The 72,089-nt window shown below is 38.2% G+C and overlaps 2 protein-coding genes across 4 annotated transcripts; one reads left to right on the top strand and one right to left on the bottom strand.

Annotated features, from left to right (window-relative positions):
* The first annotated feature begins 48,803 nt into the window (after positions 1 to 48,803).
* LOC104103548 (L-galactose dehydrogenase) lies at positions 48,804 to 52,035 on the top strand. Its single transcript, XM_009611465.4, has 5 exons — positions 48,804 to 49,137; positions 49,599 to 49,827; positions 50,359 to 50,658; positions 51,115 to 51,243; positions 51,723 to 52,035. The coding sequence occupies exons 1-5, from the start codon at positions 48,962 to 48,964 to the stop codon at positions 51,852 to 51,854; spliced, it is 966 nt and encodes a 321-aa protein (XP_009609760.1). The 5' UTR covers positions 48,804 to 48,961; the 3' UTR covers positions 51,855 to 52,035.
* A 712-nt stretch (positions 52,036 to 52,747) lies between these two features.
* Positions 52,748 to 64,239, bottom strand: LOC104103549 (probable protein S-acyltransferase 23). Of its 3 annotated transcripts, none has more exons than XM_018773251.3 (13): positions 63,811 to 64,230; positions 63,575 to 63,715; positions 62,660 to 62,772; positions 60,442 to 60,521; positions 58,557 to 58,724; positions 56,108 to 56,329; positions 55,913 to 56,012; positions 55,301 to 55,352; positions 55,141 to 55,218; positions 54,936 to 55,034; positions 54,284 to 54,362; positions 54,029 to 54,177; positions 52,748 to 53,272 (listed from the first exon to the last, which is right to left on the bottom strand). In XM_018773251.3, exons 1-13 carry the CDS (start codon positions 64,054 to 64,056, stop codon positions 53,084 to 53,086), a joined length of 1,716 nt encoding a protein of 571 aa, XP_018628767.1. In that variant the 5' UTR covers positions 64,057 to 64,230; the 3' UTR covers positions 52,748 to 53,083. The 3 variants fall into 3 exon arrangements, with proteins under 3 accessions (XP_018628767.1, XP_009609761.1, XP_070040122.1); XM_009611466.4 differs by having other exon boundaries at positions 56,108 to 56,246; positions 58,561 to 58,724; positions 63,811 to 64,227; XM_070184021.1 differs by lacking the exons at positions 52,748 to 53,272; positions 54,029 to 54,177 and having other exon boundaries at positions 54,340 to 54,472; positions 63,811 to 64,239.
* Between the last annotated feature and the right edge of the window lie 7,850 nt (positions 64,240 to 72,089).

The raw sequence follows: 72,089 nt of genomic DNA, 5'->3' as shown, positions 1-72,089 counted from the left end.
TCTGCGGAACATTATGCGATCGCAGAACAGGTTTGCGGGCCGCATAGTGACCGCAGACCCAGTCAGTTTCTTTCCAGTATTAGCACCCAATTTGTGCGGCCGATATGCGGACCGCATATCCATTCTACGGTCGCATATGCGACCGCAGATCCTATCTCGGGGCTTCATTTTCGGGTTTTTAAACCCGAACCTTCTTCGTTAAAACATATACCATAGCCCATTTTGAGCACATTTCTGATATTTTTAGAGTGAGAGAGAGTTCTTAGAGTGGGGGAGTAACCTTTAACCTATTATCCATCAATCCTTGCTCAATCATTGAGGATTAACAAAGTAAATCTTCATCCTAAAGGTAAGAATCTATGTCCCAGCTCTCAATTTCGAAAATTTACAAAATGGGATAATTAGAGAGATAATTATTGGGTGTGGGAGTTGTTGTCTTGCATGCATGTATTCCTGAAGTATATGGGAAGGTTGTTAGCTAAAAGTGGTAGACAATGGGTTGGGGAATGATGGAATCTTCCACAAAAGGGCCTTAAAACATTGATGCACACCTAGTGTTTGATAATATGCTCAAATGAGTTAGAATCATGACCATCTTCCTAATTTTGGTCCAACATGTTATATTTCTAAAATAGATCGAACTGCTAAGAATTCCGGAACGTTTTAGAGTTTAAAGGAAACTCAATTGAGGTATGTTGGCTAAACCCCCTTCTTCTTAGAATCGAATCCCATGGTGTTCATGTATTTGGTGTAAGTCCTTGACCATTATTGAATTGGCTATTCCTAATGTGTTTGTGTTGAAGGATGTATGTTCAATATTTATTCTAAATGCTTCATCATGTCATCTTTCCATTTGAGGATGTGTTCAAAAATGTGGAATATGTGTTAGGAATGTTAAGACTTCAAGTCAAGATCGAAATAAAGGTTGTTATGCCAAATTGTATGAAAATCCCCTATGTGCCTAAGATTCCCAAATTGCTCTTATGTGAATTTATTGTTGTTGATAATGATAATGATGTTTGAATATGAAAAATGGAACTAGAATTATGAAACACGGCCAAGTGCCAAGAATGACTTTATAATGGTGGCCATTGGTGCCAATGAATCGAAAGGATATGAAAGAAGTATGATGCGAGATGATTGACTGAAAAAGGTAATGTCTTGGGTGAGACGGCCTAGCCGATCGGGCCATGATCGAAAACCATGCCGCACATATGGTGGTGAATGTGCTAAAAATGATATTTGAAATTGTGGCTATGGTTGATGTCTCAAATGAGACGACCTAGCCGATCGAACTCCGCGTAAGAATACGGTGGTATTGTGAATTATGGTATATCGGCACTAAAGATCACCCAACCTAATAACATGGAAATTGGGTTGAAAACTTATGCGATCCTTAACTTGATGTTTTAGTATTATTTGAATCTATTATTGAATTCTTGATTGTTTCCCCTTGTATTATTATTCATTCTATTGAGATGGTGTTTAGTTTTACATACTAGTACTATTTGACAGTACTAACGTCCCTTTTGCCGGGGGCGCTGCATCTTTAAAGGGATGCAGGTGGTTCCATAGCAGGCAGTGTTAATCAGCGATAGCAGTACACCTTCCTCCTAGAAGACTTGGTGAGCCCCACCTCATTCTGGGGTCATGTATCTTTTGTACATTTTGTTATCACGTTTTGAGGTATAGCTGGGGCCTTGTTGCTGGCACTATCAATGTACTCCTTTGTATCTTTTGGAGGCTCCGTAGACACTATGTGGGTTGTGCATGGGTGCTAGAGAAGTCAAACAGATTATGTTGTGTTTTGGTCTCTTGTTCCACTAGAATCATAAGAATGTGTGAATCTTGAAACTTAAAAATGATGTAACCAATGAGACGATTTAGTATTGTATATATGATCTTCGTACTGTCTAATTAATGAAATCATGTCTAATCTTGATCATGGATGATTTGGGTAGAAAATATCTAATAGGCTTGCTCGACCGGGTTCACTCGGTTGAGCACTGGTCGCGCTTCCCGAGGTTAGGGTGTGACAAAAATAGCTCCAAGTGTTGTATCACTAGCATCACACATGACCTCAAAAGAATGATTCCAGTCTAGGGACATAACTACAAGGGCGGTTGATAACTTTTCCTTAAGGGTCTCAAATGTTTTCAAATAATCACCTGAAAAATCAAACTTAATATCTTTCATCTTTGAAAAGTCTTTTATGAACCGTCTGTAAAAACTTGCATAACCTAGAAAGCTTCTAATGTCTTTAACAGTTCTGGGAGGGGGTAATCCTACTATAAGATCAATTTTAACCTTATCAACTTCTATCCCTTTAGCAGTGATTTTATGTCCTAAAACAATTCCCTCAGTAACCATAAAATAATATTTTTCCCAATTAAGAATCAAGTTTGTCTCTTCACATATCTTAAGAACTAAGGTCAGATGATGAAGACAATCTTCAAATGTTTTGCCAAAAAGTGTAAAATCATCCATAAAAATTTTGAGAAACTTTTCAATCATGTCAAAAATAATTGCTGACATGCGACGCTGAAATGTAGCAGGGGCGTTGCACAGACCAAATAGCATTCTCCTATAGGCATATGTTCCATGAGGACATGTGAAAGTTGTATTATCTTGATCTTCTGGTGCAATTGGTATCTGGTTATACCCTGAATAACCATCAAGAAGAGAGTAAAAACCATATCCTGCAATTCTTTCTAACATTTAATCAATAAATGGTAAAGGAAAATGATCTTTTCTAGTATCATCATTGAGTCATCTGTAATCAATACAGACTCTCCATCATGTGATGGTCCTGGTAGGTATGAGTTCATTACTTTCATTTTTAATAACAGTCATACCTCCTTTCTTTGGTAATACCTGAACAGGGCTTACCCAAGGGCTATCTGAAATTGGGTAAATGATATGTGCTGCTAAAAGCTTTACAATCTCTTTTTTCACTACTTCCTGCATTACTGGATTCAATCTCCTTTGGGGCTAGAATATTGGCTTGTACATATCCTCCATGAGGATTCTCTACGTCCAAACAGTTGGATTAATGCCTTTGATATCTTCTACAGTCCACCCCAAGGCTCCTTTGTGTGCTTTCAATACTTCAATCAGTTTTTCTTCTTGTCTTGTAGTAAGAGAAGATGAAATAATTGCTTAAAATAATTCTTCCTCAAGATAAATATATTTTAAGCGAGATGGGAGAATTTTGAGTTCAATTTTTGGTTGAACTTGTTCTGGTTGCATCTCCTTATCTTTAGAATCTTTTTCTAATATTTCAGCTTCTCTTCTGATGATTGGATCATCATCCTGTGTGGTGCCATAGTTGGCCTGTAATGACCCGACTTGTCATTTCGAGAATTTACATTTTTTTCAATGACTTAAGGTTCCGAGAAATTTCATAATATATATTATGACCCGCATGTGGGGTCGAGTTTGGTTTTCGAAAGATTCAAAATTTAATTGAAAGAACAATTCTCATTTTTGAAGCTTAAATGAAAACAGTTGACGGAGCTTAACTTTTAAGCAAACAACTCCGGAATAGAGTTTTGATGATGTCAATATCTTCGTATGATGATTTTAGACTTAGGCGTATGTCCGGATTTGGATTTGGAAGTCCATAGGATAATTCGGCACATTTCGGCGAAAAGTTAGAAAATGAAGTTCTTGAAATATTCATAAATTCGACCGTAAGTCGATTGGCTGATAACGAGGGTGGATTTTGATTCCGAAAATTGGAACATATCCATTACTTTATTTATGACTTGTGTGCAAAATTTGAAATCATTACGGATCGATTTGATACGTTTCGGCACAAAATATAGAAGTTGGAAGATTTGGAAACTCATAATTCGATTCGATGCGCGATTTGCAATTTCGGCATTGTTTGATGTGGTTTGAAGCCTCGACTAAGTTTGTATTGTATTTTGGGATGTGTTGGCATAATTGGTTAAGGTCCCGAGGGCCTCGGGTGGATTTCGGAAAGCTAATGGATTGGATTTTTGGACATTTGGAACTGCTGGATTTGCTGGTGTTCTCGCTTCTGCGGAAGCTTCATCGCAGAAGCGAGATTGAGCTCACAGAAGCGACGTTGGGAAGACTGGGCAGGGGACGTAGTTGCAAAGCAATTCCCGCACCTGCATGATCACAGAAGCGAGCAGAGAAGGCGCAAAAGCGGAATGCATCGCAGATGCGCATTTGGCATCACAGAAGCGATTTTGTAGAAGCGAAAATGCCTCCGTAGATGTGAGGCTTCAGGTGGCCAGTGGACTTCGCAGAAGTGTATTTTCGCTCACAGAAGCAAGCCGTAGATACGACAATTTCTTCCGCAGAAGCGGAACTAGGAAGAATCATAAGGACCAAAATGGTCATTTCTTCATTTTCGATTGGGATTTTTGGAGCTCGGTTCTTGGGTGATTTTGAGGATTTCTTCATGACTTCGACTGGGGTAAGTGTTCTACATCCGAAAGTTATTATATTTCATAAATCCATGGTTATATTCATCGTTTAATTCGAGTTTTAATGGAGGAAATTGAAATTTTTGTAAAACTTTTAAAAAATGGAAATTCAGGATTTGAAAGATGATTTGTTATTGGAATTCTATAAAATTGGTATGGTTGAACTCGTATCGGAATGGTTGTTCGGATTTCGTGAAATTTCCATCGGGTTCCGAGAGGCAAGCCCCGCGTTGACATTTGGTTGACTTTTTAATGCAAAATTCTAAGTTGACGTTTTATTATCCGGAATTATTTTCGATAAATTTTAATGAAGTTATACAATTAATTTGGATAGATTTGAGATGTCAGGAGGTTAATTCAAGCAAGAAGGTTATTTTGGAATATCGGCATAATTTCAAAAAAGGTAAGTATCTTGCCTAACCTTGAGTGGGGGAATTACCCCGTAGGCATTGAGTATTATGTGCTAATTGTGTAATGTGAAAGCCATGTACGCGAGGCGACGAGTACGTACTCAGGCTTATATGTGCAAATCGTATTGCTTTAAAGTCTTAAGCATTTTTATGTATTACATTGGAAATTGTTGACACTTATTAATCCCTATTTGTCATGCCTCATTCTTTGGTTGTTGAATTTATTTTATATGATAATTTGGTGTGATTGCTACTTTGATTTTTATGTGAATTCCTTGTGCTTGTTGAGTTGACATTTCCTGGAAATAATTACATTATGGATTTTTCATCTGTAAATAATTAATTAAATAAGTTTTAAAAGAGGCATTAATATATTTATCAGAAATTTAGATTTAAGAAGAGGTTGTTCTTGCTGAGTTATTCTTTCGTCTTTTTTGTTTGCATATTTACTTTAGGACTACGAGGCGTTACCTCGGGAGATCCCCCTGTCTTGCATATTAACTTTTGAGACTACGAGGCGTTACCTCGGGAGATCCCCCTTGTCTTGCATATTTACTTTTGGGACTACGAGGCGTTACCTCGGAAGATCCCCCTGTCTTGCATATTTACTTTTGAGACTACGAGACGGTTCCTCGGGAGATCCCCCTGTTGGCATATTTACTTTTGGGACTACGATGTGGTTCCTCGGGAGATCCCCCTGTTGGCATATTTACTTTTGGGACTACGAGGCGGTACCTCGGGAGCGCCCATGTTGTTTACCTCTATTTGATGTGTTCTTGTCTTTCCGTAAATTCTCATTTGTTTACTTATCAGTCATTTCATTATAATATTTTGTCTTCTGCCTTGTGAATTGTCCTTGCGGTTGCGATAGAGGTATGGGCACGGGGTGCCGTGGAAATATGAAAGTGGGATGAGACCCGTAATTTTTATGATTATGAAATGAGGTGTCACGTGGTGACTTTTACTTGAAAAGAATTTTATTTGAAAGTAATTCATTTGAAAGAATTATATTCGAAAGATTTTATTTGTAGAATTATACTCGGAGATATTTATTTGGAAGAATTATATTTGAAAGATTTTATTTGAAGAATTATATTCGGAGATATTTATTTGAAAGAATTATATTCGAAATATTTTGTTTGAAGAATTATATTCGGAGATATTTATTTGAAAGAATTACGTTCGAAAGATTTTATTTGAAGAACTATATTCAGGGATATTTATTTTGAACGAATTATATTCGAAAGGTTTTATTGAGGGAATTATATTCGAAAGACTTATAGATAAAAGATGTATATTTTGAAAAGACTTGATTAATTGGTTGTGCTGTGTTCATTATTCGTTTGGGCAATTTTTATGGTGTTCTTGTTGCCTTGCTGTTTATATCACTAGTTGATTATTGTTGCTATCATTGCTAGTTGTTTTCCAGTACTATTGTATACTGCTATATTGCACAGGTTATTTGACATGAGAGTGTCTCGACTGTACTTCGTCACTACTCCACCGAAGTTAGTCTTGATATTTACTGAGTACCGACTGTAGTGTACTCATACTACACTTTTAAACATTTTTGTGCAGAGCCAGGTGTTGGAGATATCGGATTCGGACAGAGATTGGAGTGTGATCGCAAGGATTCAAGGTAGATGTAATGACCCGACTTGTCGTTTTGAACATTTACGTTGCTTTCAACTATTTGAAGTCTTAAATAGCTTCATATGATGTATTATGACGTGCGTGAATCGTCGGTTTTGATTTTTAGGTGTTTCGGGATTAGTTTGGATGAATGAAATTCATGTTGGAAGCTTAAATGAAAAGGGTTAATCGGAGTTTGACTTTTTGTACAAACGACTCCGAAATTGTGTTTTGATGATTCCAATAGCTCCGTATGGAAATTTTGGACTTAAGGGTGTGTCCGGAAAATTATTTGGAACTCCATAGTTAAATCAGGCTTAAAATGGCGAAAATAGGAAACTGAAAGTTTGGAAATTTTATCGGGAGTTGACTTTTTGATATCGGGGTCGGAATCCGATTTTGAAAAATGAAATAGGTCCGTTATGTCATTTATGACTTGTGTGCAATATGTGAGGTCAATCGGACTTGATATGATAGGTTTCGGCATCGAATGTAGAAGTTGCAATTTCTTAGTTTCATTAAGCTTGAATTGGGGTATGATTCATGATTTTAGTGTTTTTGATTTAATTTGAATCATTGACTAAGTTCGTATGATATTTTAGGACTTGTTGGTATATTTGGTTGAGGTCCCGAGGGCCTCGGGTGGATTTCGGATGGTTAATGGAATTTAATTTGGACATTTCTAGAATGTTTTGATGTCGATGCTTCAAGAATACGTGGTATTACATTAACAAAATGAGCTCCAAATTCAGTTTTGATTGAGTCATTAGATCTGTATTGAAATTTTGGAGCCATAATAAAAAGAATCATCGAATTCGGACATCGTATGAGAGAGTTATGCCAATTTTCGTGTCGGGAAAAACAAAATCCCATCACCAGCGCCCAGGGTAGCGTGGGGCGCTAGCCCTAGCGCTGGGATGTTTAGAGGTTCTGGAAACAGCGCCACAGGCAGCGCCCCACGGCACATGTGGCGCTCGAGCATTAAAAATCCCTATAAACGGGAGGTTTTTCCATTTTTGACAAAAACAAAATTGTGGAGCTCGGTTTAGGCGATTTTCAGAGGCAATTTTCACCACACAACTTGGGGTAAGTATTCTTGACTCCCTTGTGATTATATTCCATGAATTAATCATCATTTTCGGCATTAGATTTTTGATTTTTCAAGAGAAATCGGAGGAATGTTCTACAATTCCATAAAATAATTTTTTGAGATTTGAACATCGATTCGAAGTTGGATTTGAGTAAAATTAGTATGGTTGGACTCGTAATTGAATGGGTTGTCGGAGTTTGTGAGTTTCGTCAGATTCTGAGATGCGGGCCCCACTGTCGACTTTTCGAGCGGAGTTGGAAATTTTTGTAAATTGTTAAATTGTAAGTATTAGAGTAAATTGTGATTAATTTGCACGTTGTTTGAATAGATACGAATTGTTTGGCTTGAATTGAGGAGATAGGAAGGCGTATGGAGGTTGATACACGTGGAATGAAATTTTCGGAGTATTGTTTATCTTGCTCGGCATTGGATTTGGCTTGATCGAGGTAAGTAACACTTCTAAACTTGGTGCTGAGGGTATGAACCCTGAATATACGTGTTATGTGTTTGGTGTTTAGGTGACGCACATGCTAAGTGACGGGCGTGTGGGCGTGCACCGTGTGAATTGTAACTCTGTTACTTCTGTGGTACTGTGTAATTACCTGATCTTATCTGTAACCATGAAATCTCTACGTACTAGAGCTATTGAGCTGCGATCCATGTTTGAAACCATGTCTAGGCTACATGCTTATTCTGTTGAGACCCACTGAGGTCATTTCTGTTGTTGAGTTATCTTCTTACATTGCATTTACATACTCAGTCATACGCATTCATATGCATATCATATCTGAGTCTCTGTTACCATTTATTGATACATCACATCATTATTTTTGGGCTGATTCTTTTCATGACACTGAGAGCCCAAGAAACTAGAGAGATTGATAACTGAGTGAGGCCGAGGGCCTGATGGTGAGGATGTTTATGGGATCGGGCTGCACACCGCAGTAGTCCATATTGGATTTAGATATATATTGATTTACGATGGAATCGGGTTGCACGTCGCAACATATTTTATTGATTTATGCCATGATTGGCTTGATACAGCGCTTGGGCTGAAGGAGCCCCTCCGGAGTCTGTACACACCTCTAGTGAGCGCAGGTACCTACTAAGTGCGAGTACCGAGTGCGAGTGCCGAGCGATTGGAGGGATTGAGTGACTGTGAGGACTGAGTGACTGGGAGGACTAAGTGAAATTATACTCTAAGAGTATGCACATAGTTTTATCACTGAGTTGCATCGCATTGACATGCACACTTGACATACATGCATAGAGATGCATTTTTCCTCATGCCATTTTAAAATGAAACATTTACCTGTTGAAATTCTTTTTGGGAAAAATCATAATTTTCAAACTTACTCATAAATTGGTGATTTCTGTAAAGAATTTGGGTTTTCACTAATATATTTGTAAAGCAGGACTATTTTTCTGGAACTGTGAACGAGCTGAGCATTTTATCTCTGAGCTACTTCTTTTATTACTTCCATTGTTGTTATGAACTGTTGTTGGCTATTGATGTTGGACCCCGACCTGTGTTCCAGCTCATCACTACTTTCAACCTAAGGTTAGGTTTGTTACTTATTGAGAACATGGGGTCGGTTGCACTCATACTACACTTCTGCACCTTGCGTGCAGATATTGGATGCTGATGTTGTTGTGATCGATGGGAGCTAAATTTGGAGACGTACCTGCGTTCTGGTCGTAGCTGCCTCTTGTTCATGGTAGCCTTAAATTTATAAAGAAAATCTGTTTATGTACATTTAGAACATATGATGTATTTATTTCATACCAGCTTTGTAAATTCTAATCTTAGAAGCTCGTGATTTGTACTACCAGTCCTTGGGAAATTTTTGTATAAAATCGGTGTATTATCATTTCTTATCTTAATAAATCTCATTAAACTGGATAGTTGTTAATTGGCTTACCTGACGGGTTGGGTTAGGTGCCATCACGACTAGGCGGATTTTGGTTCGTGACAAGTTGGTATCAGAGCTCTAAGCTCATTGGTTCTACAAGTCATGAGCAAGTGTCTAGTAGAGTCTTGCAAATCGGTATGATGACGTCCATACTTATCTTCGAGAGGCTACAGGGCATTTAGGATAATTTCCATCTTTCTTTCTTTATCGTGTGAAATTGATTCAGCTTGAAACATAACTCTTTGAATTCCTTCCACACATTCATGTGCGCATGTGAGCGCTCGGTATCAGATGTGCATCGCTGGCTTGTGATTCCATGAACGAGGTTCGAGATGTGTATTTTGTGCTTTGGTGATGGGCCAGTTTTGAAGACTTGAGGCCAGGTTTAGACTGCAGCTTAGGCTCTGTATCTTCAGTTGTGTGAACTTATACATTTTGACTCGTATGTCCGGTAGTGTCCCTATGAGTAGAATTTGTGGCTCGATGAGCGGTTGAATAGCTATATGATGAGCATGATGTGACTACGGAATGTGTTCAGATGGTTTGATGGTAACGAGAATAGTTTACTTGAGATGTAAAAAGGACTATTGGGTGCTAGATTACTGTCTTGATATGATGTATAGTCTCGAGTTATGAGTGTGTTGAAAGATTTTTCATGCTAATTAATTGTGGAGTGAAGTAGATTTTCATGTCTCATTATGAGTTCAGACTTAGGAAGATTAAGTGATGGCGTAGTAATCATCGTTGCAAAAGGGTATAGCAAGATGCCAATTTGAGGCTAAGCAGGTGGGTTATCTCCTGCGGAGTAATCTATGTAGGTGTGTCCCTTATAATGTTGAACAGAGAGTTTCTTTTCTACCAGTGGGGTGTATGTGCTGAGATCTGAATTTGAATATGGTTGAGAAAGTTGACTTGACTGTCAAGAGAATAAATGCGAGCTTAGCGGCTGAGTGAGGTATTTTATGGTTGGTGTTGCATGAGCTTGAGAAGAATTTTCGTTGAACTGGCAGTGGTATTATGGCAGTAATAGAGTATGGAAATTGTGAGTTATGCAATGTTTTGTTCTATGGCTTTGAGCCAAGTGAGGGAGTCTTCTATCACCAATTTGATTGTACGGTTATGTGTTGTATTGGTTTTGGTCTGAGGCATACTTGTGGATTAGTTATGACTTGTAGAGGTTGAGATAGAGGATGAGTCGAGTAAGGAAATTCCAGGATATAGGTTATATTGTACTTTATGAGTATATGAAAATCACGGAATAAGTTGAGTTGTTATTTGTGACGGATGTAGTGTGCACGGTGTATGAATTTGCTTGGTTGTGTTAAGTTACTTCTTTGGGGTGTTGTTGTGATAATTGAGCATAGGCAGTTCGGCCCATTTGGGTGGTGCAATTGAGATTTGAGCAGAGTGGATGACTCTCGAGAAAGTTCTAATGGATTCAATATTAATATGTAGCAACTGAGAATTTTTGGAGGATTTGTATATGGCTAGAATTTGAGATTTAAGTTGGATGGTGTCGAGACTTGTGGCATTTTTTTATCATTATGGATTTTATATTTTGGTATCAGGAAGGTGAAGGAAACGACTTTAGACTTAAATAAGGTATTTTCAGAGTGGGTGTTTCGGTTGTGGTATTTATGGGGGGTAATTATGATGTGGTGAGACTTTACAAAAGTTTTGGTGGCAATATTCTTGGGTTTAGTGACATGCGTGGCTTGGTAGAGATAGGGAGATTCAGCTCTAATAGCTTGGTTATGTGCAAATGGATTTCAAAGTGTTCTTGATGATTTCTACCATAGTTATAACTGGATATTTTCTACCGGTGTGGAGAACGTGTTGTGTATTGTGATTTCCTCCTGGAAGGAATCAAGAGAAAGGTTTCTAACTAACCGGGTATGTAATTTGCTGGTGACTCAGAGTTCATAATGAGATTCTTGTGCTTATCACATGATGGCATGATAGATGTGGTGTGTTGTGTGGGATTAAGATTTACATGTACAAGGTGGCAGTTCAGTCTTGAAGGGAAGGTCACGAATTTGGACAGAATGGTCAGTTTTAGATAGTTAGAGGAATGTTATAACTGCTCAGTAATCCCTGAGAAGGGTGCGCATTTCAGAAGGCACATAGTATTTTGACTTACGGAAATTCATCGGCATTGCGGTACTCACCTGGTTGATATTCTAATTATTGCTATGTGGCAAGGAAAAGTTTTGGATGAATTCCTCGTGGGATGATTGTGCATGAAAGATGTGTTAGTCATTCGAGTGCTGGAGTTGGGACCAGTTACGGTGATTCATGTGTTCTATGAATTTGGAGATTGGGAGTTCTCAGAAGCATATTGTTTCAGGGTTGCAGCCTGTTTAAGGTGAGTATTTTATTTAAACTCAGTGGAGGCATTAGTTGCGTTAATGTCACTACCCAAAATCGAACTAGCCGTGATGGCACCTAACCCAACCCGTTAGGTAAGCCAATTTACAAATATCTGATTCAAATAATATTTAACTGACTCTATTAAACTCCCCAAGGACTTGTAGTACAAATCATGAGCTTCTAAGATTAGAATTTACAAAACTGGTATGAAATAAATATATCATCTATTCGAAATGTACATAAACAGATTCTTATAACTCTAAGGCTACCATGAACAAGAGGCAGCTACGACCGAAACACAGGTACATCTTCAAATCCAGCTCTCGTCGATCACAGCAACATCAACATCCAATATCTGCACGCAAGGTGCAGAAGTGTAGTATGAGTACAACCGATCACATGTACTCAATAAGTAACAAACCTAACCTTAGGGTGAAAGTAGTGACGAGCTGGAACACAAGTCGGGGTCCAACACCAATAGCCAACAACATTTCATAACAATATAATTTAAAGCAGTACAAGTAATAATTCAACAATAACATGCTCAACTTAATCATGATTTCTGAAAATAGCTTTGCCTTTCAAGTGTATCAGTGAAAACTCAAGTCTTTTACTAAAGTTGCCAAAAATATGAGTAAGTTTGAAAACAGTAATTTTTCCAAAATTACTTTCAACAATAAATAAGATGTTTCATTTTCTTTCCACATAGCTAGTGGAAAATGCATCAATATGCCCATATGCCAATATGTGTGAGAAGTCATGAATGATGTGATACCGTACAGCATGAGGAAAATGCATCTTTATGCCTGTATGTCAAGTGTGCATGTCAATGCGATGCAACTCAGTGATAAAACCATATGCATACTCTCAGGGTATCATTTCACTCAGTCCTCCCAGTCACTCAGTCCTTACAGCCACTCAGTCCTCACAGCCACTCAGTCCTCACAGTCACTCGATCATCCCAATTGCTCGGCACTAGCACTCAATAGGTACCTGTGCTCACTAGGGGTATGTTCAGACTCCGGAGGAGCTCCTTCCGCCCAAGCGCTATAAATCGCATGGACAACTTATGTGCTATAGTATAAATATCTGGATCCGCACGGACAACTCACGTGCTATAGTATCAATATATGGAGCCGCACGGATAACTCACGTGTTGCACGGACAACTCACGTGAAATAGTATCAATATCTAGATCCGCACGGATAACTCACGTGCTATAATAAGCCAATCTGGCCTGCTGCGGCATGCAGCCCGATCTCATAATTATCCTCACAATCAGGCCCTCAGCCTCACTCAGTAATCAATCTCTCCAGTCTCTCGGGCTCACAATATCATGAAAATCAGCCCAAAAAAATGATATGATGAATCAATAAATAGCAATAGACACTGAGAGATGGTATGAAATGAATGAACATGACTGAGTTTTAAAATTTCAATTTAAACAAATTCAATAACAATATGACCTCTATGGGTCTCAATAATACTGGCATATAGCCTCAACATGATTTTAACATGATTCTACAGCTGTAGTATGTAGAGATTTCCATGATTTCAGATAAGTTTAGGTAACTACACAGTACCACAGGAATAACAGAATCACAGTTCACACGGTGCACGACCACACGCCCGTTACCTAGCATGTGCGTCACCTCAACACCAAACACATAACACGTATAATTCAGGGTTTATACCCTCAGCTCCAAGATTAGAAGAGTTACTTACCTCGAACAAGCCAAATCCAATACCAAGCAAGCTGTACAATACTCCGAAAATTCCATTCCACGCATATCAACCTCCATACACCTTCATATCTCCTCAATTCAAGCCAAACGACTAGTATCTATTCAAACAACGTGAAAATTAATCACAACTTACTCTAATGCTTACAATTTAACAAATTACAAAAATTCCCAACTCCGCTCGAAAAATCGATAGTGGAGCCCACATCACGTAATCCGACAAAACTCAAAAATTCGAACACTCATTCCGATACGAGTCCAACCATACAAAAATTTTCAAATTCCGACATCGAATTGACCTTCAAATCTTCATTTTATATTTTTGGAAGATTTTATAAGAATCTGATTTTTCTTCCATAAATTCACGGATTCATGATGTAAATGAATATGGAATCATGAAATATAATCAATATAGGATAAGGAACACTTACCCCAATGTTTATCCGTGAAAATCGCCCAAAAATCGCCTAAACCGAGCTTCCCAATGTTGTTTTTGACAAAAATTGCAAAAACCCCCGTTTATAGAGCCTCTGGTGTTTTTGAGCGCCACAGATAGCGTGGGGTGCTGCCTGTGGCGCACTTTACAGAATCCCAACAATTCCCAGTGCCAGGGCTAGCGCCCCACGCTACCTTGGGTGCTCGCAGCGACGAGAAATCTTTTCCGACACGAAAATGGGCATAACTCTCTCATACGATGTCTGAATTCGACGATTCTTTTTTATATGGCTCCGTAATTTCGATACGGATATAATGCATTTATCAAACCGAATTTTAAGCTCATTTGCTTAATGTGATACCACTTAAACCTTGAAGAAACGACGTCGAAACCGACTAGAAATATCCAAATTCTACCTTCGATGACGAAACCTATCAAATCAAGTCCGATTGACCTCAAATTTTGCACGAGTCATAAATGACATAACGGACCTATTCCAAATTTCCATAATCGAATTCCAACCCCGATATCAAAAGGACAACTCCCCAATCAAACTTCCAACTTTTAATTTTTCTATTTTTGCCATTTCAAGCCTAATTTAACTACGGACTTCCAAATAATTATCCGGACACACTCCTAAGTCCAAAATTACCATACAGAGCTATTGGAACCATCAAAAATCCATTCCGGAATCATTTGCACACAAGGAAAACTCCGGTCAACCCTTTTCATTTAAGCTTCCAACACAAAATTCATTCTTCCTGACAAATCCTGAAACACCTAAAAATCAAAACCGACGATTCACACACGTCATAATACATCATATGAAGCCATTCATGACTTAAAATAGTATAAAGGAGAGTAATTACTCAAAACAACAAGTCGGGTCATTATATTCTTCCCCACTTAAACATACGTTCGTCCTTGAACGTGCCAAGAGTTGTTTCCAAGCCATCAAATCACTATTCCACCTTACCACGTACATACCCGGGGATGATCCCACGTCACCCTATACCATATAGGCCTGACAACACCACATAACTGGAAATAACTAATTTAGCCTTAGCCCATTAACCTTGGAATCCAATTTCTAACATCCAAACATTTCGTTTCAAGGCCCGAATCTCACATCTACACACTTTATGAGTCTTAATAAGTTGTATTAGGCCTTAGCCATAGCTTCAAATGTAATCACATGATATACCACACAACTCGCATACTCGCAATAATTTATAATAAGTGTAGCATCTTAAAACAAACCTGATACCGGTATTAAACTACATATCAAACAACATCTCATTCCAAAACCTTCGTACACAACCGATAATAAAATAAACACGTGGAATCTCATAACCCCTTATCAGATCAACAAGTCATGGAGCTCTCTCGCCCCCAACCAGAACATAATCACTTTCTAAGTCGACTTTCGATATCATCCTCCCAAATATACCATTATCAAATCCGATAGTACACATTCTAGGTCCGATGACCTTATATTATCAAACACAACTACTCCATATACACGCCACACCAATATATATCAAGCCAAAAATTATGTAATCTGTGCACCCAAAAATGGAAAATATCTCAAAGAAGAGAACCGTTTCGCAAGTTCAGCTAGCACCACCACAACCTAATATTTACAACCAACTCCTCAAATTTCGTGAAGAGGATAACCGTAGCGCATGTACACAATTTCTCAAATACGATGCTCATGCAATTTTTATCGTAGAGGAAGGAAAGCAATGAAATTCGATAAATTATCAAAGATATAAAATTCTCACATATGGCACGGACAACTCACGTGCCAATAATATGAATCGCCTGGCATGGTCACAGGCCTCTAATCCCAGCATATCATACAGGAGCAATTAAACAAGTACACTTGTATATGATAATAAAATAAGATTCTCATACTCCTAGACTAGTATAAATAACACGCCATAGTGTAAGCATGTGCAAAGACTGCTATCACACTTCAAATCGGACATTTAACGCAGAAATAGTAACTACCCCATTTATTCAGGGAATTAGCCTCCTGTAACCTCAAGTGCAAACTATATAGTTCTTAACAAAGGTAAGAACACGAGAAACGTTACAACTTTACGCTTAACAGTCAACTCTAGGCATATCATAGCCTAAGCATTCTTTCGAGTATAAATACTTGCCCTGATGCCCGCACATTGGCTCAAACCTCACATATATACGCACTCATAGCGCGTAGCTGTCCCAAATAATTAACGCAACTAGTGCCTCCACTGGATTTAAATAAAATACTCACTTCAAACAGGTCACAACCTTGAAACAATATGCTGCTGAGAACTCCCAGTTTCAAAATTCATAGGACGCATGAATCATCATAACTGATCTCAACTCTAGCATTTGAATGACTAAAACATCTCTCATGCACAATCATCCCACGAGGAATTCTTCCAAAAAATTTCCGTGCCACATAGAAATAACTACAATATCAATAGTCTATCAACCAGGTGAGTACCGCAATACCGATGAACATCTGTAAGTCAAAACACTATGCGCCATTCTAAAATGCACACGCTTCTCAGGGATTACCGAGCACTTATAACATTCACCTAAATATTTGAAACTGACCATGTTGTTCAAAATTCTTGACCTTCCCTTCAAGACTGAACTCCCAACTTGTAGATGTAAATCTTAATCCCGCACAACACACCACTTCTATCATGCCATCATGTGACGAGCACAAGAATCTCATTATGAACTCTGAGTCACAAGCAAATTACATACCTGGTTAGTTAGAAACCTTTCTCTTGGTTCCTTCTAGGAGGAAATCACAATACACAACACGTTCCCCACACCGGTAAAAACAATCTGGTTCAAACCATGGTAGAAACCATCAAGAATGCTTTGAAATCCATTTGCACATAACCAAGCCATTAGAGTTGAATCTCCCTAAATCTACCAAGCCACGCAGGTCACCAAACCCAAGAATATTGCCACCAAAACATCTGTAGAGCCCCACCACATCATAGGTAACCATAGAGCCAATCATACCATTACCATACTGGTCCAGCCTACTACCAGTCATTCTATTTTCTCCGAGTTTCTTCTGAATTATCCTCAAGTTGACACTTCTCCTTGTCAGAACTCCACAATCCTTAACCAAAGCTCACTACAAGACGCCCTTATATAAAACCACATCGCCCTAAGGCCCATAAGTTATTGTATTCTTCTTAAGCACCCCCATAAATACCACAACCGAAACACCCACTCTAAAAATAACTTATGTGAATTTAAAATTGTTCTTTTAACTTTCTTATGCTAGACTGTAGAATCCATAGTCATACAAAATTACCGCAAGTCCGGCACCATTAAATGTAAATCTCATATTCTATCCATACACAAATCCGAAAAAATTCTCGATTGCCATATATAAATCTTGAACCCATTAGAACTTACTCGAGAGCCATCCACTCTCCTCAAATCTAAATTTCACCGCCCAAATGGGCTAAACTGCCTATGCTCAATTAGCACAACAACATCCCAAAGAAGTAACCATGCCTTAATGCAACCGAGCAAATTCATACAGCGTACACACCACATCCGTCATGAATAACAACTCAACTCATTCCGTGATTTTCATATACTAATAAAGTGTAATGTAACCTGTATCCAGGAGTTTCTTTACTTGAGTCATCCTCGATCTCAATCTCTGCAAGTCATAACCGATTCACATGTATGTATCCAACCGAAACCAGTACAACGCATAACCAAGAAATTGAATTGCCAATAGCAGGCTCCCCCACTTGGCTCAAAGCCATAGATTAAAACACTCGATAACTCAAAATACCCATACTCTATTAGTGCCTTAATACCGCAGTCAGTTCAACAAAAATTCTTCTCAGGCCCATGCAACACCAACCATAAAATACCTCAGTCATTCGTTAATCTCGCATTCATTCTCTTGACAGTCAAGTCAACTTTATCAACTAGATTCAAATTCAAATCTCAACACACATAACCCCTGGTAGAAAAGAAACTCTCCAATCAACATTATAAGAAACACACCTACTTAGCCTCAAATTGGCATCTTGTTATACCCTTTCGCATCCAAAATTACTACGCAATCACTTAATCTTCTTGAGTCCAAACACATTAACAAAACATGAAAATTTAATTTTCTCCATAATTAAACTGCATGACAGATCCTTCGACACACTCACAATTCGAGATTATACGTCACATCAAGAGAAAATCAAGCACCCAATGGCCCTATTTACATTAGAAGGAAACATTTCTCGACATATTCAATCCATCTTAACACATCCCGCAATCGCATCATCCTCATCATATAGCCATTCGACCGCTCTTCGAGCCACAAATTTTCCACTCATAGGGATATTACTAGACATATGAGTCCAAATGTACAAGTCAGAACTGAAGCTACCGAGCCTGATACCGAGCGCTCACATGCGCACACAAATGCATGGAAGGAATTCAAAGAGTTATATTTCAAGCTGAATCAATTCCGCATGATAAGGAAAGAAAGATGGAAAATTATCCTAAATGTCTTGTAGCCTCTCAAAGATAAGTATGGACGTCATCATACCGATCTGCAAGACTTTACTAGACACCTGCTCATGAATTGTAGAACCTATGAACCTAGAGCTCTGATACCAACTTGTCACGAACCAAAATCCAGCTAGCCGTGATGGCACCTTCCCAACCCGTTAGGTAAGCCAATTTACAAATATCTGATTCAAATAATATTTAACTGACTCTATTAAACTCCCCAAGGACTGGTAGTACAAATCATGAGCTTCTAAGATTAGAATTTATAAAACTGGTATGAAATAAATACATCATCTATTCAAAATGTACATAAACAAATTCTTATAATCTAAGGCTACCATGAACAAGAGGCAGCTACGACCGGAACACAGGTACATCTTCAAATCCAGCTCTCGTCGATCACAGCAACATCAACATCCAATATTTGCACGCAAGGTGCAAAAGTGTAGTATGATTACAACCGACCCCATGTACTAATTAAGTAAAAAACCTAATATTAGGTTGAAAGTAGTGACGAGATGGAACACAAGTCAGGGTCCAACACCAATAGCCAACAACATTTCATAACAATATAATTTAAAACAGCACAAGTAATAATTCAACAATAACATGCTCAACTTAATCATGATTTCTGAAAATAGCTTTGCCTTCCAAGTGTATCAGTGAAAACACAAGTCTTTTTCTGAAGTTGCCAAAAATATGAGTAAGTTTGAAAACAGTAATTTATCCAAAATTCCTTTCAACAATAAATAAGATGTTTTATTTTCTTTCCACATAGCCAGTGGAAAATGCATCAATATGCCCATATGCCAATATGTGTGAGAAGTCATGAATGATGTGATATCGTACAGCATGAGAAAAATGCATCTCTATGCCTGTATGTCAAGTGTGCATGTCAATGCGATGCAACTCAGTGATAAAACCATATGCATACTCTCAGAGTATCATTTCACTCAGTCCTCCCAATCACTCAATCCTCCCAGTCACTCAGTCCTCACAGTCACTCGATCATCCCAATCGCTTAGCACTCATACTCAGTAGGTACCTGCGCTCACTAGGGATGTGTACAGACTCCGGAGGGGCTCCTTCAACTGAAGCACTATAAACCGCACGGACAATTCACGTGCTATGGTATAAATATCTGAATATGCACGGACAACTCACGTGCTGCACGGACAACTCACATGCTATAGTATCAATATCTGGATCCGCACGGACAACTCACGTGATATAGTATCAATATCTGAATCCGCACGGACAACTCACGTACTGCACAGACAACTCACGTGCTATAATAAACCAATCTGGCATGCTGCGGCGTGCAGCATGATCCCATAATTATCCTCACAATCAGGCCCTCGACCTCACTCAGTTATCAATCTCTCCAGTCTCTCGGGCTCACAATGTCATGAAAATCAGCCCAAAATGATGATATGATGAATCAATAAATAGCAACAGAGACTGAGAGATGATATGAAATGAATGAACATGACTGAGTTTTAAAATTTCAATTTAATCAAATTCAACAACAATATGACCTCTGTGGGTCTCAATAATACTGGCATATAGCCTCAACATGATTTTAACGGAATCATGATTTTAGATAAGTTTAGGTAACTATACAGTACTACAGGAATAACGGAATCACAGTTCACACGGTGCACGCCCACACGCCCGTCACCTAGCATGTGCGTCACCTCAACACCAAACACATAACACATATAATTCAGGGTTTATACCCTCAGCTCCAAGATTAGAAGAGTTACTTACCTCGAACAAGCCAAACCCAATACCGAGCAAGCTGTACAATACTCCAAAAATTCCATTCCATGGGTATCAACCTCCATACACCTTCCTATTTCCTCAATTCAAGCCAAATGACTCGTATCTATTCAAACAACGTGCAAATTAATCACAACTTACTCTAATGCTTAAAATTTAACAATTTACAAAAATTCCCAACTCCGTTCGAAAAATTGATAGTGGGGACTACATCTCGGAATACGATGAAACTCACAAAATCCGAACACCCATTCCGATACGAGTCCAACCATACAAAAATTATCGAATTCCGATATCGGATTGACCTTCAAATCTTCATTTTACATTTTTGGAAGATTTTATAAAAAAAAACTGATTTTTCTTCCATAAATTCACGGACTCATGATGTAAATGAATATGGAATAATGAAATATAATCAATATAGGATAAGGAATACTTATCCCAATGTTTATCCATGAAAATCGCCCAAAAATCGCCTAAACCGAACTCCCCAACTTTGTTTTTGACAAAAATGGCCAAAACCCCCGTTTATAGAGCCTTTGGTGTTTTCCAGTGCCACATGTAGCGTGGGGTGCTGCATGTGGCGCAATTTACAGAATCCCAACAATTCCCAGCGCCAGGGCTAGCGCCCCACGCTACCCTGGGCGCTCGCGGCGACGAAAAATCTTTTCCAACACGAAAATGGACATAACTCTCTCATACGATGTTCGAATTCGACGATTCTTTTTGCTATGTCTCCATAATTTCGATACAAATCTAATGCATTAATCAAAACAGAATTTGGAGCTCATTTTCTTAATGTTATACCACTTAAACCTTGAAGAAACGACGTCGAAACCGACTAGAAATATCCAAATTCTACATTCGATGACGAAACCTATCAAATCAAGTCTGATTGACCTCAAATTATGCACACAAGTCATAAATTACATAACGGATCTATTCCAAATTTTCATAATTGAATTCCGACCCCGATATCAAAAGGTTAACTCCTCGATCAAACTTTCAACTTTCAATTTTCCTATTTTCGCCATTTCAAGCCTAATTTAACTACGAACTTCCAAATAATTATCCGGACACACTCCTAAGTCCAAAATCACCATACGGAGCTATTGTAACCATCAAAACTCCATTCCAAAGTCATTTGCACATAAGGCAAACTCCGGTCAACCCTTTTCATTTAAGCTTCCAACATGAAATTCATTCTTCCGAACCAATCCTGAAACACCTGAAAATAAAAACCGACTATTCACACACGTCATAATACATCATATGAAGCTATTCATGACTTCAAATAGTAGAAAGGAGAGTAATTACTCAAAACAACAAGTCGGGTCGTTACAGTTAATTATTTGTGACAGCTACGCGCTACGAGTGCATATATATATGTGAGGTTTGAGCCCATGTGCGAGCATCGGGGCAAGTATTCACACTCAGAAGAATGCTTAGTCTATGATATTCCTATAGTTGAGAACTATCTGGTCTATACTTGAGGTTACAAAGAGGCTAATTCCCTGAATAAACTGGATAATTACTATTTCTGCGTTAACTTGCCGATTTGAGTTGTGATAGCAGACTTTGCACATGCCTACACTATGGCGTTTTATTTATACCAGTCCAGAAGCATGAGAATCTTATTTCATTATCATATACATGTGTACTTGTTTAATTGCTCATGTATGATATGCTGGGACTGGAGGCATGTAACCATGCCAGGCGATTTACATTATTGGCACGTGAGTTGTCCGTGCGGATATACATATTGGTATCATTGACACGTGAGTTCTCCGTGTCGCACGTGAGTTCTCCGTGCAGTGTGTGGAATTTTATTTCTTTGATAATTTATCTGATTTCATTGCTTTCCTTCCTCTACGAAAATAATTACTTGAGCAGCGTATTTGAGGAATTGTGCACATGCGCCTATGATTATCATCTTCATGAAATTTGAGGAGTTGGTTGTAAATATTAGGTTGTGGTGGTGCTAACTGAACTTGCGAAACAATTCTCTTCTTTGAGACATTTCCCATTTTTGGGTACACGAATTGCGCAGTTGTGGCTTGAGTTATATTTGTGTGGCATGTCTGTGGGATAGTTGTGTTTAATAATATAAGGTCATTGGACCTAGAATGGGTACTATCAGGTTTGATTATGGTATATTCGGGAGGATAATATTGAAAGTCGGCTTAGAAAGTGATTATGGTTCTGGTTGTGGCGAAAGAGCTCCATGACATGTTGATCTGATAAGGGGTCATGAGATTTTGCGTGTTTCTTTCATTATCAGCAGTGTATGAAGGTTTTGGGAATGAGGTTTTGTTTGATATGGGGTTTAATACTAGTATCGGGTTGGTTTTGAGTAGTTACTGTGATCGGAAATGGTGTTGCGAGTATGCGAGTTGTGTAGTATGTTATGTGATTATATCTGGGGTTATGGTTATGTCTTGATGCAACTTGTTTAGACTTATACAATGGGAAGATGTGAGATTCGTGTCTTGTAAGAAATTCTGGATGTTGGAAATTTGGGTTCTAAGTTTTACGGACTAAGGTTAAAGTAATGATCTTCAATTATGTTGTGTTGTCAGGCTTATATGGAATAGGGTGATGTGGGATCACCCTCGGGTATGTGCGTGGTAAGGTGGAACTGTGATTTAAGGGCTTAGGAACAACTCTTGGCATGTTCTAGGATGAACGTATGTTTAAGTGGGGGAGAACGTAACGACCCGACTTGTCGTTTTGAACATTTATGCTCCTTTCAACTATTTGAAGTCTTGAATAGCTTCATATGATGTATTATGACGTGTGTGAATCATCGATTTTGATTTTTAGGTGTTTCGGGTGCGAGCCCGCAGATGCGTCATTTTGGCCGCATAAGCGACTTGGAGCCTTGGCCAGTGGTACGCAGAAACGAAGGGGTGTGCGCAGAAGCGGCCCCGCTTCTGCAATGAGAAGCCACAGACGCGAGACCGAAAAAGCGGAAACACGTCCGCAGATGCGGCCAGTACTGGCCCTGTGAAGTTTCATAGAAGCGGGCTTGGCGCCGCAGAAGCGGTACCGCAAATGCAACCGATTGACCGCAGATGCGAAAATAGCAGAAGGCAGAACCTTCATTTAAGTCGGGACTTAAGCATTTTGAGCTCATTTATTTCATTCCTTGGGCGATATTTGGAGCTCTTAGAGAGGGATTTCCACCTAGCTAATCGAGGTAAGTAATTTCTATGCAATAAGAGTTTAATACATAGATTATGGGTAGATTTAACATGTAAAATTTGTGAAATCATGGGTTTAGATGAAAAACCTAGGTTTTGATAAAAATGGGATTTAACCACGAAAAATGGTTTGGGAATTGAGTGAAAATTATATATTTGAGTTTGTGAGGTTATGGGTAACAACTTCCTTCAAAGATTTCCGAAATCCGGGCATGTGGGCCCGAGGGCGAATTTTAAGAATCTTCCAATTTGGGTTGGGAAATTATTCTAAAAGTTAAATTATGAACTTTGGAACATATATTGATTTACTTATACAACATTTTACTAGTTTCGGATTCTTCGGCACCGAGTGAAGGCTTTAGAGCGAATTTAAGACCGGAAAGCGAGCTTTGAGACGAGGTAAGTCTCTTGCCTAACCTTGTAAGAGGGAACTCTTCCCCTTAGGTGTATCTTTGTTGTGAATTGTATGTGTCGGGAGCTACGTAAGCACTAGGTGATGACAGTCCGTGCGCAGCTATAGTCTATGTGATGTCTGGGTAGTCTTAGGCTTACACCATGCTTTGTTTGCATTGTTATGTTGGTTAGGCACATTAACTGCTTAGAAATGAGCTAAGATTAAGGATTTTAATATTTAAAGTCTCTAGTTTAGATTTCTTATGTTTGGAAAGAATTTAAGGATTTTATAAGAACTCGGATAACTTTATGTTCACTTGCGTCGCAAGTATATCCGCGAGCGAGATAAATTTCCTCTACTCTCATGGAAGCGGGCCGTTTGCCTCGGCAGGTTAATAGATGCATCTATGGTTCGTACCATTCGACCCTCGGCAGTGCACAGTATATTTCTGGATCGGGTCGTATGACCTCGGCATAAATCATGCGTGACAATACTCGGAGCCTAACTTTTACTTGATATTAATTTATGGCTAGAGCAGTTACTATTGTTTAAAGGACAGGAATTGATTCGAAATTTATTGTTAGTGAAGGAAATTTATTATTAACTGCTTGTTACTGTGTGGTATTAATTGCTTACATAATCCATGCTTATTTATGATTTCCGAATTTTATTTATAGCCCATAGTAAGTGTCGATACCGACCCCTCGTCACTACTTCTTCGAGGTTAGACTTGATATTTACTGGGTACATGTTGTTTATGTACTCACGTTACACTATTGCACTAACCGTATAGGATCCGAGGCATGTGCATCTGGTGGACATACCTGCGCACACCCCCGCTACCCGGAGGCCTAGTGGTGAGTTGCATCCTGAGTCGTTCTGCAGCACTAGAGCCTTTATTTTGTACTTATTTTCTGTCTATGTTATTTCATATAGAAGTTAGAATTTTATATATTCTACTAGTGCTCATACACTTGTGAAATCAGATCTTGGCACACACTCTAGTAGACTTTATAGTTTTGGGTATTTACATATTTATGCTTGCATTCAGTTTGTTTTCATTTTAATCATTTGACTCTCTATTCCTCAAATTTCTAAACAAGTGGGATTTAATTACTTGGAAATTGTTTAAAAGAAGAAATCACATAGTAACTTCATTGTAGGCTTGCCTAGCGGCGACGTTAGGCGCCATTACGGCCTATAGGAGAAATTAGGTCGTGATATCATGCCCTCAAACTACCAAGTGAAGTGCAAATACTCGAAACGACAGGTTGGGTCGTTACAAAATTGAACTTAACTCCTAAAGTGGTAGTAGTAGTAGTAGTACTTAAAAGAAAGTGATGAATAACGAGGACAACAAAAATAATAAAATTTGTAGTACGATAATAGTAATTATATTAGTACTAATTAGCAATATATGTAAAAAAAAAAATGGCAAACGAAATCAGTATGTAGTAATAGTAACTAACGACGGAAAATAATAATAATATAATACTAATATAGAATATAATTACAAGTAGTAATATTTAGTAAATACTGATAACAAAGATAATAATACAAATAGTAAGTTCCCAAATTAGTAATAAAATATTTAATCTGAAGTAGACTTGTGCCAATCCCCGGCAACGGCGCCAAAAATTTGACGAGACCAATGTGCATAGGATTTTTCTTCTCGTACTCAGTCAAATTCTAGTATAGTTTATGAAATCGTCCCACGGAGATTGGTTAATCTAGGCTATAGACTTTTAATATTTTTACTACTATTTGAGAGAACCGAATTGATGAAAGGTGAGTGAGGTTTTAAAACTTGTTAATTACTTAAAGCAAAACAAACAACTTCCGAAAGATTCAAAATTTAAAAAGAGTTAAGAATCGTTGAATTCACTTGATAATATTATTACAATAAAATCTCAATTTCTACATGTATTTCTCTAAAGAATAATTGCTTATTGCTAATACAATTATGTTTGCTCACTAAAAAAAAGTCAATTAATAGCACTCCGTGAGGTTATGTAATTAATTGAGTTAAAACTAATGACGACCAAACCGAAATATTTTCTTGCTTGAATTGTGCTAAAAGGTAGTAAAAACTTTGTGAGAATATTTTTACTAAAAATCAGTAATCTTACCTACAACAATTCCTCCATGAGAATTAAAACTGAGACAAACAAGATTACAGATTTGAAATAAGAGTTTTACAAAAAGTTATTCTCACTTTACTATTTTATTCACTGGTTATTATATATTAATTTTGCTCCGTGATAATTACAAAATTAATATAGGAATAACTTAAAGAAAATATATAGAAGTGATAATAATGAATAATTAGAAACCATTATTTCAGCACAATATGAATTATAAAAAGAAAATTTCAAGCCAAGGATGTATTAAAACTGAAATAATATTATAAAAATATTTATCAAGCTTCATCAACTATTCCAACAAACGAAATTACTCTATTATGGAGTATTTAAATCTCACAACAAAAAGGAATTATAGATTATTACCAATACTCTTAGAAAATCCAAAAACTTACAAGAAGAAAATTAAATAGTTAAAGAAAGTGTCACAACCCAAGTGTAATACAACCTGTATCCAGAAATTCCTTTACCCGAGTCATCCTCGATCTCGACCTCTGCAAGTCATAGCTGATTCACCAGTATACCCCGAACCGAAACTAATACAACACATAACCGTGCAATCAACTCGTCGATAGAAGATTTCCCCACTTGGCTCAAAGCCATGGAATAAAACATCTGATTACTTACAATAACCATACCCCACTACTACCATAATACACAGTGAGATTCCACTAAATCCTTCATCCGCTCATGCAACACAAACCATCTAGTACCTCAAATCATCTGCAAATCTCGCGTTCATCCTCGTGATGGTTAAGCCAACTTCCACAAGCGATCCAAACTCAAATTGCAACATATATCATTCACCAGTAAAAGAGAACTCTCTACAAAACATCATAGGGATCACACAACCCCAGGACACCTCGCAGAAGATAATCTACCTGATTTGCCTCAAACTGACATCTCCATATACCCTTCCACAGTCACGACTTCTACGCAATCACTTAATCTTCTCGATTCTGAACTCATCAACAAAGACATGAGAATCTACTTCACTCCACAACTAAACAACAAGAGAGATCCCTCAACACACCTATAACTCTAGACCATACGCCAAATCAAGACAGAAATCAAACACCCCATAGTCCTTACTACATCTCAAGTAAACTCTTCTCGTCACATTAGTACAATCTGAACATATCTCACAGTTACATCATAATCACCACATAGTCATCCCATCACAAATTCCACTAATAGGGACACCAACGGGCCTATAAGTCCCAAAAGCACGTGCTCACATAATCGAAATCTCCGTGCTCGAGCTACCATCAAAACCCGACCTTAAGTCTTCCAGACTAGCCCATCATCAGCACGCCAAAATCACATCTCGCACCTCAACCATGGAATCACAAGCCGTCGGCGCACACCCGATACCGAGCACTCACATGCGCATACGAATGCGTGAAAGGAATTCAAAAAGTTACGCTTCAAGCTGAATCAATGTCGCACGATGAGGAAAGAAAGATGGAAAGTATATCCTAAATGTCATGAAGCCTCTCGAATATAGGTATGGACGTCATCATACCGATCCGCAAGACTCTACTAGACACTTGCTCATGACTTGTAGAACCTATGAACCTAGAGCTTTGATACCACCTTGTCATGACCCAAAACCCAACTAGTCGTGATGGCACCTAACCCAACCCGCTAGGTAAGCCAATTAACCACTAACCAATTTCAATAATAATTAATAAAGCAATTAAGTAAAGAAATATTTGAATCTAATACATTTCCCAAGGACTGGTAATACAAATCACGGGCTTCTAAGAATAGAGTTTACAAAGCTGGTATAAAGTAAATACATCATCTGTTTGAAAATTACATAAACAGAGTTTTATGAATCTAAGGCTACCATGAACAAGAGGCAGCTATAACCAGAACGCATGTACATCTTCAGATCCAGCTCCAAACGAACACAGCAACATCAGCAGCCAACATTTGCACGCAAGGTGCAGAAGCGTAGTATGAGTACAACCGACCCCATGTACTCAATAAGTAACAAACCTAACCTTAGGTTGAAAGTAGTGATGAGCTAACACTAGGGTCGGGTCCAACACCAATATTCCACAACAGTTCATAACAACATAGTACAAGTAATAAAAGAAGTAACTCAAAGATAAAATGCTCAGCTTAATCATGATTTCTAAAAATACTTCTGCCTTCAAGAATATCAGTGAAAACCCAAATCATTTACCGAAGTTGCCAAAAATATGAGTAAGTTTGAAAACAGTAATTTTCCCCAAATTCCTTTCAATAATAAATAAGATGTTTCATTTTCTTTCCAGATAGCCAGTGTAAAACAAATGCATCACTATGCCCATATGTCAACATGTGTGAGAAGTCATGAATGACATGATACCGTACAACATGAGGAAAATACATCTCTATGCATGTATGTCATATGTGCATGTCAGTGCAATGTAACTCATAGATAATCTCATGTACTCACACTCTCAGAATACTCAATCTCACTTTCTCACACATTCCATTCATCATGATCAATCACTCGGTACTGTATATGGCCAATCCGGCCTAGGGAAGATCCATCCCGGAATATACACATCAACTGATCATCAGTCACTCAATACCGAGTATGGCCAATCCATCCCGTGGAGAAGATCCATCTCCGGGTATATAATGCTTCGGATAAGATCCATGTCCAGGGAAGATCCATCCCGCAATAATATCAACCGCGCTCACTGGGGGTGTGTGCACACTCTGGAGGGGCTCCTTCAGCCCAAGCGCTATCATAAATCAGTATAACCACTGCGGCGTGCAGTCCGATCCCATAAATGTTACTCATAATCAGGCATCCGGCCTCACTCAGTCATCAATCTCTCTGGTCTCTCTCTCACGGGCTCACAGTGTCATGATACTAGCCTGAAAACAATGATATGATGCATCAATAAATAACAACAGAGATTGAGGTATGATATGCATATGAATGCGTATGACTGAGTATGTAATGCAATGAAAGCAGATAACTCAACAGCAGAAATGACCTCGGTGGGTCCCAACAGGATGAGCATGTAGCCTAAACATAGTTTATAGAATAAATCACATTTCGATAACTATAGTACGTTGAGATTTCATGATTTCAGACAAATTCAGGTAGCTACACAGTACCACAGAAATAATGGAGTCACAGCTCACACGGTGCACGCACACACGCCCGTCACCTAACATGTGTGTCACCTTAACACCAAACACATAACACGTATATTCAGGGTTCATACCCTCAGCTCCAAGATTATAAGAGTTACGTACCTCGAACAAGACAATACCAATGTCGAGCAAGCCAAGCGATGCTCCAAAGATGCCATCACGCACGTAGCGACCTCCGAATGGCTCAAAACTAGCCAAAAGCAACTCAAACACATCAAATAAAGCCCAAGGAAACAATTCCAAATGATAAAGATCGAATCCTTAATCAAAACCCAAAATCGGCAAAAACTCACACCCGGACCCGCGCCTCGTAACCCAACAAAACTCACAAAATCCGACAACCCATTCAATTACGAGTCCAACCATACTAGTTTCACTCAAATCCGACTCCAATTCGATATTCAAAACTAAAAAAAATCATATTATGAAACTTTAGGCCAAAACCCCCAATTTCCTCTTTAAAATTCACAATCCAATTACCAAAAACGAAGGTAGATTCATGAAATATAACCAAAATCGAGAAGACAACACTTACCCCAACCCCTGTGATGAAAATTGCTCCAGATATCTCCTTAATCCGAGTCCCACGTCTCAAAATATGAAGAAAGAACCAAAGCCTCGATTTTATAGTTTCTGCCCAGCATTTCCACATATGCAGTTAAAATGTCGCATCTGCGACCTCCGCTTCTGCGGATATAATCTCGCCTCGGCGAAGCCCATGGAGGCTGGCCCTTCCGCACCTGCGGACATTCTTCGCCTCTGCGCACACGCAGGGGCGCCAACCAACTCCCGTTCCTGTGCCACTCGCCGCTTCTCAGGCTAATCCTACGTTTCTACGGACTCTTACTTCCGCTTCTGCGGTCTTCCTCTGCCGCTCACACCTCGCTTTTGCGACTTCTCTGTCGCTTCTCCGACCATCGCACCTGTGCAAACCAGCTACAGGTACGATCACACTAGAACCAGCAGCTTAGCAAAAAATCCAAAAATGCAATGAAATGATCTGAACCTTGCCCGAAACTCACCCGAGCCCCTCGGGACCCCGTACGAACATGCCAACAAGTTCCATAACACAATACGGACCTACTCAAGGCCTCAATACACACATAACAACATCAAAATAACGAATCACACCTCAATCGAAATCTATGAACTTTGAACTTTTCAACTTCGATAACGCGTGCTGAAACATAGCAAATCAACCCCCAATGAACCCAAATTTTGTACACAAGTCCCAAATGACAAAACGAAGCTATTCCAATTCTCGGAATCACAATCCGAATCCGATATCAAAAAGTCCACTCCCGGTCAAACTTTCCAAAAATCCAACTTCCGCCATTTCAAGCCAAATTCCACTACGGACGTCCAAATCACAATCCGGATGCGCTCTTAAGTCCAAAATCACCCAACGGACCACTCGGAACCATCAAAACTCCGTTCCAGGTTCAAATTCACAAAATGTCAAACTTGGTCAACTCTCCCAATTTAAAGCTTCAACAATGAAATCCATTCTTCCAATTCGATTCTGAATAACCTAAAAACCAAAACCAACGATTCACATAAGTTATAATATATCATAAGGAGCTACTCATGCCCGTAAACTATCGAGTAAAGTGTAAATGCTCAAAACGACCGGTTGGGTCGTTACATTCTCCCCTACTTAAACATATGTTTGTCCTCGAACGTGTCCAGAGTTGTTCTCAAAGCCATAAAACCGCCGTATAACCTCACCATGCACATACCCGGGGGTGATCCCACGTCACCCTATCCCATACAGGTCCTATAACACAACATAACTGAAATTTCTCAATTAAACCTAGCCCACAAGCCTTAGAATCCAATTTCCAACATCCGGAATTTCTTATAAGATCTGAATCTCGTAACCTACACCATGTATAAGTCTAAAAAATCTGTACCAAGACGCAACCATAACCCAATATACAATCGCATGATATATCGCATAACACAGATAGTCGTAGCAATGATTTCTAATCACAGTTGCTGCTCAAAATAACCCAATGCCGGTAATAAACCTAATATCAAACAAGACTCTATTCTAAACCTTCATACACTACCGATGATGAAAGAAACACGCAGAAACTCATAACCATTCATCAGATCCACCAGTCATGGAGCTCCCTCTCCTTCGACGAGAACTATAGCAAATTTCTATGCCGACTTCCGATATTATCCTTCCAACCATGCTGTAATCTATTTCGATAGTATCCATTCTAGGTCCAATGACCTCATCTCATCCAACTTAACCACTCTAGTGACATGACACACCCATACAATCTAAAGCCACAACCCATCCAATCCGTGCACCAATAAGCAATATTCCAAATGTACGCAATCACGGAAAAAATGACTCGGACAAGAAAACTGTCCCGCAAGCTCAACAAGTACCATCACAACGCCATGCTAAGAACCTATCACACACCGTAGAACCAAAACACACCAATCTAACACAAGGGATCATATCTCAACATAACTACGCTGCAATGGGTGACCCCATCCAAACACTGATCCATATGAAATACCTCAGCCACCATGCTCAAAATCAATAACCACGTGCAATCCGACATCAAGTACTTAAAGTGCATTACCATAACCATGGAGAAGCAGATGACACAATGCCACACAAAACCCGAAAGAACATAATCCATACGCCATCAACCATGCAATACCCAATTACTCATCTCGCTCAAATTCCGCTATAAAGCCCAAATAGAACCGCACCAGGTGTGCTTATAGCCAACGAATCACAACTCCTCATAACATAGAAGAGTAACTCACAGATCCTTTCAGAACACGAATAAGCTCAACAACAACCGAATGGCACATCCCTTAACAATAGCAGTATGGAGCCAACCAATCCGACTCTGTATAGAAAACATATCTAAATTGGGCCTACCAATGGACCCCCAAATCAACTCCGGGCACCCACAAATAGATAAATAACCCTCTGAAAGCCCACAATGACTGAATCATAACACACACTATTATCTGGCTAGCTTCGGCCATGACTTCACAGTCCACAACCATGAAATAATCTGCTCTTGAGAACTCCCAGTCTCCAAATCCATAGAACACATGAATCACTATATCTGATCCCAACTCCACCTCCAGAATGTCTAACACATCTCTCACACACGATCATCCCACAAGGACTACTTCTACAATTCTTCTGTGCCACATAGCAAAATTTGGATATCAGCAGTCGATCAACCAGGAGAGTGTCGAAGTACCAGTGAAGTAATCGTAAATCAAAACACATTTCCCCCTCTGAAATGTATACTCTCATCAAGATATACCGATTAGTAATAACATTTACCTAGTCACCTAAAACCGTCCATGCTGCCTGCGAATTTATGCCCTTCCCTTCCAAACTGACTCGTGACCTTGCACATGCAAATCTCAATCTCACATAACACACCGCATCTATCATGCCATCCTGTGAAGAGTACCAGAATCTCATAATCAACTCTGAGTCATAAGCATAATACATACTCGATCAGTCAGAAACCTTCCATTTGATCTCATCCCGGAGAAAATCACTATACACCATATGCTCCTCACGCCAGTAGGTAATATACCCCTCGAACCACGGTAGAAACCATTGAGAACTCTTTGAAGTCCATTTGCACATAACCAAGCTACCAGAACCGAATCTGTCTAACTCAACCCAGCCACGCAGGTCGCAAAAACCTAAGAGCATTGCCACGAAACACATGTGTAGACTAGCCACATCATAAGTACCCAAAGAACCGATTATATCCATTAATGTGTTGATCCAACCTACTACCACGCTGTCCTATTTCTCCAAGTCCCTTCCAAATTGCCTTCAAATTGATACTTCTCCTTGCTGGAACACCACGATTCTTAACCAAAATTCACCATACAAGAGACCTTAGTATAAAACCACAACGCCCTAAGGCCCATAAGCCATTGACTTCCCTCTTAAGCACCACAACCGCGACACCCACTCTAAAGAGACCTTATGTGAACCTAAAACTGTTTTCCTCACCTTCTTGATACTGAAATGCATAATCCACAATGGTATAAAAATGCCACAAGTCTCCACACCATCCAATGTAACTCTCAGTTTCTAGCCATACATAAACCATGAAAATTCCAAATCGCTACATATAAATCTTGAAACCATTAGAACCATTCTGGGAGTCATCCACTCTACTCAAATCTCAATTAAACTAACCAAACGGACCGAACGGTCTGTGCCCCATTAGCACACCAACACCCAAGGGAGTAACCCACACTCCTAAGCAACCGAGCAAATTCCTACTCCATGTACACTACATCCTTCACGAATAACCACTCAATTATTTTATGATTCAAATATTCCCAAAGAGTGTAATACAACCTGTATCCAGAAATTCCTTTACCCAAGTCATCCTTGATCTCGACCTCTGCAAGTCATAACCGATTCACCAGTATACCTCGAACCGAAACCAATACAACACATAACCGTGCAATCAACTCGTCGATAACAGACTCCCCCACTTGGCTCAAAGCCATGGAATAAAACATCTGATTACTTACAATAACCATACCTCATTACTACCATAATACCACAGTGAGATTCTACTAAATCCTCCAACCACTCATGCACCACAAACCATCTAGTATCTCAAATCATCTGCAAATCTCACGTTCATCCTCGTGATGGTTTAGCCAACTTCCACAAGCGATCCAAACTCAAATTGCAACATATATCATTCACTTATAAAAGAGAACTCTCTACAAAATATCATAGGGATCACACAACCTCAAGACATCTCGCAGGAGATAACCCACATGCTTTGCCTCAAACTGACATCTCCATATACCCTTCCACAGTCACGACTTCTACGCAATCACTTAATCTTCTCGATTCTGAACTCATCAACAAAGACATGAGAATCTACTTCACTCCACAATTAAACAACATGAGAGATCCCTCAACACACCTATAAATCTAGACCATACGCCAAATCAAGACAGAAATCAAACACCCCATAGTCCTTGCTACATCTCAAGTAAACTCTTCTCGTCACATTCGTACAATCTGAACACATCTCATAGTTACATCATAATCACCACATAGTCATCCCATCACAAATTCCACAAATTCCACTAATAGGGACACCAACGGGCCTATAAGTCCCAAAAGCAAGTGCTCACACAATCGAAATCTCCGTGCTCGAGCTACCATCAAAACCCGGCCTCAAGTCCTCCAGACTAGCCCATCATCAGCACGCCAAAATCACATCTCGCACCTCAACCATGGAATCACAAGCCATCGGCGCACACCCGATACCGAGCACTCACATGCGCATATGAATGCGTGAAAGGAATTCAAAAAGTTACGCTTCAAGCTGAATCAATGTCGCACAATGAGGAAAGAAAGATGGGAAGTATATCCGAAATGTCATAAAGCCTCTCGAATATAGGTATGGACGTCATCATACCGATCCGCAAGACTCTACTAGACACTTGCTCATGACTTGTAGAACCTATGAACCTAGAGCTCTGATACCACCTTGACACGACCCAAAATCTAACCAGTCGTGATGGTACCTAACCCAACCTGCTACGTAAGCCAATTAACCACTAACCATTTCCAATAATAATTAATAATGAAATTAAGTAAACAAATATCTGAATCTAATACATTCCCCAAGGACTGGTAGTATAAATCACGGGCTTCTAAGAATAGAGTTTATAAAGCTGGTATGAAGTAAATACATCATCTGTTTGAAAATTACATAAATAGAGTTTTATGAATCTAAGGCTACCATGAACAAGAGGCAACTACAATCGGAACGCATGTACATCTTCAGATCCAGCTCCCAACGAACACAGCAACATCAGCAGCCAACATCTGCATGGAAGGTGCAGAAGCGTAGTATGCGTACAACCGACCCCATGTACTTAATAAGTAACAACCCTAATCTTAGGTTGAAAGTAGTGACGAGCTAACACTAGGGTCGAGTCCAACACCAATATTCCACAATAGTTTATAAAAACATAGTACAAGTAATAAAAGAAGTAACTCAAAGATAAAATGCTCAGCTTAATCATGATTTCTGAAAATACTTCTGCCTTTCAAGAATATCAGTGAAAACCCAAATCGTTTACCGAAGTTGCCAAAAATATGAGTAAGTTTGAAAATAGAACTTTTCCCAAAAATCCTTTAAATAATAAATAAGATGTTTCATTTTCTTTCCAGATAGCCAGTGTAAAACAAATGCATCACTATGCCCATATGTCAACATGTGTGAGAAGTCATGAATGACGTGATACCATACAACATGAGAAAAATACATCTCTATGCATGTATGTCATGTGTGCATGTCGATGCAATGTAACTCATAGATGATCTCATGTACTCACACTCTCAGAGTACTCAATCTCACTTTCTCACACATTCCACTCATCATGCTCAATCACTCGGTACTGTATATGGCCAATCCGGCCCAGGGAAGATTCATCCCGGAATATACACATCAACTGATCATCAGTTACTCAATACCGAGTATGGCCAATCCATCCCATGGAAAAGATCCATCTCCGGGTATATAATGCTTCGAAAAAGATCCATATCCAGGGAAGATCCATCCCGCAATAATATCAACCGTGCTCACTGGGGGTATGTGCACACTCTGGAGGGGCTCCTTCAGCCCAAGCGCTATCATAAATCAGTATAACCACTGCGGCGTGCAGTCCGATCCCATAAATGTCACTCGTAATTAGGTACTTGTCCTCACTCAGTCATCAATCTCTCCAGTCTCTCTCTCAAGGACTCACAGTGTCATGATGCTAGCCCGAAAACAATGATATGATGCATCAATAAAAAACAACAGAGACTGAGATATGATATGCATATGAATGCGTATGACTGAGTATGTAATGTAATGAAAGCAGATAACTCAAAAGCAGAAATAACCTTGGTGGGTCCCAACAGGATGAGCATGTATCCTAAACATAGTTTATAGCATAAATCACATTTCGATAACTCTAGTACGTAGAGATTTCATGATTTCAGACAAATTCAAGTGGCTACACAGTACCACAAAAATAATGGAGTCATAGCTCACACGGTGCACGCCCACACGCCCGTCACCTAACATGTGCATCACCTCAACACCAAACACATAACACGTATATTCAGGGTTCATACCCTCAGCTCCAAGATTAGAAGAGTTACTTACCACGAACAAGCCAATACCAATGCCGAGCAAGCCAAGTGATGCTCCAAATATGCCATCATGCGCGTAGCGACCTCCGATCGGCTCAAAACTAACCAAAAGCAACTCAGATACATCAAATAAAGCCCAAGGAAATAATTCCAAATGATAAAGATCGAATCCTTAATCAAAACCCAAAATCAGCCAAAACTCATACCCAGGCCCGCGCCTCGTAACCTAATAAAACTCACAAAATCCGACAACCCATTTAATTACGAGTCCAACCATACTAGTTTCACTCAAATCCGACTCCAATTCGATGTTCAAAACTCAAATTTTCATATTATGAACCTTTAGGCCAAAACCCCCCCAATTTCCTCTTTAAAATTCACAATCCAATTACCAAAAATGAAGGTAGATTCATGAAATATAACTGAAACCGAGTAATAACACTTACCCCTTGTGATGAAAATTTCTCCAAAAATCGCCTCAATCTGAGTCTCGCATCTCAAAATATGAAGAAAGAACAAAAGCCTCGATTTTAAAGTTTCTGCCCAGCATTTCCGCATATGCGGTTAAAATGTCGCATTTGCGACCTCCGCTTCTGCGGATAAAATCTCGCCTATGTGAAGCCCATGGATGTTGGCCCTTCCACACCTCCAGACATTCTCCTCCTCTGCGCACGCGCAGGTGCGCCAACCAACTCCCGCTCCTGCGCCACTCGCAGCTTCTGCCGCTAATCCTACGCTTATGCGGACACGCAGATGCGCCCTTACTTCCGCTTATGCGGTCTTGCTCAGCAGTGCACACCTCGCTTCTGTGACTCCTTTGTCCCTTCTGCGACCATCGCACCTGCGCAAACCAGCCGCAGGTGCGATCACACCCAAACCAGCAGCTTAGCAAAAAAATCCAACAATACAATGAAATGATCCGAAACTCACCCGATCCCCTCGGGACCCCGTCCGAACATGCCAACAAGTTCCATAACACAATACGGACCTACTCGAGGCCTCAAAATACATATAACAATATCAAAACAACGAATCACACCTCAATCAAAATCTATGAACTTTGAACTTTTCAACTTCAATAACTCGGGCCGAAACATAGCAAATCAACCCGGAATGAATCTAAATTTTGCACGCAAGTCCCAAATGACAAAACGAAGCTATTCCAATTCTCGGAATCACAATCCGAATCTGATATCAAAAAGTCCATTTCCGGTCAAACTTTCCAAAAATCCAACTTCCGCCATTTCAAGCCACATTCTATTACGGACCTCTAAATCACAACCCGGACGCGATCCTAAGTCCAAAATCACCCAACGGACCTACCGGAACCATCAAAACTCTGTTCCGGGTTCAAATTCACAAAAAGTCAAACTTAGTCAACTCTCCCAATTTAAAGCTTCAACAATGAAATCCATTCTTCCAATTCGATTCCGAATAACCTGAAAACCAAAACCGACGATTCACATAAGTCATAATACATCATACGGAGATACTCATGCCCGTAAACTACCGAGAAAATTGCAAATGCTCAAAACGACCGGTTGGGTCATTACAGAAAGAAGTTAAGATCAAAGTTTAGAGAAAAGTAATTCTCTTTCTATTTATAAAAAAGTCTTGCAAGCATTAAATGATTAAACATGTCCAAGACTAAGAGCTTGGACACCTATGAGGATATGAGCTTGGACACCTATGAGGATATGAGCTTGGACACATCTGAGAATATGAGCTTGGACACGTCCAATATAGGAGTTTGGATACGTCTAAGGATGTGGGCTAGAACACGTCGAAACTTAATTATATGCTTCCATCTTGCCATTTCAATTCTTGTGCTTGCCATAGCAGACTTTCATCGAGCATTCTGTCTTTTCCTTCAGTTATTTATAAATAAATTTCTTTTTTTTTTCTGCAAAAATAGTTAGAAAGATGCAAAATTCGAAATATAATTTAAGTACATTATTTAAAGTGGGAATTAAAAGTATATAATAAGTAAATATTTTATATTCATTGTAATGACATGGTCGATCGTTTTGAGAGTTATAGCCCCGATCCCCTATTTACTGCTTCCCTGTATCTCTTTCTACTTATGTGACTTGTCGGGAGGCTTTGGTTATGTTTTCGGAGTGTTTTGGGACACTTAGTCCCTAAAAGGAAGCTAAGTCTTAGGATTTTGACCATAGTCGGGACCGTGTGAATATGACTCCGGAATGGAGTTTCGTCAGTTCCGTTAGCTCCGTTGGGTGATTCTGGACTTAGGAGCGTGTCAGGACTGTAAATTGGAGGTCCATAGCTGATTTAGGCTTGAATTAGCAAAAGTTGAATTTTTGAAGATTTTGATCGGTAGTGAACCTTTTGATATCGTGGTCGGATTCCGATTCTGGAAGTTGGAGTCGGTCCATAAGGATGAATATGACTTGTGTACAAAATTTGAGGTCAATCGGAAGAGGTTTGATAGGTTTCGGCATCAGTTTAGAAGTTTGAAGTTTCAAAGTTCATTAAGTTTGAATCGGAGAGTGGTTCATGTTTTTAGCGTTGTTTGATTTGATTTTAGGGCTCAACTAAGTTCGAATGGTGTTTTAGGACTTGTTGGTATGCTTGGTTGAGGTCCCGAGGGCCTCGTGTGTGTTTCAGATGCTTAACGGATTGAAATTGGACTTAGGCAAAAGGCTGAAGTTTTCTAGTGTTTAGCACCTGTGATGGGGAGATCGCATGTTCGCAAGGTCTATCGCAAAAGCATAGTGGGGTAGGTGCTCAGGGGTCGTAGGTGCGAGGCAATTTTCCGCATCTGCGATGCCCACCGATGCGCCAAAAGAGCGCAGGTGCGAAGTGAGACCGCAGAAGCGGACCAAGTTTCGCAGGCGCGCACGCGCAGGTACGGCCCCTTCATCGCAGATGCGGACCCAGCTCCCTTAAGTCATTTCTGCACCTGAGACGGAAATTCCGCAGGTGCGGCATCGCAGGTGCGGCATCGCATCCACAGATGCGAAATTGCTGGGCAAAAAAGATCAAGTTCGAGGGTTTGTTTTCCATTTTCAATTTTGCAACCTTGAGAGCTCGGTGTGAGGCTATTTTCGAGGGTTCTTCAAGGAAATTGTTGGGGTAAGTGATTCTAACCCGTATTAGACTATATTTCATGAATCTATTACTATTTCCATCATCTAATTAAGGATTTGAGTTGGAAATTTGGGGGGAAATGGTATAAACTTCCTAAACTAAAATTTTGAGTTTTGAAAGGCGATTTGAGGTCGAATTCGAGTAATTCTTATATGGTTGAACTCGTGAGTGAATGTATGTTCATATTTTATGACTTTTACCCGATTTTGAGAGGTGGACCTGGGTCGACTTTTTTGGGTGATTTTCTAATTTCTTGCTTTAACTTTGATTTCATTAATTAGATTAGTTTCTTGTAGTTGTATTTATGGTGTGTAATTGATTTTGGCTAGATTTGGATCATTAGGAGTAGGATATTCATGAAAAAGGCATTGTTACCGATTGATTGAGCTTGGTTCGAGGTAAATAGCTTACCTAACCTTGTGGGGGGGAAATCCCCTTAGGATTTGGTACTGTTGTGATATGTAAGCTCCGTGTACGTGAGGTGACAAGTACGTACACAGGCTATTTGTTGTAAAACCCGATTTATTTTACTGAGTAGCAACCTGTTTTTCCTTTAATTTGAGTTATATCGTTTAAATAAGTATTAGTCTATTTTCATTCTTAATTGAGTTATTCCAATATGTGTAGTTATTCTGTTTAGTCTAATATCGCATATCTTCATGCTTTAACTGCTTATTTGAACTCTGTGAAGCATGCCTAGTTGATTTCCTGCTTTTCCTTATTCTTTATCAGTATAACTGTAGAAATCTTGTTGTTAACTGTTGTATTTATCAGTTTGAGCTGTATATTTACTTTTGAGACTACGAGGTGGTTCCTCGGGAGTTCTCCCTGCACATTTACTTTTGAGACTATGAGGCAGTTCCTCAGGAGTTCTCTCTGCACATTTACTTTTAAGACTACGAGGCGGTACCTTAGGAGTTCTCCCTGTATATTTACTTTTGAGACTACGAGGCGGTACCTCGGGAGTTCTTCTTGTATATTTACTTTTTAGACTACGAGGTGGTACCTCGAAAGTTCTCCTTGTATATTTATTTTGGGACTACGAGGCGGTACATCGGGAGATCCCATGTTGTTTACCCATGAGTGTTGTATTGTTGCCTTGATGTGTTTACTTTTTGTTGAACTCTAGTCTCTTATTATACTATATATTCTCCTGCCTTATTTATTATTTACCAGTGGGGCTGACTTGACCTCGTCACTACTCGACCGAGGTTAGGCTTGGTACTTACTGGGTACCATTGTGGTGTACTCATGCTACTCTTCTGCACATATTTTGTGTGCAGATCCAGGTGCTTCTTATCAGCCCTGCTACTAGCTGAGAGTGCTTGTTATTGTACGGAGACTTCAAGGTACATCTGCCGCGCCCGCACACCTCGGAGTCCCCCTCTATTCTCTCCAATGCCATTTACCTTCTGTATTTTTTTTGTTAGACTCTGGTGTATAGAGATACTAGTTTCCTTCTGTAGCTTGTGACTTATGATGTTCCGGGTTTTGGAAATATTGTGTATTACTAGAGTGTTGGTTATTGTAAATGCCGAGCGACATTGTTACCAGTTATTTAGTTATCTGTTGCAGATAGTTGTTAAGTTTTACTTCTATTTTTGTTATTTTCGCGTTTGTTTAGGCTTACCTAGTCGTAGAGACTAGGTGTCGTCACGACGTCTTACGGAGGGAATTTTGGGTCGTGACATTCATCAAATTACCCTATGCTTGAACCATTCCTCATCCTCGAGGAGAATATCCGGAGGTGTGGAAAGAGCAGCTGTGAGAAGCGAAAAATAGAAGTGTGCCATCCTGGCGAAGGTTCAACTCCTTATGTGTCATCAAGTACCTCAAGCTCTTATGATCCGTAAAGATCTTCTGATCAATAGAACAAGAAGAAGAGGGAAAAAAAAGAATTTCATTATGATCCAAAGCCTTACCCAACTCATACTCGTACTTAGACAAAGCTCGGTACTTTTTTTCATTTCTCTATACCTTACTCTCTGACTATTGCTTGTCCTCGAGGAGAATAACTTTATTAGTAATTATTGTTTCTTGTAAAGTAAAAAAAATGAAAAAAATAAAAATTCACATAATGTTCAATGCCAATAACTCTTTCAAGTTCACCAAATCTTTACCTTGTTCTGCTTATGTTTTTATTTGGCAAAAGAAATTTTGCATCTCGTATTCCTGATGAACCTTTTGAGATTGATAACTTTATGATCACAACTCTTGAGTTTCTCAAATTTGTCCATAAGTTTATCCTTCATGTCAGTCTCCACTAATATAAGATTAACACTTATTTCTAAAATCTTCTTAGGACTTTTTTGGTCTTCTAATATTTGGCTTAATGCTGGTAAGGGTAAAGGATATATTTATAGTGATTTGTTCTTTCCAGCTTATCATTAGAGTTGATTATTTTATCAACCAAGAATTTATTTCACAAGCATATACACATTATTCTTCACTTTTTTTTATACGAGACATTCATATATACATGAAGCACACTTCTTCAGAACATCTATTTTTTTATTTTTTTTATAATTCTTCATCCCTTGTTTTGATAACCAATTCTAATCAATTATAGATAGCTGAAAAGAGTAAGAATATTACGTTTCTGTTCTTTCTTACTTTTTTTTATGATGAATCAATGAAATTGAAGGCTCAAATTTGGGTGCTAAAAGGATATAAATGTACACTTTTTTTTCTTTTCGGAATAAAGAGGCTAAAAAGTTAATCAAAGAAAGTCCAATTTTTAAAAATCAATGTTGTCTGAAATTTTGCCTTGATAGACATTTGGGGCAAGTTCTAGCTAAATTATATTGATTCTACCTGTTTGTGATCATAATGCTTCTCAATTTCAACAATTTCTCATATTTGGAGATACTCATCATTTGCCTTCATAAAAACAAAAACCACAAACTTGAAAGTTAAATGGCATAAATAAAAAAAATTATGTTCGAAGGTATGTAGCATAGCAGGGGGAATTGGGAGAATAAGCACTCATGTCGCTACATAGTAGGGGGAATTGCCTATCGCATTGTTAGAAAAATTACTATTGTTAATGTGAAAAGAACTCTATTTTTTGACTTAAAAACAAGAATAATTATCTGATCAAGGTGCAACTCGCCTATAGAGAAGGAAGAAGTTATCTCAATATCCTCACCTTCTACTTGAGTTGGAACTTGTTGTGCAAAGCATATGTATCTATAAGCTTGTTTACCCTCAAAATCGGATAACAATTGAATTTGTTAGTGGTTATAAGACACATGAATTAACTTGATACAAAACGATAAATTAGATTGCAATTAAAATAAATAACGATAAAATAACTGCAAACCATAGGAATTGGATGATTTCGGTTTAGGAAAACAAGCCACCCTTGAATTGAATGCACTTTATTTGACACCAAAATATCAAAGAGTAAGAAATTAGAGAATGTATTGCTTATCAGTATATGTTACCATGTCGCTAATGAATTGTCAAGTCCCCTTTATATATTAGGGGAGATCAACCTTTTAAGATATTATTTTATTATTCTATAAAAGGCAAAAGGACTGTTGGTTCCCTTTTCCGTGATTTCTGTCATAATGACTGGTTAATGGCGAGGATTACGGACCCATGTCGGATGAGTTGGTAAAGCTTTCTTCGAGGTTGTTTGAAAACAGGACCGGTTATACCTTCGGTAAACTCGAGGGCATATCTGATGGTTTTGATGGCTAACTTTGACAATGCTTAGGGTTCGATCATAATCATCATGTGCCGATCTTGGCCGATGATGTTTGCCGTCAGATCGATCTTCGAGCTCGACTTCACCCGATCACAGATATTTCGACTCTGGCCTAATCAGGGAATTCAGAAGCTCGATTGAATATCGAGCTTGGTTTTACCCGTATACAAAGCTAAAAAGTAGTAACCCTCCAGCTAATACCATAAAGGAAATTAAGCGTATTATTGCCTTTATACAACGGAATTAGCTATTACGCAAGTTCAATCCGAATACAAGTTGTTACTCTCGGATGAAATATATTAATGCATGATATGTTAGTGAAAGGAACTACCTAACAGAATTGTTGGCAGAAAAATAAATTAAACACTCCCTCTCACTGGAGTGTACGTCACCGGATAATTTCCAGTCAAAAGTAAAACTATAGAAGGTCCACTTAACCAATTAAATAATTTAGGAATCATGAGAAGGTTTTGACCAAACATAAAATGCTGTGCATATGCAAAATCAAATATCATCCAGCTTCTAACTTGGCATAAAATGCTGTTGGTCATATGCAAAATCAAATATCATCCAGCTTCTAACTTGGGGGACAGTTGTACATTAAATTCCGGAGAGATCAAAGTGCAATTGAAATATGAGTCATTAATTAATCCGCATTCAAAATTTAAAGTTTATGAGTTTACAATGACTTTAATCTTATTATTTGTAATATATATTTATAAAAAGTCATACAGATATACATACATAATATGAGTCTAAAATAAGTGTTAGAACTCATAAAATTCGTCAGAGATCCGCCCCTGTTGATCATCGTTTATCCATGACGGAAATGGTACGATTTTTAGAACATGAAAACAGCTTAGGCAGAAAAAAGGGTTTTTAACAATCGGTGTGTCTGAGAATTAACAATAATTATTTTCAAGAAAATCCAACCAAATCTCAAAATTTGTTGGGAGAATCTTGAAAAAAAAAACCCTATTCTTTTTCCTTTCTGTCAAGCAGCTTTAAACAAGAAGGTTGTTGTCCTGTTGACGAACATAACATTAGTGGGTTTCTGAAGTGATGTTCCAACATAGCTTGATATAGGTATAGCTGGAGATAATTTTAATAATAGCATTCGTGGGGGCTAATTGAGTGGTTTAATAAGCTATATTCTGGTGACTGTTATCCACCTAATTTACTGCAAGTCTATGATATCATACAGAGACATTTCAATTAATGACAACCTGTGATGTTGGTGCCTATAGCTACCTTAACATCTTGGACTTTTCATGTATCCATCCCCTAATTCTACGTTACTATCTTAAGTAACAAATCTTGGCAATATATTGAAAGTTCCCCGAAAGCACAATATGCTGAAGAAAAAAAAAACAAGAAGAAATAGAGCAGCTCATGACTTGCTAGCTAATGCACAAACGTTATATGCAAACGTTATATGAACAAGTCTTTCAAATAATTAAAATGTTATGCACTCTTTAATTAAGCAGAAATTAAATGACATAAGCAAGCATAATTAATTACGTATAGCTGATGAATATATGAAAGATTAAAGATGAGAAACCCTAGAGTAAGAGTTCTCCTTGGTGTATAACACTGGTTCTTTGAGGCCTCACATCTACAACATAAATGTTATAGTAATGCAATTATATTAAGATGGTGATATATGATTAATTATAGAAGATTGGGATAAAATAGTGTGATCACGCCTTGTATATATAGACGATCTTCAGATAAATTAGTCCATAAATACAAATATAAAATGATTGAAGGTGGCAAAAAAAGACGAGGTAAATCTGAAATAATATAAAGATTAATTGCCACAAAAACTTAAAATCTTAAACTAATGTAAACTAAACTAAAAATGCAACATACAAGCAAAAAACTCATACTTGCAGCACTAACTAGTTGGTATTAACACTTAGTTATTGTTGTACGCTTACATTGCATCTTGTGTTTACCAATACTCTTTTTGAGCTGATTAGAGACTCGATTTATCAGTGTATGAACAAGTATCAAGTATCGATTCATATTAGTGGTATACTCCTAATATATTCGAGGTATAATTATTTGTTTAACAAGAAGATTGGCGATAATTTTAACAAGCAACTCAACCTGCCAACTGCAACCACACAAGTGGCAGCACTAAAAAGGTCGAGTACCTCACTTTCAATTGACCAGTTGGTGGAAATTTAGGCCTAACAAGCCCGATTCATCCCTAATAATCCATTTTTATTTTCCTATATTATATATGAAATTTCATTACTCTCTTTCGTCAAGTTTAATTTAATTACATGGGCATATACAATTTACCAATTATATACAAATTAGTTTTAAATGAGTATTTCTTTATATTAGGAATTGAATAGGAATCTCCATCCATGCGCTTTCTCTCTCTTTTTCTCTCCTTCATTGTTCTTTCCCCAATTTTCTTCCTTCATTTTTCTCTGCATTTCATCCCTTTTTTCAGGAAATTCATCAATGAATTTCAACTATTATAATATAGAGTTTTAACGTAGCAATTTTCTTTCATATTGCACAATTGGTGTTCGAATGAAAATTGTCAATCAATAAATTTTGAAAGTATTTGATTCTCCACCATTGACAGCCATTAAAAAGCTCTGAACCTTTGAATTCGAATTTGTATTTTCAAAAACTATTGTTTGTTTAGATTGGGTGTTGTTGCAACCAATTGAAATTATTTTTTGGCGTTTATATCTCAATTTTGAGGGTATTTGGTGAAAATTGAACTTGATTTTGGCTGAATTTCAGGTTAAAACTCGAAGAAGAAGAAGAAGAAGAAGAAGAAGAAGACATGACATACAATATACTTACGAAATTGTATTAAAGTTGTATTATAATTGTATGTAAATTGTATTATGTTTTAGTTATATTATATTTTTTATTTGAATATTGTATGAAAGTTAAAAAATAGTTGTAAATTGTATGAATCATTGTACGAAATTTGTATTTAAGTTGTAAATACTATCTTTTTACATAAAGTTGTTGATATGTATCGAAATTGTATTAAGAAAAAAAAAATTATTGAAATTTCCGAGAGGAAGAAGAACACACCACATACAAAATATATACAAATCATATATAAAATAAATACAAAAGACATATTGTACTCCCTCTGTTTCAATTTATGTGAACTCATTTGACTGGGCACAGAGTTTAAGAAAAAAGGAAAGACTTTTGAACTTGTGATGCAAAATGGTGTAAAATAAGGCACATATATTTTGTGTAGCTATAAATCATTGCATAAATGTAAATTGTTTCCAAATAAAGAAATTGGTCATTCTTTTCGGCATAGACTAAAAGGAAAATAGGTTCACATAAATTGAAACGGGGAGAGTATAAAATTTGTATGAAAATTATATTTAAATTGTATGATGTTGTAGTTGTATTTAACCGGGTAAAAATGATGTATGAAAGTTGTAGATAAGTTATTAAAAAATTTGTATATTATATAATTAGTCGTATAAAATCTATTTTTAGTTTATATATTATTATATTTGTATCAAATTTGTATCAAAATTAAATATTCCGGCATTTAACTTGTCTGATTTAAGTTCCAAATAAAGCCATCGGTAGCTCACTGAAAATTTCTTGTATAGTTTCGAAGACATATATACCCTCCAAATAAACGATAATCGCAATGATTACTGTGGGTGAAAATCATTACGACCATGAGTTATGTTCGCACCTTTGCATTAATTCGTGGGAATAGTTTAGGATACAAGAATATTTTTGAGCATTTAAAATAATTAAGTTTCATCTTCTTCGAAATGCACTGATGTGCTCTTTGCACTCTCAACATTAGCATGAAACTAGGTGACTAAGAAACTTATTCTTCTTCAGGAGTGGTTCTTTCTTCTCACAATTGCTTGTATCCCCAACTTCCTTCTCATCTTCCCTTGTGCTGCTGGAGCCAGGATGAGATTCATTAGCAACTGAAGTTTCTGGAACACATTGCCGTTTTGGCACTTCTCGTTTGAAAGGTTCATGAAAAGTGTTGTATAAAATACTACAATTAAGGCACTGTGAGAAAGAGGAGAGGAGGAAAAAAAAATATATATATATGTAACTGAATCCCCTAATTTAAGGTATTAATAATGGATTATATATGGAGGGAGGCGGCAGAGGAGAGGAGAGGAGAGAAAAAAGAAAAAAAGTATAACTAAATCCTCTAATTTAAGACACTAATAATGGATTGTATATAATTTGTAAGTAATCGTTGTTTAGGGCGGGTAATATACAAAACTAAGACAATTTTGGTAATAAAGTTTCAAATATTGTATAGGAAGGAAAAAATCTCATAAATCAAAGATGAGCCTAGGGGTGCTTATCGGGCGGATTGGGCGGATAATACGCTTAACGGTTCAGCTTAACAGTTATCGGATTATAAATGCAGTAATCTGCTAGCCATCCAATAAGACAATTGGCGAATTGGTATCGGATTAACAATTATCGGGCGGCTTATCGGCTAAACCAAATAGAAATTTTTTGAACAATCATTCAATCAATATCAAACAGTTTCAAATCAATACCAAATTTTTAATACCATCTAAGATCTAACCAAACGGTATTTTTTAATTGAATAGTCTTCAAGACTACTCATATTGTCATACACATATTAACCAAAATTTTAATACCATCAAGACAACTCATACAGACATACACATATTAATCATTGAGATTTCGATTTTTCGACTTTTCAGTTTTCATTTCAAGAGAGAGACGAGACTGACGACTTCTCTGCCTCTGGTGGCTGCAGACAATTGAAAATTAGAAAATAGAAATTAGGGATTTAGGCATTTAGGATTTCAATAGTACTTTATATACATAGGGGTAAAAGTATAAATATAAAAATTCTTAATAGGTAAACGATTTACCCGATAAGAAAATTGAGTAATCCGCCCCCAAACCGTTAAACCGTTAATTATAAAATCTCAATATGTTCACCATCCATTACCCCAATAATCCGAGACCAATAAGCTAATAAGTTATCGGTTCGGTTCGGTTCGGTTTTGAACGGCCTAGATGAGCCATAACCTTTCCCATGAATAGCCGCCCATTGCTAGCCTACAACAACAACAAAGATTCTTTCTCATTTTGAATGGCATCTGCTTGTGCCTTGTAGCATTTCTTCGCGTTTTGGGAGATATGTTATTGAGGTTTCATTTCCTTGCTTGATTTCTAGCTAGTTTTCTTTGTTGCTTTATTTCTCAAGAAAAAGCTTTCAATTTCTCGAGTCAGTTAATAGCTTTGATACAATCTTCTATCTCGAAAAATAAATGAAAAAATTAGTAATTTTAACAAGTTATTCTAACCAAATGGGAAGTTAAGTCCCAACAAGCCCATTTTCACTATATAGAAGGAGTAGCTCATTTTGTCCTTCAATCTCAAGCAGGCCCAAGAGTCCATTCCAATCAAAGATGGCCCATTATATTGCCCAAGAAAAGCCCAATAGTAGCCCATAACATGGAAAGATTCCTTTTCGTGTACCTTTCAATTTCCGAGTCAGCACCAACTGTTTCTTTTCCCGGAAAATCAACAACCAGATCTCTCATCCACTCACATTTGTCATCTTCCTACTGCAGTTCAGGAGAAAGTGAATCTTTCAGATTTCAAAACCCTAACACTCCCCTCAGATGGCAGCTCAGACATTGCAGCTCCGACCACTGGGCAACACCGGCCTCAACCTCAGCTCCGTCGGCTTCGGCGCTTCTCCTCTTGGCAAAGTCTTCGGCGATGTCTCCGAACAAGACGCCTTCGCCGCCGTCCGTGAAGCCTTTCGTCACGGCGTCAATTTCTTTGATACTTCCCCGTACTCAATCTCTCTCCTTCTCTTCTTTTCTTTGATAACAGATGCAAAGAGATATATCGCACTCACTACATTGGACTCTTTCACACATATAGTTAAATAAAATAAAAAAGAACAAATATATGTATATAGTTGAATTTTTTTAAGAAATATATCTTTATATAATATCAGCTTCCATGTTAGAGACTTTTCAGAAACTCACAGATATAGTTGAAATTGTTTTGCAAAAAAACATATTTTTATTTTACAAAATTGATGTTATAAATGAATAGTGGATATAGCACTATTGATTTAAATTTTTGGATCTGACTCTGCACGTTTGAATTTTACAAAGGAGCAGGTATCTCTGCATATGCTGATTTGAAATGTTGGTCCGCTTCGTGAATCATTTTGCTGTTGAATTCGAAATTGATATGTTAACCTGTGAAATTTTTCTTCATTTATTTAAATTGGTTATTTTTCAGGTACTATGGAGGAACGTTATCGGAAAAGGTACTAGGGAAGGCTTTGAAGGCTCTTGGAGCGCCTAGAGATGAGTACATTGTGTCAACAAAGTGTGGGAGGTACAAAGAGGGATTTGATTTCAGTGCTGAGAGAGTGACTAAAAGTATTGATGAGAGCTTGGAGAGGCTACAGCTTGATTATGTTGATATTTTGCAATGTCACGATATTGAATTTGGATCTCTTGATCAGGTGTTTTATTGATCACTTATGTTTGATTCTTCTCCACGATATTCTAGGAGTCTTCTTTACCTATGATTTCTCCTAACACTAATATTAAATAAGAAAGATTATTACTGGCAGGAGTAATACTTTTTACGAGTTTCCAATATGTAATTATTATTATTAGAAAACTGAGGACTCATGCTGAATTTAAATGTTTTGATCCTCGTACTTCGAATCTTTTTTCCTTCAAATTTCCTTCGAATTGAAGTGAGTATTAGTTTGTCCCATAGGTTCGTTAGTTGATTTGGTGACCTTATAAATTGCTTCTAATCTTTCCTCAACTTGTTATATTGATTACATATCAAATTACATGATATGTTCTCAGTGTTTTATGTATGGTTTTCAAAATTCTATCTTTTGGTGTGACATTATCCAAAAGGTAGTCTTTGTTTTGAACGTAAAATTTATAGCCCTCCTTTCCCCCCTTTCCCGCCTTGTCACAATTTTTTTTTGTGGAAATATGTAGATTTAGTGGCATTTTTCTTATGTCTTGAACAGATTGTTAATGAGACGCTTCCAGCCCTTCAGAAACTGAAGCAAGCTGGAAAGATCCGTTTCATTGGTATAACCGGCCTTCCATTGGGGATATTCACTTATGTGCTTGATCGGGTACCTCCAGGGACAGTTGATGTCATCCTGTCATATTGTCACTACAGTATCAACGATTCAAGTTTGGAGGATCTGTTACCATACCTGAAGAGCAAGGGTGTGGGTGTGATCAGTGCTTCCCCTCTTGCAATGGGTCTTCTTACTGAGGCTGGAGCTCCAGAGTGGCACCCTGCTTCTTCTGAACTTAAGGTCAGTTATTCATTTTTCACTTGACTAACATTATCCCCTATAAGAGCTTGGCATATTTGCTAAAAGTTCCCAGTTTAGATTAGTTACTGTACTATCTCTGCATTCTAATCATTTTTTTCCATCTGATCAGCTATTAACTGCAGGTTGCTTTAAACGTTTAGTTGTGATACTCGGACCAAAAATTAACTCCTTCAAGATATTGCTTATTGAAATTAAAACATACAGAAGATCTAGCTCAGAACAAGCAATTGACTTTTAATTCCATGGACTGCTTCTAAATTATGATGTTAGATGTCTTGTTTTCAACATGTACTTGGCCGTATCCACTCTCTCGGAGTTGTTCTTCTCTCCACTCTCTATGCTTCTTCCTGAATCTTTTCCAAAAGAAAACAACATAAAACTGGGTTTTCTTGGTTTTCTTACTAACGCATGTCTCTGCACACTTTTGCTCACCAGGCTGCCTGCCGAGCTGCCGTTGATCATTGCAAAGGAAAGGGAAAGAATATCTCAAAATTAGCCTTGCAATACAGTTTAGCAAATACCGATATTTCATCCGTACTAGTGGGAATGAAGTCCGTTAAAGAGGTTATCTTTTTCAATAGACATCCTCTACCTCTAATTCTTCATTTTATGACTCTTATGTCAGCTTATGAACTCGTGTTTTCTTCTTTTTTAGGTAGTGATATTGTTTATTACACTTTTCATAAAAAGGAATGGCTAGCTTAACTATGTTGCTGAAAGAAAAAAGAGTAGGAAACAAAATGATTACTTCATTGACGGATGAAAAATGGATTTACTTTCTTATACAGACTACAATTGGAAAACAAATAGTAGGATTAGGTAGAAAACCATGACCCTTTGATTAGGACCATGAGATTTTCTAAGTGAACAGAATTTTGAGCTGAAAGCTCAAGGATCAGAATTTTGCAACAAATGCCCGGCACAGTTTATCTAAGTGCTTAGCCCATGCATCCCTTTTGTATGGTTTTATGTTGGTCCTCTTGTGTGTCCACTCACATGTTTGTGTTCAGTGTCCTGATTCCTGATATATCTTTTACATGAAGGTGGAGGAAAATATAGCAGCTGCCCTGGAGCTAGCAACGACTGGGACGGATGAAGAAACATTATCAGAGATCACAGACATTCTGAAACCAGTGAAGAATCAGTCATGGCCTAGTGGTATCCAACAAAGTTGATTTTTTTGTCAGTTCAATGGGCTGTGAAGCAAGGTCTTGTGATTACCTTTGTTGTGCATGTTTATTTTCTCTTGGACATTTAAAAGTAGTCCAAGTTGAAGTTGTATGTTGTATTCTTTCTTTGAGCTTTTAACTATCAAAATAAATAAATAAATAAAATGTTGGCATTATTTGAGATGAACATCGTACCACTCTCTACTGAAAGAGAACCTTGAAAGTAGAAGTTTTAGCGGCTGGATTCATTTGATAAACTAGCGTGTGCGTTCTCTGTTCTTTCTTATCTGAGTAATAGGCCGTGTTAATGTAGCTGTAACTGTGCATGGCAGATCTCATCTACTGCAGACATTATGAAGTGGAGACTGGAAACTTATAGGACATAGCAGCAGTCCTTTATAAATACTTGAATTTATTATATTTCTTATGATGCGTGTATTATTTTATTATATACTGAAATATTGTGGTGATCCTAGTCGTTTTTCCCTGGTTACAGTTGATAGATATGTGCCTAGTTTATTCAAATGATTTAATTTGATAACATATCAATTGTACTCTCCCCGTCCTAAAAAGAATGAGCAAATGTTAAAATACGAGGATCGATGCAGGTAGCTTACAGTATGAATTTGGATGTTATATTTTTTTTGTCCTTTTAAAAAGAGATCAACATATAATTAGAGACTGTAAAACTATTATGAATCAAAAGTTTTTATAGTTAAATATATTTGAAAAATCCCAGACGATACGTGTTGTTCTTTTGGAATAGCGGGAGGATCTTGTTTTGATTTTTCATTGCTAATGACTCATAGATAATATAGTATAATTACCCTTTTTAATCTTAAATACAAGGCAGTCTAGATTTGAGGTGTTATACAATTACTAATCACAATTATGTTGAATATTCAAATAACGGAAAATGAATATATAACTGCTTAATCGGAAGTAACTAGAACATGAAATGAAATTACAGTAAAGTTTCTCCTTGATAATACGTCTTTCACTCCTTCCGTTAATTGTCGAAAAATCTCCTCATCACTCGAACATTTGATACATGAAGATGTACAGAGAACAGTATCATTTCAATGCAGCAAGAGTTGGGGATTATATTTTCCTATAATATTGAGGGATGATCCTTTTTTTACAATGTGAATGTAAATATACCTGAGCACCTCGCATTCTTTTAGAAACACTGAAGAGCTCATATGGAAAATATATGCATCCACAGACCCTTGCTGCTATCTTGCAACGTGCTGCAGAGGTGGCCATGCGATCTCATCATCATTTGTGTAACCATTGATAAGGAAATCAGAGCAATTCTTTCGACATCCATGGTTATAAGGATTCCGGAACCTCCCATCTGGACCACGAAGATACCCATATCTAATAGCATTCGCCATTTCATTGGTTGTAATATTCCGAGCTATCTGCACACAAGGAAATAGTACATTGCCTCAATTCTCCAATCATTTATTGTGACACACAGGCAATATTCATAAAGGAAAGCTCCACTGCATCGACACTGATGACCTGTTGGGATACATCTTCAAGCCATTTCCCATAGAACACTATAGCAAGTTAGTAGGTTACTAAATCACTCATAACAGAGGGTAAGCCGACACATTAAACCCTCAGCCACCCAACACCTTTTTTCTCTTTAAAAGCTCTCATAAGAGATGAATTCACGTAACTCAAGTTAGCCTGCCTAAAGGACAAGACTACCAAACACATTCCATATCCAGCACCATCTCATCCAAGACATTGGAAACTGCTTCAAATATGTCAAAAACTGTCTAAACAATCAATGATCTTACTGAGTATAGCTTCAAATTCACTATTATGAACATTAGAAGACTAGGCAGCTAAACTTATGCTCATTGGAAAGTCTCGAGTGCTTAATAACCCACCTACAGTTCTTTCAAATGGAGTAAAAAATTAGTTTCAGAAGCAAGTATACAACTGTCGATATAGATGGGATTTGGTTCATTATATTGACTAGTTTGGGAAATTTCATCCCCTTGTAAGGCCATTTATTCAATCAGATTCTTTTGTTTGTTTGGTTTTTGGGGGGGGGGGGGGGGGGGGGTACTGACCTCTAAAGTGAATCATGAGCAAAAATATCTATAGGCTTCAGTTGTTTAACGACCAGGAAGGACAAGAAAACCAAGGAATCTAATCTATACCTGGGATATTTGTACTACACACAGAGTTACAGCAGCAATCAGAATAACCCCATCCATGAACAGAAAAGCGATTATACTGGGATACGCAAAGACAACATGATGTAACCAAGATTCATCATCTACCAATGATGGTACTGATGTCCAAATTCCTGCAAGAGGTAATAAGTTTATAGTTGTCTTAAGCAACCAGTGTCATCTTATTAGTATAAGCTACTACCAGTCTTAAAGACTAAAGATAAAGTGCTTTTAACATACTTTGGACAGCTACCGCAGCACCAATTATAGATGTCAAAGAACCCATGCAAAGGAAAACGAAGAAGTCCCACTTATTCCTCTGCAAGGTTCAGCAAGAATGACAATGAAATCAATGGTCAAAACTGCAGGAATTGAAGAAAAATACTTGCAAAACTCCTATAGCTTGGAATATGCAAGAATTGCCGTAATCTGCATTTAATGAGGAAGTCAACAAACTGATGCAAGACAGTCAAAAGGGAAAAAAAAAAAAAAAAAAAAAGGAATAAGAAACTAGATTGATGCCCGACAAAACTCAGAAGGGAAGCGTTATTGTAGTTATATAATTGCTGTAATCCACAGTTACAGGATTAGAGATTTATATCCCACAAGCCGCATCAATAATATTAAATTCCATGGACCAAGAAACTCTTCAGTAGTATTAACGTAGTTTACAGAAGATGTGAGGAAACATAGGAGTGAAAACAGGAATATGAAGTAAAAAACAAAATACTAACACTCATTTGTATTGCATCTAACCAGACTGGTAGCCGCAAAGGACAAAACAAAAGGAAAAATCAGGTATCCAGTAAAAAAGAATTAGACAAAAATCAATGGCTAGCAGATTTTTGTATACTGTATATGTTCCTTTAGTAGCTTTTAAATAAGGTCATACCTTCCCCACGCAATTTGAGACCCAGGGACAATGATGATCGAATTGTTCAACACAACGGTTGCAAGTAGGACAGTGTTTTGACCGAACAGGTCGTATGATCTTGCATAAAAATGTTCAACGATCAACATTACAAAATGAATGCATCATCTAAAGGTAGTATATATCTTGTAGTAACAACTAAAAAGACTAGGTTTTTTTGAGAAACCTTGCAGGTGGGACAAAGCTGAGACCAGTTCCCAGTCCAGCTGGAAGTATTGTTCAGATCAATATTCAATAGTGCATCCTGGAAGAATCAGCTAACATCATTAAGTAAATTAGAAGATATTAAAATTGCTGTTGAATAAATCCAAAATGAGAGTGAATACCTGAGCATCAGGTTGACAAGTGACCCCTGTCTTGATGTAACCTGGATCTTTACTGCAAATGAGAATGAAACAATGATCTTTAGCTCCATAACGAGGCATGATAAGCCAAGTGCAGGCATATATTTACCAAAAAGAAACGCATAAGACAACATGTTTAAGTATAACTTTCAGGGCCAAGAATCCTGCCATAACGAGGCATGAGAAGCCAAGTGCAGGCATATATTTACCAAAAAGAAACACATAAGACAACACGTTTAAGTATAACTTTCAGGGCCAAGAATACTGCCACATAAACAAGCCCATTCATTTAAATCCAACATTGTACAGGACAAACTCCAAAAATCTATAACCAATGCCTAAGGATCATAGTGATATAAAGGACAAGAAAGAGCGCATTGATTGATTAGATGGTTCATCAATGATAGTGGCGAAAATGAAAGGAACAGGGGAAGGGAGGATGAAGCTTCTGATTACGTTGATATTTTAATAGAATAAAGCCCACAAAATTCCTATTGGCTTTAATACAATACGGGGTTTAGTACAATCTACAGAGTAAATTAAGTGGGCTTTGCTGCCTCAATATCATTCATGTAATTAAACAGGAGAAGTTACCTACTGCAACGCACTAACATCAGGAGCGCGCCAACTGCCAGGGAAGCAGCAGTCCATCCCCAAAGTGCAACAACAGCAGTAACTTTTGTAAGACCAGGAGCTAGTGAAAACAAGATCCAGTCCAGTAACAATTAGCAAGTTGCTGCCTCCAACTAGAAGAAAAAACAAAATACCACAAGAAGTACCATCACCCACCAAAGAGGACTGAACTGATGAAGAGAATGATGTTGACAACAACAACAGAGAATAGAATTGGAGCGTAGCCTTTTCCCCCCATTTTAGCAGGGAAAACATTGTCTTTCCACTGCTTTTGCAGTGAACGTTGGGCATTAGACTGCACAGAATTGAATTTCAGACTGTCATTCACACAAAATACTTCCAACCTCAAGACACAGCTAAGCAGATGATAGATAATAACTGCATAACAATAGATAGAAGGATCAGCATGGTTCTTCAAAATGGTAGGATGACAGATGACCTAATTTTCTTAGCCGCTAAACTTTTTTAATAGTTTTGTGTTTGTTTGGGGGGAGAAGGATGTTGAAATTCTAATATAAACTGATTGAGCAGCAACCCGGAAAGTAGTTATCAGAAAAAGAGTAACTACTAAGGAGAGTTAAGCATTAAACTTTCAGAAAAAGTAGGATGACCTAATAAAATCTTCACCACTGAGTCTTTTTAGAAAGTCAAGAAAATATTAAGAATACTGCACTGAGTGTACATAATGATTACATTACAACAACAACAACATCACGTCTCAATTGCAAGCTAGTTGGGGCCAGCTATATGAATTCTTACTATACGTTTCGCTTCAATTGATTATGTTAGCCATGAGAAAAATAAAGGATATTGTGCAGACTATTCTAAAAATCATGTCATAAATAAAGAATTCCAAGAATTAGGAAACTTTCCTTATTTCGTGCAGCACAAGACTCCTATATGTTGTTAACTAACCTTTTCGGTTTTCATATATTTAAGTTCGTTGTAGTGGGTGATGGTTGAGGTTCTATTGCCAACTGATAATGCAGCCTTTGACAATTTAATTATATCACACGCAACAGAAGGTAATAAAATCAGCAAATCATAAGAAATCTGGTAGCATAATCTCATAAAAGTATAATGTTTGCAACAAAAATGAAACTGAAAGCATGTAAGCATAAATCTCAGAGAAGCATCCAAGGATGTAGCCTAGGGGTCAATTAAGTGGGAGGAGAACCATGAGGTCTCAGTCCAAATCCCAGTGGAGGCAAAAAACACTAGGTGATTTCTTCCCATCTGTCTAAGCATTGGTGGGCAGAGTTACCCGGTACTTGTGCTGGTGGGTAACAGGTATCCGATGGAATAGTCGAGGTGCTTGCGCAAGCTGGGCCCAAACACTATAGTCATACAAAAGAAAATCCCAGAGGAATCACCAAGGATGAGCAGTGAGCACCTTATTTGCTAGCTCTCATTTATTGCATTTTAGAGGACCCACCATTCCACATCTGAACTACATAATGCCAAATGCAACCATGCCAAACTTTCTAGCTTTGGTAATGATGCAGCAACATATAATAAGTCAAATTTCAATGCAAACAGCCAGGACTGCCTTTTCCAATACAGTGTCATGTGCTACCAGAACACTGCAGGCGCTCCCTCTTTCATTGCGGCAACCAGAAAAGGTAAAAGGTTTTATCCTGATACAATCCAACAATTTTTTTAACACCTCACAAGGCAATCATTCTTCTGTGCAAGGGATATGATGAAACTGGAACTTACTCTGCAAGCTTTATGAGTTTCATCATGCTAACTTCCCTTTTCCATCTCAAAAATCTCATGGGATAAGAGCCACAAAAGTAGAGCAGTATATGTGTTACAATAAATGAATTCACCTTTGATTCAAATTGTGCATCATATGAAAAGAGTAGGAGGTGAAGCACAAAAACTAGAGATGGCCAATGCATTAACATATCCTGAAACATGCTCACAAGCATTATTTCACTATGAATTATTAGGTTCGCCATGAGTTTGAGAATTTATAGTTTGAAGAAGCTTTTACCTTTTGGAATCATAAATTGGACGCCCCATTAGTTTAGAGTCTTTAGACATCCATTCTTCTCGTAACAAAATGAATTAAAACCACTTGTACAAAGTATTTAGCTCAAGAAAGATTAACCCAGAAACATTCAATTAAATAGCAGGACCACTTAGAAGTGAATCAAAATGATCTTCATCATCTCTAAGGTATTTATTTGAGACTTGAAATCCATGACAGTCCAAGTCATCCATGCAAATTATGGATTTCAGCAAGAATCCAAATTCAATCATTTAACGAAAAAGTCGTTCCAAATTCATCACAAATACCCGCCCAGCAACATGACCCCCACCCCCAAAATCCCTATTTACAAAGAAAAGGAAAAACATGCATACATGAATATAAAAGGATCATCATATTATTGCATAACCCAGCACGTCAGATAACAAAATCTTCACAATAGTACTATTTTCCTTTTGGGGGGATTAAGATAGCACCATATGTTATATATAATCTCATTCGTCATCGTACTCGGATACAAGCAACCACACACAGAACTTCTAGGCAAATCTTTCAATTCTTCAGAAACTGTCACTATGGGCAATAGATAATTTCTATACAAAGAGTTACCTACAAGTATAAGTGCTATTTGCCGATGACCTTTATCAGATGCAAGCTCTGCAGGAGTAAATCCAGCCTTATCTTTGACTGTTACGTCCTCCTTTGTGCCTGCATGTACAAGTAAAGTGCAAGCCTCTGCATTTCCTCTTAATGCTGCCCAATGCAAAGGAGTGCAACCTGCAAATGTTTGAAGAATCAGCATTATACAACTATGTTTGTGCTTCGAAACAATAATTTGATGTCCGGATGTATATACATAGCAATTAGTATAGTCAATCAGTAAAAACTTAGTTAAAATAAAGATCAACCAAAACCTCTTCCAGATAAAGCATTTTTTACATCATGGTCACAACCCTCGAGGAAAAAGTGAGTAATTAAACCACAGGTGAAGCCAATAAGATACTTGTTTTTTTTGGATGACAGAGAAATCCATCTACAGCCAACCTTAGGACTAATCGCAGCTTTTGGAACTCGGGAATAATGGATCCCCCCCCCCCCCACCGTTCTCCATTTAAATATCAAGCTTAGTTCGCATAGCTCAGGGCCCGAACTTGTGACCTAAGTCACAAGCAACCTTTTTCACTTGAACTAAGCCCTGGGGGATAAAGCTGATGGGATACTAGTCCCAAACTTTCAGATATGTCCCTGCCAAAATCTTAGAACGCTGCAATGGAAAGATAGGGCCCATGCATTAATGGAGGAATGATAAGCAATTCCACCCCAAAAGAAAAAAACAAGAACCGCAAACCACATTCTAAGTCTTCCAAAGGTCCATCCCAGAAAAACTCATAAAATCCCAATCATTTTTTTCAAATCAACAAGAAGACATGCTCAAAGAAGTTCTGGAATTCATTCTCCACTTAGTAAATACCCTTGATAGCTTGCTCCAAACCACCAACTCAATATCCAATTCTTCACACAAAAGTCCTGTTGTGTTACTTTCCTCACACATCTTCCTATTTAGATGTCAGTTGAATTTGGAAGACTTCAATGAACAACATATATGTGCACTTTCTCATCAGTACGTAAAAGATTCATTCATGCATCAAAAGTCTAGGACTAAGTAAGCGCATGTATTAAAAAAGGTAGCCCTTCCTTATAGAGTCCAATCATATAACATGTCTATGATATTTATGCAGTTTTGAGCACTGAGATTCATTAAAAAAAATTCTTTTTTGGATAAGTAAGATTTATTAAATGTTCAAAGGCCATTATGATATCATGATTCCCTTCTTATTAAAAAAAAAGATGTAATGATTCACTAAAGAAGGAAGGAACCGGAATCTGATAATTAATCCACGTAAGAGGATTGTCATAGCAACAAGGACAAAACAATCAAAAGATGATAAAGTTTACGGTTTTGACCTAGATCACGTGAAATTCAAACACTTGCTTTCTTCAAGCAAAAGGAGGGGCATTCAGCCCCAAAATTCAAACCCTTGTTTAAACTATTAAACAGTAGTTTCCTGGAAACTAACAAAACACAAACTCATTCCTTTAACAAAGTATAAAATTTATGCAGAAACCATCAATTTATTAAAAGAAGCACCACAAAACAAAATAATAAATTGCTTATCATCTCCATCTAGAATCCAAACATTGACAAGAGAAGAAATTATTAGACACTTCAACTTACATTTCATATTAACTCAAGTATTTTTTTTTATAAGACATTTACACAACCATAACTGTTGCATAACATCGACTCTGAAGCAACATTATGGAACACATCAACTTCAGTGCTGCATCTATTATTTCAATCTCCATCAAATTGTTATAATTGATGACTATGATTGGTTCAGGCCACGTGTATTAAAAACGTCTCCCTAACTTGCAAAAGCACTACATATAGACCAAAGAATTTAAGAAAACGGTACATTCAATATAAACATACCATCTTTATCTTGTCTCCCTTGGAAAGCATCTCTGAATAGAAGTAACCTAATTGTATCACCAAATCCCTTGTATGCAGCCCTAGTTGGAAATACCAGAGAAAATGCTTATGGGAAAATCATAACGTAATGGAACTGCTGCCAGAAAATAATATAAAGAACTAACACAAAGATCAACTCACTAAACACTAATTTTTAGATTCTACAAACCAACACCAGAGGGCAAGAACTGTGTCTGGAAATGCTTGATAAAACAAAATTTTCACTGTCCAATAGGGAATGCGGAATGCCCCAAATTGCATGCAATACCAGGAACAAAAGATTTAAGATACTTGGAGTAGAAAGGCACACCAAAGCTTGAAAAATGAAGACTACGTCAAAATCAAGAGTGTTATACAATGTCAATCAATGATTTCTTTGAGAAGGATGTAAATCAATGATTCAATCTTGCTGTTTAGAGTTGATGACATGAAACTACTAATAGGAAGTTAGGAACAAGCATAAAGAAAGAGGGAAAAGTACCAATCCAACTATAACAAAAGCCAGAAAACATGGACACCAACTTTACATATCCAAGCCATACTTGAGTCTTAATGTTACACACCACTAAGACATGTGTGCAACACCAATCCACCGAGTTGGGACCTTCATCACCTTACTCTCATTCTATAACTAAAAGCAACACTTCTTCCCCAGTTTACTGTCTTACGTTTATTAAATGGACTCTTTTAAAGAAGTTTAGGAGTTACTTTGTACGACGCACAGCTTCTGACCAGATAACCCGTCAACTCTTTTTCTTTTATTCGAGCAATTGCGAAATCAGAAAGAAAGAAGAAGAGACATCCATATTAGATTTAGGCACAGTATAGCGTTTACGTATTTTTAGTCATCGGAATTATTTTGGTAATTTCTGATTGACAAATGGCCATGGAAGCTTATATGGGGAACCAAACTCCCTATAAAAGTAATTGGTTTTATCTGGACAAGCCTGTATGAAGCCTGTCTTACTCAAGACAACCTCAGAAGAAGAAGCATTCCGACAGTGAACAGATGTTTTATGTGCCAGGAGGAATCTGAGAGTGTGAGACATCTATTTCTTCAGTGCACAGTAGCAGCTGACATATGGAACATGTTTTTATCAGTTTTTGGACTTGCCTGGGTCATGCCTTACAGTATCAAGGATGCTTATGAGAGCTAGTGCTCATGGAGAGTTGGGAAATCCATCAAAAAAACTTGGCAAATGGTGCCTGCTACTATTTTTTGGTGCATCTGGAAAGAGAGAAATCGCAGATGTTTTGATGGGATTTCAACTCCTAATCACTCTCTTAAAGCAACTTGTCTAATCAATTTATTTACTTGGTTCAACCAGGCCCCTGTAACTTGCTTTGAATCTTTTTTGGATTGTGTCTGCTCCTTAGTTATTCAGTAAGTTTTTGCATATGAGCAGCCACACTTTTGTTGTATATTTTTGCTATGCATCTTCTTGATGCCATTTAATGAAATTATCTTACTTCATCAAAAAATTATTTTCGTAATTTCTATTGTAGGCTGAATGACTTGAATCTATTATTTGTGATAGTAGAATCTATGGAATAGATGGATTTTGTTTTTGTGTTGTAATCTGATCATTCTAATGTTTCTTCTTGGAACCAACGCTGGAGCAACTCCCACGGACATGTAAAACTTCCATGTTTTTGCTTCCCTGACTATCTGCTACTTAGAGTGGTAAAGGATCTTCTCCTAAGATTTTTGGTTTAACATATTCAAAATATTTGACTCTTAAACTTCTCAGGATCATGTCACATGCTTAACTAACTTTACCTAGACTGCCCGGAGCCAGCAGAAAACAGGTTCCAATATAGTAATTAGTTTTTGATCATTGTGTAGCGAGATGCACAAAACTAAAATAAATAATTGCAAATAAAGAGGAGGATATCTTGGAATTGATATGTTTGTTCAGAATTCATGATTAGGAACGGAAGCCAGATCTCAGGCAAGGCAATAAGCAATATCCGTACATAGGAGGATAATTTCAATCCCATCAAAACTACAAGTGAACTTGCCAGGAAACTAACACAGACCACAAACACATCCAGAGATCAGAATGAAAATATAGCAAGGTGTCATGAGAAAAATTGCCATTTGGAAATCAAGAAGATGATGTATCTGCAACTCAAAACCGAAAACTCATACTATAAATGCTGGGGTTGCTAATCATACCAGTGAAGAGGGCTCCTCCCATCATTATCCGGTACATTAAGGTCAGCCTGATACTTTGCAACAATGTGATTTAGAAATGCTGTTTGTCCATATTGAGCTGCAACATGAACTGCCTGTAAAGGAAGAATGCATACTTCAACAGTTGATATAAATGAAAAAGCACCTTCAAGAAAAGCCTCATCAAAGAAAATTAGTTTCTAGAAGGCTCTAAAATCAGAGTTTCACCCTGTCAAAGATTTGATTTATGTAATACATCATGCTTTCTAGGTTTGTGAAAATAGAAGATGAGTAATGATCAAGAGAAAGCGGGAGAACGAGAAGCCCATAACTAAGGAGGAAGAAACTAAGATAAAGAAGATATTAGGAATAATTAAGGCAAATATACTCCATCTGCCCCAAGTGTCCCAGCAGATACAAGTCTAGGTTATGGATCCTTTATTTCATTGAAAGCTTACACGTGGAGATTAATTAAACCAAAAAAATAAAGTCCTTTTAATTCAAAGAGTCTGAACCAAATTGAGTTTTAGTTTTTCCACTATGTGTTCCCAGCTACAACACTCCTCCATTCATAAAAAATATCAGCTAGGAACCTTGTTAATTCTATTGCATCAAACTGGGAGCTGTAGATTCATAATCTAAAAGACTTAACATACACAGATAAAGCTTGTTCAGTTGGCAAGATTACAATCTCAAACTCTTTCAAACTTGTAAATCATTTTGACTTTGGATGTTGATCCTAGATGCAAGAGAGAAAAATCTAAAGGAGCTTAACTCATAGGGATTCAAAACTAAAGATGACAATAAAATGAGTTATAGGAAAATTACCAACTTATACAGATAAATTTGAAAATATCAACAACAATACCATAATTATGATTAGTTGGACATTACGAGTAAAGAATGTACTCTAATTACCCGATAACCATTAACATCAGCAGCCTCAACCCGCGCACCATTCTGCAACAACACATCAGCAGCAGCAATTGAGCCCCGCACTGCTGCCCAATGCAATGCAGTCTGCCCCGCATTGTCGGTCGCATGGACATTGCCTCCGTGCTACACACACCACCAAATAAAAAAACACCAAAATTTACCTCCAAATGAAAAAACTTAGATATTCTCAATATAAAAAAGAAAACAAAGGATAGTACCTCGATGATATATTGGACAATATCAACGAAGTTGTTGAGAGCAGCCCATTGAAGTGCGTAATATCCGTTGCCGTCCGGCTGGTAAACGGAAACGCCGTCAATTTCAACGAATTTTCGGAGTTTGTCAAAATCTCCGTAAGCGGCAGCAGAGTAAACATCGATTATGGCTGGTTCATTAGGGTTTTGAAAACCCGAGTTCTGTTGATCGTTGGAGTCGAATACGATTTCGATTTCTGAAGAAGCCATTGATCTGGTAGTTCAAAATTCTGGATCGAAGTGTTGTTGAGGGTAGTTATTAGTTCATTCTGTTGCTGTGAACTTTTTTTTCTGCATTTACTGGGGAGGGTGGATTTCATTTAAAGCACAGTATTCAGGCGCCTGGATTTGTCAGTATGTTTATTACTCTACGGCTGCTGCACGCGCGGAATATTTACAACATCAACTAAAGATAAATCCAAATTAAGATTTGCATTCGGAATTGAACGAATTAACTAGAATATATATTGCATCATTAGTTTTTGTTATTGCTTGGTCCATCATATTGCAATTGGGATACAATTTAATTGTTGATCCTAAATTATGTACATTTATTTTCCAAAATTTGATATTTAGAAGGATATCGAGTTAGATCAAACTCGTCTAAACATAAGAGATTCAAGTCGTCATGTCTTAGACTAAGGTTTGATATCCGTTTATTATGCAAGCTTTGTCTAAGACTAAGCTTTGTCTATACAAAACCCAAATCATATTCATAGTCCTCCTCCTCCTTGTTGTTATCTATGTATAAAATAAAGAATGGATAGTGTCCTCCCCATGTTGGTTAATTCTTCTGTCTTTACGTTTGCATGTGGGAGCTGGTATATTTGCTGTTAGTTGGCCATTTATTGTGTTCTTCTTGGCACGGTAATGACAATTATGTTTGGTCAGAGATTACGAGTATTGTAAAGCTCAATTTTATGTCTACAATGAATTGATGATGACATTAATGAAATCTGTAAGGATATAGTAATGATACTTGATTTCTATCAGATGGTGTATATGCAACAATATAATAAACTTCTCTAAAATTCAAATTAAACATTTGTCTTCTCGAGCATGGCTTTCTAATCATTGGAGATTATTTGCACTCAAACCATAGGTTCAAAGTGAAATTTTACGTTTTTAGCACTTTATTGTATTTTTCACAGGGAAATTTCATGCATACCTTTAGGGGTGTACATCGGTGAGTAGGATCAAACCAATGGAGTCGGATTTATAAATATATAAACCAAATCAAACCAACAAAGAGGGATTTTTCAATCTCGGATTTTTTGGATTTTTGGTTTTTCCCCAGTAAAGTTTTCATAGCACAAATATGTAACTCGTGCTCTAAATATTTCTAAATATAGCAATGTACTATAATATTCAATAACAAAGATAAGAAAATCACATAAAATAAATATTGTTAATTAATAAATCATAATAAAAATGAACATAATCTAAAAGTACTATATAAGTCATGCTAAAATAAGTACATCTAATAAGTACTATTAATTACATGACTAAGCACTAAAGAAAAAGATAAACTAAATTATGTATTTTCATTATAAACCAATGCAAAATTAAAAATATATATCCAACACTATTGTCATTTCTAGTATTGAATTGAATTTGTTTTATTAGCATTAGTATTGATTTGAACTTTATTTGAGTTACTACATTTATGAGCTATTGTATAGGATAAAATATGTCTATATTAAATGATCGTATGAGGAAGTGACACGTGGAGCCGAAGAAAGACAAAAGATAGTTGAAACCGAAGGCAACGATCCCGTCAGTTCCCGAAGAGAAAGATACTCATAAAGATGAAATAAATGTCTACCACCCAGTAGCATTTAATGAGGAATATTCTACATCATTAAGTACACGGCCCGTTACAAGGAATATGGCATTCACTCCTTGCCGTTACACATTCTTCAATGGCCCTCATAATTGACTTTAAAGGGGGCTTGATCCTAGGACCTTGTTCCCTAAGTGCAGCTATAAATAGTGAGCTATGTTATCATTGTAAAGAACACGAATTTTCTGACAAACATATGCTACACTCTATTCAAAGCTCAATATAATTTTATCTTCTTGTTTATTGATATCATTGTTGTTGTGCCCGGAAGCCTTACTCCCGGAATTGCTATTTCTGCTATTTTATCTCCATCTCAAGGCTAAGTATTATATTTTAGTCTAATTCATCTATTATTTCAGGATCAAATTAATTCACTTGTCTATAAACTACGTATAAATTTAACTGTACCGTTTTACGGGTAAACAGTTTGGCGCCCACGGTAGGGCTTAGACAATTGTGTAATTAAGTTGGTCCCCTTGCCTCTTTTACTAACATGTTTGATTATTTGTTCTTAACAGAAAATCATAGAAAATGGCAGATAATAGTGTTAACAACACACACAATCTTGAGGCCCAAGGAAATCAGCCTTAGCACGAGAATTCAATCAGCGATACCCGCAGTGAGGGGAACGAAGCAACATTGGTCCACGGAAGGCAATACCCACGACATGTTCGAGAGGTGACTCTTGATGATGCTGAATAAGAGCACGTTGTCGAAGCGGTAAGGGTGTTGCAGGAGCAACAGGAGGCCATTTTAGGTCATCTCACGCGGCAGGATAAGGTTATGACAGAGCTGAAACAGGCGTTATTGGGTGCTTCCAATAACGCAAATGGACGAGGCTCAGCTCCTCCTGGTGCTCCCGCAAATCAAATAACGCAGAGGGTCAATAACATCACCTCGAGGGGCGAGGTCGGCTTCGCTGGGGCCGGGGGGAGTAAGTCTGGTCACAACAATGAGAGTGATCCCTTCAAAAACGAACTCATATGGTTAATGAGGGAAGTGAACGCCCGCATTGACCAAATTCCGGGCGCACCACCAATACTGAAGGGGCCAGGCTCGAAGAAGTACACTCAGCTGCCGTACAAACCAAGCGCGGCACCAGAATTGATCCCAAAGTGGTTTAAAATTCCTGACGTGCCGAAATATGATGGGACTTCAGATCCTTAGGAGCACATCACCACCTATACTACGTCGGTGAAGGGGAACAATTTAGCTCCCCATGAGATCGAGTCGATTTTGCTGAAGAAATTCGGAGAGACTCTTACGAACGGAGCCTTGACGTGGTATTCGCTTTTGCCCAAGTATTCCATAGATTCCTTCGAGATGCTCGCAGATTCTTTCATTAAGGCCAATGTTGTGGCCATAAAGGTACAGGCCCGAAAGGCTGATATTTTCAGGATTGCACAAGGAGAGTCCGAGTTGCTGCAAGAATTTGTAACCCGGTTCCAGAAAGAAAGGATGTTGCTACCGGTCGTTCTGGATGAATGGGCGACTGAAGCATTCACCAAAAGTTTGAATCTGAGGAGTTCCGATGCTTCCCAAAAGTTGAAAGAAAGCTTGCTCGAGTTCCAAGCGACAACTTGGGTGGATGTTCATAACTGGTACAAATCGAAGATAAGGATTGAAGATGATCAGCTCGGTTTCCTGGCATCGGCTAAGGGTCGGGAGAAGAATAAAGAGAAATCAAAAGATGATTTTGACACAGATCAAGCGGGCCGAAGGACGCGACTGAGGTTTTCAGTCGGCAGATAGGTTCGTTACCGATAGAAGAACTTATCGCGATCGGAACAATAAATCGTTACATGACAAGAAAACGTCAGGTTCTCGAGATTCTTCCTACCCCAGACTTTCAGAATATAACTTCAACTTCAGTATAGTAGAGTTGGTGTCGGCTATGAGGAATATTAAGGAAGCACGGTTCCCAAAGCTGATAAGATCCGATCCCAACCAAAGAGATCTTAATTTGTGGTGCGAATACAATGGGACAAATGGTCACCGGACCGGGGACTGCTGGCATCTGCGCAAAGAGGTGGCGATACTGCTGAAAAATGGCCATCTCAAGGAATTTTTAAGTGACCAGTCTAAAAACAATTATCGTCGCAATCGTGATAACACGGAGCCCTCAAAAGCAGGAGAAGACCCCCCTCCCCCCTCCCCGCTTGACGATCAACATGATTTTCGGGGGAAATGAGATTAATGGGGTTACGTCTCGGCGGCAAAAGAGACGAAGGTATCAGTAACCCATAGCAAGAGGCTCCGGGAAGTCGTTGAAGACGACATCACCTTCACGGAGGAGGACGCAGATGGATTATTGCTACTGCATAACAACGCATTAGTAATTTCTTTAAATGTATTATATTTTAAAATCAAACGTGTTCTGGTGGATCCAGGGAGCTCGGCCACGAATGTCGAATGGGTGATGAAGACAGCCCTTTTCGAGGTGGTGGATGGTGATATGGGTTATAATGTTATCCTGGGAAGCCCATGGTTGCACGAGATGAAGGTTGTGCCATCGACATATCACCACTTGCTGAAATTCCCAACTCCCGAGGGGTCGGAGTCTTATCAGGTGCCAAGGTATTTCCAGGTACTAGAAGAGACGGACGCAACAAAATCCATAGTGGAAGAGCTTGAGCAAGTCGCATCATTCGAAAAGTTCATGGAGAGGAAATCCCACTTGGGGACAGGACTGCACCCCGAGCTCAGGTCTGGATTTATTGAATTTCTTAAATTTAACGTCGATTGTTTTGCGTGGTCGCATGCGGACATGACATGTATCCCACTGGAAGTGGTCATACACAAGCTAAGCTTGGATCCCAGCATTCCTCCAGTAAGATAGAAAAAATATCCTATTGCCGAGGCAAGAAACAAATTTGTCAAAGAAGAGGTAACTCGCCTACTTGATATGTTTCAATCCGAGAGGTAAAGTATCCAGGCTGGCTAGCTAACATAGTAGTAGTTCCAAAGAAGAATAATAAATTTCGCATGCGTGTAGACTATAAGGACTTGAATAAGGCGTGCCCAAAGGACTCGTTCCCATTGCCAAACATTGATCAAATAATTGATGCAATGGCCGGGCATGAGTTAATGAGTTTCCTCGATGCTTACTCCGGGTACAACCAAATTAATATGAACCCGGAGGAACAGGAAAAAATTTCGTTTATAACGAATTTCGACACATATTGCTATAATGTGATGCCCTTCGGGTTAAAGAGCGTTGGGGCCACTTTCCAGCGGCTCGTAAACAAAATGTTTGAAAAATAAATAGGGAAAACCATGGAAGTCTATATAGACGATATGCTTGTTAAGTCTTTGAACGCAAGTGATCATCTTAAGCACTTGCAAGAAACTTTTGACATCATAAGGAAACATAACATGAAGCTTAACCCCAAGAAGTGTGCGTTCAGGGTCAGCTCCGGCAAGTTTATAGGATTCCTGGTATCACAAAGGGGAATTGAGGTTAACCCCAATAAAATCAAAGCCATCGAAGACATCCCGGGCCAGCTATCAAGCGTAAAAAAGGTTCAAAGGATCACGGGGAGATTGGCCGCTTTGAGCAGGTTCATTTCCCGGTCTTCAGAGAAATGCCATCATTTCTTCTCGTTACTCAAAAAGAAGAACAACGTCGGACCCCGAAATGTCAGCAAGCTTTGAGGGGTTTGAAAAGGTACTTGTCAAGTCCTCAATTATTATCGAAGCAGGAGGAAGGCGAAAAGATGTCAATCTACCTAGCAATTTTAACGGGAGCAGAAACTCATTACCTACATTTGGAGAAGTTGGCCTTAGCCCTCGTAGTCGTCGCTCGGAAGCTAAAACCTTTTTTCCAATGTCATATGATAGTTGTGGTGACCACCTTTCCCCTACGGAATATCCTTCATAAACCCGAACTTTCGGGTAGGCTGGCCAAATGGGCCATCTAAATGAGTGAATTTTACATAGAATATAAACATAGGACTGCGATTAAGTCACAAGTTTTGGCCGACTTTGTGGTCGATTTCAGTCTGGGACTATTACCTCTGGCTATATGAGAAGCCGTGATGGTGTCAGAATCGACATCAAGAGTTTGGACCCTATTTACGGGTGGAGCTTCAAACGTAGAAGGGTACAGGCTCGGCATAGTATTAACCACGCCTTCAGGAGAAACCCTAAGGCAGGCCATAAGAATGGTTCCTCTAACTAACAATGAAGCGGAGTTTGAAGCTTTGATTGCAGGGCTCGAATAGGCCCGGGGACTAGATTTTAAGGTCATCGAAATCAAATGCGACTCCCAGCTAGTGGTAAATCAGGTCTACGGGATTTCCAAAGTCAAAGAGGAATGAATACAACAATACGTAGTGAAGGTCCATGCTCTGCTTGCTCGGTTCCGGGAGTGGTCAATCACGCATATCCCGAGGGAAGAAAATGCAGAAGCATACGCATTAGCTAACCCGGGCTCGTCAATGAAAATGAAGGGACCGGACTCCGATATGGTCGTATAACTTATGCACTCGGTCCTGGATGCAGACAGCTACTGCGAGGTAAATGTGACTAATTTGGTCTGGGACTGGAGGAATGAGATCATTGATTACCTCGAGCACGGAAAGTTGCTTGAAGATCCCAAGGCATCCCCGACATTGCGCGCTAAAGCAACGCAGTATAGTTTTAAAGGAGGCCAATTGTACAGGAAAACTTTCCAAGGCCCGCTGGCCCGATGTTTGGGAGCCTCTGAAGCTAATTATGTTATGCGAGAAGTCCATGAGGGGGATCAGTGGAAATCATTCGAGCGCATATTCCTTAGTACTAAAATTGGTAAGGACAGGATACTATTGGCCCCGAATGGAACAAGACACCAAAGCCTTTGTTCACAAATGCAATAAATGTCAAAGTTATGCACTATTGGTACATCAACCAGCAGAATCATTGCACTCGATTTTGTCTCCATGGCCGTTTATAAAGTGAGGAATGGATATCACCGGACCATTGTCGCCGGCCCCTAGTAAGGTAAGGTTTTTTTTGATTTTAAGTGACTATTTTTCTAAGTGGGTTAAAGCAGGTCCTTATTAAAAGATCGGTGAACGTGAAGTGGTGGATTTCTTATGGGAGAACATAATTTGCAGATTTGGGATACCAAAAGAGATAGCATGCGACAATGGGCCACAAATTATAGGCGCAAAGGTCACGAAGTTCCTTGAAGACTTGAAAATAAAAAGGATCACATCTTCGCCCTATCATCCGAGAGCAAATGGTCAAGCGGAATCAATGAACAAAATAATTATACAAAATCTCAAAAATAGATTGGAAGCAGCTAAAGGCTAATGGCTCGAGGAGTTGCCCGGTGTATTATGGGCATACCGAACAACGGCCAAATCGAGCACGGGAGAGACTCCCCTTTTCCTTGTGTATGAAGCAGAAACCCTGATCTCGGTGGAAGTAGGGGAGCCTACTTTGAGATACTTCCAGGCAAATGAATAAGCAAACAATGAAGCAATGTTGGTCAATTTGGAGTTGCTCGATGAATGCAAGGACTTGGCGCATATAAGGATGGCAACTCAAAATCACCAACCTCTGTTTATTTCAAAGTGGGAGACTTTGTTTTAAGGAAAGTAACTCAAAACACCCGGTAACTCAATTCAGGGAAGCTAGGTCCAACATGGGAAGGTCCCTACCAGGTTTCATCTGTCACAGGGAAAGGATCATACGAGTTGGAGAATCAAGATGGAGAAAAGTTGCAAAGCAATTGGAATGTGGCACACCTCAAGAGATATTATTGCTGATGAACATCACTTGTACTGAAAGTATGTATTGCACTGTTTTTCCCTTTGTCTAGTTTTTGTCCAAATTAGGTTTTTCTGGCAAGGTTTTTAACGAGGTTGCAACGGAAAGCATATTATGAAGTAAGTTTCAACAGCAGCAGTAAGACCTTTTAATAATAAGGCACACAAGCGAAGAACCACTCCAGGGAGGTTAGATAATCTTTTGCTTGGTAGCAAAGTTCCCACCGGGAAGTTAAGTTTCCTATCGAACACAGGTTACCCGACCGTTCATAAGTTCAAGTCATTAGGGGATTGTTAGATAGTCTTTGGCTCGATAGCAAAAATTTCTAAAGGGAACTGAAGTTTGTTACCAAACTGAAGATTATCTAGCAATTCATTAGTGGAATCCTCGAAGGTGTTAAACTTCTAGTATTCAAATTCGCATTCTTTGTATTCGAACACTGGGGGAATAATATGAGGATACGACAACAACGATTACCACTTCAATCGGAATATGAAACTCGAAAGCATAGTTGTATTATCGGGACCGGGGACTGCGCGGCCAGCCCCATAGAAATAAGTTGTACAAGTTAGCCACAAGAAATGACAATTTCTTTTTAGCACAACGAATGCTTATGTACTTTTGAAAATAGAAGGAATAAAGTAAA

Source organism: Nicotiana tomentosiformis, chromosome 1, assembly GCF_000390325.3.
Source record: "Nicotiana tomentosiformis chromosome 1, ASM39032v3, whole genome shotgun sequence".
NCBI classification, from domain to species: Eukaryota; Viridiplantae; Streptophyta; class Magnoliopsida; order Solanales; family Solanaceae; genus Nicotiana; species Nicotiana tomentosiformis.
Note: the sequence above shows the minus strand (reverse complement) of the source record. Positions and strands in the feature narration are given on the sequence as shown.

Coding starts and splice junctions, on each gene's coding strand:
- LOC104103548 (XM_009611465.4), top strand. CDS start 48,962: ATGGCAGCTCAGACATTGCAGCTCCGACCACTGGGCAACACCGGCCTC. Junction 50,659..51,114: donor CTGCTTCTTCTGAACTTAAG/GTCAGTTATTCA, acceptor TTTGCTCACCAG/GCTGCCTGCCGAGCTGCCGT. Junction 51,244..51,722: donor GAATGAAGTCCGTTAAAGAG/GTTATCTTTTTC, acceptor TTTTACATGAAG/GTGGAGGAAAATATAGCAGC.
- LOC104103549 (XM_018773251.3), bottom strand. CDS start 64,056: ATGGCTTCTTCAGAAATCGAAATCGTATTCGACTCCAACGATCAACAG. Junction 56,330..58,556: donor AATAGCACTTATACTTGTAG/GTAACTCTTTGT, acceptor ATTGTTATGCAG/TTATTATCTATCATCTGCTT. Junction 55,035..55,140: donor AGCTTTGTCCCACCTGCAAG/GTTTCTCAAAAA, acceptor TTTTTATGCAAG/ATCATACGACCTGTTCGGTC.